General features: G+C 41.8%; 8 protein-coding genes across 16 annotated transcripts in view; 5 read left to right on the top strand and 3 right to left on the bottom strand.

Annotated features, from left to right (window-relative positions):
* The window catches only part of LOC307010516 (uncharacterized protein), a 15826-nt gene extending 12890 nt beyond the window's left edge, over positions 1-2936 (bottom strand). For both annotated transcript variants that reach the window (XM_079635289.1, XM_079635290.1), the window contains exons 1-3: positions 2649-2936; positions 2108-2178; positions 1707-1822 (exon numbers count right to left, since the gene is read on the bottom strand). In XM_079635289.1, the coding sequence (XP_079491415.1) occupies positions 1707-1822; positions 2108-2174 (183 nt within the window). In that variant the 5' untranslated portion in view covers positions 2175-2178; positions 2649-2936. The remainder of the gene's footprint in view (positions 1-1706; positions 1823-2107; positions 2179-2648) is intronic.
* A 5263-nt stretch (positions 2937-8199) lies between these two features.
* On the top strand, positions 8200-13504 carry tmem14a (transmembrane protein 14A). Of its 2 annotated transcripts, none has more exons than XM_079634974.1 (5): positions 8200-9045; positions 9161-9242; positions 9340-9441; positions 9879-9966; positions 13371-13504. In XM_079634974.1, exons 2-5 carry the CDS (start codon positions 9167-9169, stop codon positions 13402-13404), a joined length of 300 nt encoding a protein of 99 aa, XP_079491100.1. In that variant the 5' UTR covers positions 8200-9045; positions 9161-9166; the 3' UTR covers positions 13405-13504. The 2 variants fall into 2 exon arrangements, with proteins under 2 accessions (XP_079491100.1, XP_079491101.1); XM_079634975.1 differs by having other exon boundaries at positions 8614-9045; positions 9164-9242.
* On the bottom strand, positions 13227-16836 carry LOC307010359 (glutathione S-transferase 3-like). The gene is made up of 6 exons (XM_079634973.1): positions 16446-16836; positions 16151-16202; positions 15939-16071; positions 15682-15823; positions 15474-15599; positions 13227-13683 (listed from the first exon to the last, which is right to left on the bottom strand). Exons 1-6 carry the CDS (start codon positions 16530-16532, stop codon positions 13552-13554), a joined length of 672 nt encoding a protein of 223 aa, XP_079491099.1. The 5' UTR covers positions 16533-16836; the 3' UTR covers positions 13227-13551.
* Positions 16837-25550: 8714 nt separating this feature from the next.
* Positions 25551-28599, top strand: LOC307009969 (zona pellucida sperm-binding protein 3-like). 3 transcript variants are annotated; one of them, XM_079634241.1, is made up of 8 exons: positions 25551-26212; positions 26706-26824; positions 26902-27005; positions 27088-27265; positions 27406-27523; positions 27605-27690; positions 27770-27861; positions 27938-28599. In XM_079634241.1, the coding sequence occupies exons 1-8, from the start codon at positions 25667-25669 to the stop codon at positions 28006-28008; spliced, it is 1314 nt and encodes a 437-aa protein (XP_079490367.1). In that variant the 5' UTR covers positions 25551-25666; the 3' UTR covers positions 28009-28599. The 3 variants fall into 3 exon arrangements, with proteins under 3 accessions (XP_079490367.1, XP_079490368.1, XP_079490366.1); XM_079634242.1 differs by having other exon boundaries at positions 27608-27690; positions 27938-28367; XM_079634240.1 differs by having other exon boundaries at positions 27946-28142.
* Positions 28600-31094: 2495 nt separating this feature from the next.
* On the top strand, positions 31095-34144 carry LOC307010240 (zona pellucida sperm-binding protein 3-like). Of its 3 annotated transcripts, none has more exons than XM_079634751.1 (8): positions 31095-31756; positions 32251-32369; positions 32447-32550; positions 32633-32810; positions 32951-33068; positions 33150-33235; positions 33315-33406; positions 33483-34144. In XM_079634751.1, the coding sequence occupies exons 1-8, from the start codon at positions 31211-31213 to the stop codon at positions 33551-33553; spliced, it is 1314 nt and encodes a 437-aa protein (XP_079490877.1). In that variant the 5' UTR covers positions 31095-31210; the 3' UTR covers positions 33554-34144. The 3 variants fall into 3 exon arrangements, with proteins under 3 accessions (XP_079490877.1, XP_079490878.1, XP_079490876.1); XM_079634752.1 differs by having other exon boundaries at positions 33153-33235; positions 33483-33846; XM_079634750.1 differs by having other exon boundaries at positions 33491-33687.
* Positions 34145-36639: 2495 nt separating this feature from the next.
* On the top strand, positions 36640-39603 carry LOC307010239 (zona pellucida sperm-binding protein 3-like). 2 transcript variants are annotated; one of them, XM_079634748.1, is made up of 8 exons: positions 36640-37301; positions 37795-37913; positions 37991-38094; positions 38177-38354; positions 38495-38612; positions 38694-38779; positions 38859-38950; positions 39027-39603. In XM_079634748.1, exons 1-8 carry the CDS (start codon positions 36756-36758, stop codon positions 39095-39097), a joined length of 1314 nt encoding a protein of 437 aa, XP_079490874.1. In that variant the 5' UTR covers positions 36640-36755; the 3' UTR covers positions 39098-39603. The 2 variants fall into 2 exon arrangements, with proteins under 2 accessions (XP_079490874.1, XP_079490875.1); XM_079634749.1 differs by having other exon boundaries at positions 38697-38779; positions 39027-39144.
* Positions 39604-41982: 2379 nt separating this feature from the next.
* On the top strand, positions 41983-46866 carry LOC307010237 (zona pellucida sperm-binding protein 3-like). 2 transcript variants are annotated; one of them, XM_079634745.1, is made up of 8 exons: positions 41983-42644; positions 43138-43256; positions 43334-43437; positions 43520-43697; positions 43838-43955; positions 46130-46215; positions 46295-46386; positions 46463-46866. In XM_079634745.1, the coding sequence occupies exons 1-8, from the start codon at positions 42099-42101 to the stop codon at positions 46531-46533; spliced, it is 1314 nt and encodes a 437-aa protein (XP_079490871.1). In that variant the 5' UTR covers positions 41983-42098; the 3' UTR covers positions 46534-46866. The 2 variants fall into 2 exon arrangements, with proteins under 2 accessions (XP_079490871.1, XP_079490872.1); XM_079634746.1 differs by having other exon boundaries at positions 46133-46215; positions 46463-46580.
* Positions 46867-54985: 8119 nt separating this feature from the next.
* Positions 54986-68290, bottom strand: part of LOC307009916 (uncharacterized protein) — a 21025-nt gene continuing 7720 nt past the window's right edge. The window contains exons 7-13 of the mRNA XM_079634133.1: positions 68182-68245; positions 60310-60416; positions 60025-60076; positions 59813-59945; positions 59556-59697; positions 59343-59468; positions 54986-55260 (exon numbers count right to left, since the gene is read on the bottom strand). Coding sequence (XP_079490259.1) covers positions 55129-55260; positions 59343-59468; positions 59556-59697; positions 59813-59945; positions 60025-60076; positions 60310-60416; positions 68182-68245 — 756 coding nt within the window. The 3' untranslated portion in view covers positions 54986-55128. The remainder of the gene's footprint in view (positions 55261-59342; positions 59469-59555; positions 59698-59812; positions 59946-60024; positions 60077-60309; positions 60417-68181; positions 68246-68290) is intronic.

Below are 68290 nucleotides of genomic sequence, written 5' to 3'. Positions count from 1 at the left end.
AAAAATTTGAAGAATATTTATTGTTAAACAAGTGTTTAAAGAGTTGTGCTGTGTTCGTGATCTATGTTATTAGGCCGCCGGCTATTTTAGTGATATTATTATTATTATTAATATTTTGTAATTGTATTGTTTTTAGTGTTATTAATGTTATTAAATGTTTTGTTAACTAACAAATGTGTAACCATAATGTGCTATGGAAACAATAGGCCTACTGACGAACAACAATGCCGTTTTCATCTTGGATCTGTATAAGAATGATGCGTCCGTTAAAACAAGCACTTGTGACAATTTGTGAATGGATCATCTTGCAATTCAATTTTAATGTGGATGTAGTTTTTTGTGTGTCTGTTTTAAAAATAAATAAATCTTGGAGTCATCATACGCGCGTGATGGTGATGTCGCAAGTGTTAGGCTATGATGGTGATGTCGTTAAATTTAGGCAAGGCAAATTAATTGTAGTTCCTAATATTAATTTAATAACAATACTATTTTTATTATAATAATAATAATAAAAAAAATTTAATACATTAATAAGAAAACAAGCCCATTATCGTATTGATATCGTCAAAGGCATCTGCCATCGGCAATATCACTGACTATCGTCGATACACGATACTATCGTCTATCGGCACAACCCTAATTTACAATATCAGTGATCAAAGTAGCGGTTTGCTTCACCAAGTAATTTATGGGTGACTGTGTTGGAATATGTTGATTGTGCAAATTACCTGTTGTATCATATCAAGTTTTAATATGTGACCCGCTCTGGCGAAATGAGTCGGGAGTCGTTACGTTCCAGTTTAAGATATGGGCCGATTATGTGGAAAAACAATGAAATAATAGATTTTTTGTGTGTGTTGCTAATTTCAAAGAACAGACATTCAAAAATAATCTCCCAAAGTTTCGTAGTCCAGATAATTGAGTAAAGGTATTTAAAAGACCTTTTTATTTTATTAAAGTTTACTAAATTCGCTAGAAATGAACATTGTTTTTCTCAACTCTGAGCGTGTCCCGGGTATCCCCTGAAGCGTCACGATCTCTGCTCTCCAAATATGGTGTTACACGTTGTATAGAACCAATCAAAAAGCTTAGAAATGTACACAAGCTGATCATTTGTCAATGGGAAGCCCCGTTTCGACTGACCGGCACGCGATTGGTCCAGCCATCCTCCTGTCAGACTCGCAGCGCTCGGTGTAAACAAGCTCAAGATCTTTAAATCTTTAAGAAATATTAAATATTATTAATTTGAGAAATGTCGTGTTATATATTAATGTCTTTGGTCAAATTAAGCTGTAAAATAAATAGTGTATCCCTTTAAATGCAATGGATTTTGAAAGACATCAACAAAAAAAACGGGCAAAAAAACTTTAAAAGTGATTTTCTCAGGTTTTCAATTGGAAAAAGAGGGACGACCATAATTCAAATGTGTATATATTTACAACCATTGACTAGGATATAATTTGAAAGCTTATGGTCTCTTCTTTCCATTTATACCCAAATCTCTGTGACTCATTTTGCTGGATCAGGTCACATATGTGTCTTCTCTATGACCATACGCAATGTAATGTTCTGCATTTTTATAACCGTGTTAATGTCATCACATTTGGATGTGCAAAAAGTAATTTTGTTTCCCCCCAAACCTGACTGACTGCACTTGAAACATGTGATCAAAAAAACATACCATTGTGTAGTGAGTGTAAACTTACTCCCAGAAGTTCTGAATGATATTTCTTGAATTTAACCCTGAAACCAATTCTTGGGATTAGAGCGGCGATGCTGGCGTCATCCAGGAGCATGAAGCTCTCCTCGTCCACTCCTTCCTCTGTGTTAACATGAACAAGACACAGAACATGTTGTGTATAATTGGATAAATTCATGACATAGCTATATCACTTTATCCTATAAAACCTATTTGGTTTGAAATAATTTTTAAGTACATTTAAATAATACATATTTTATGTTTTGTTATCTTAATTACCTTAATGAAATGTTATATAACTTAAAACACATTGTTCATGACTCAAAAAATATGCACATTTAAAACACAATTTTTTAAGCTTTACTTGTCAATGACCCATTTATCACTAATTTAAATAGCCTAGTTTACCTTGAAATGTTTCAATTAAATGGCAGAGGTTCCACTCTTGTAGTCTTTCCTTCACAAAGGAATCCATTTGTCTAAAACATACACACATTTAGTACAACACATTATAAATGCAAAAACAGCCGTAGTTTTATAAGAAAAATTACTATAATTAGAGGCTATTCCACTTCTGTAATACTTTATTTAACTGTATTTATTTAATACAGTTACAAGCATGATATAAATTGTGGCACCAGTACGGAAAAAAATAGCAGTCCGGAATACAGTAAATATGGCGGAATGCTATAGCCTAATGGTTTTATTATTGACCTACTTCGACATACATGTAAGCAGGTATTATTATTGTTAACAATTAAGTAATACATATCTAAATTGTTTCGCTTTACTTTTTATTGATTACTCTATTACTGCTAGCGAGCTATATAACTGATAGTGATCGGTTATGATAGAGGACAACAAAACTGACTTACAACTTACAAAAGGTAACGTCTCAGTACACATATATTATTATAAGAGATAAACATCATGAAACGATATGACTTACCTTCTACATTCATGTATATTGTCGACTGTCACTGTAAAATTCGAACCGTCGCCGCGGGAACAGTATTTAACCCAAAAGCTGGGTTGTTACTAAAAATAACCCAACAATGTCGAATTAACCCAGCGGTGACCCAATATGTATAACCCAGTGGTTGGAGTTAAAAAAAAAACACCTAACCTTTATTTTAAGCGCTATAAAGTAAATGAACTGGTAAATGCGGTGGGGGAATCGTGTATTTTAGTGAAGGAAGAACCATAAGAACGGAACGGCTCCTTCTTCTTCTGTGGGTTTAATGGCGGGTCGCACACCAGCTTTATGCGTATACCGCCCCCTGCCGTGAGCGAGTGTGCAGTGGTTCAGTCTGTGTACAGGATGAGACCTATTTTATACAGCTAGCTATCTATTGAAGAGTGTTGGTAGCCAGACAGTTAACAGCAGCCACTTCTATAGTATTTGTTTTTCTACTATGGAAGTCAATGGCTACCGTCAACTGTTTGATTAACACCATTCTTTAATATAAGACAGCTGGAAAACTTCCAGTGAAATGTACTTGTTGGTGTGTCGTTATCTTCAATGTCCTGAGGAAGCTTAACAGCATATAGTTTAACACTAGTTTATAATCAGAATAGTCACTTAAATAGTCAAGCCTAGCATTCATTTAGTTATTCAAATGTAAGATGACATTAAAAAAGACCCGTTCCTCATGTTCCTTCTCAGCAAAATTAAATTCGACCATCAGTTTTCACACTTTCACGTGGAAAAAAAGCATCAACACTGTAAATTAAAAATGTATTGGGCACTTTAGTTAGATTTATTGAACAAAATAGGAGTTTTCTCAAGAGTGCCGAAATCATGACTGACAGCTTCAGTGATTATAAAGGGAGGGTTCTTCATACTTCACCTTGACAACATTTATTTTTAAACGTATAGTGATTTTATAGTGATGTTTCATATTTATTCAAAAGCATAACATGTGAAAGTAATCCTACAGGAAATAGCTAATATGAGCCAATAAATGCTCCTCTGCCGCCATCTACTGGTTACAGTGGTGATTCATGTCTTTTTATTTTTAAATAAAAGTGTTTTCTATCAAATGTTGGATTTCCTACATCTTGAAACATCCCGTTTTACAAATGGAGACAATCTCAGAAGGATGAACAAATAATGTGTTTGGTCATCACATTAAAAATAACATTTGAATTGCTGGAAAAATGTTGCGTGTGAATGTTAACCGTGTTTCTTATTCCAACGTTCCCATTCGATTCAAGTCTTTATTGCAATCACTAAAACTGGTTTAGGCCTATTGTCAAATTAGGTAAGTGTGATAACCGCATTGAAATATAAATACAATATAAACACAACTGTAAATGCCCAAGCAGAAACCAGAAAGTAACCGTACATATGTTCAATTTAGAGTCAAACTATAGACCAGAGCCCGTCTACGGAGAGCCTGTTCACTCCCTATTAAGTCCTATTGTACCGAATTTTGGTTGTAGTTCCACCAGAGTTCCACTGGGGGCGATCACCCGAGTGCAGGATGAATGGGAGTCTATGGGGCTAGACGGCTAAATTTGTCTCTTTCAGCCGATTGCCGTTGAGAAATCTCAGATTTGATTGTAGGTTTGGCAAGTTCAACATGGGTTATAGGTTGAAAATTGAATGAACGAGTACTTATGTCCTTTCGATTTCTTACAGGTTGAGTTGTTGTTGCCCATAACACGCTAGCATTCTGCTAATGAACACTGATTGGTCAGTGAAGGACTGATTACGACCAGAGATACCGCTTGATGGCATCATGGCATCCGAAGCGGGAACAGAATGTATTCTAGCAGAAACTCTTCTAGCACGTGTGTTTACCTGTGTCAGCTGTGCTGGCGATGCCTCGAGAGAAAAGAAAGTGCAGAGCGCGAAAGCACCACAGTGACTGAAGGATTGCCGTAAAGCAGTATCTCTGGTCGTACGACGTGTATGACGTCATTGACATTTTGAAAGACTTTTTAAAGCAAATAAGTGACTCTAAAAAATCTAACACCCAGCATTGTGTAATTTCTTTGCATCTCCTTTCGAATACAACATTCAAATTACTAGACAAAAAATTATATCTTGAGAAAAGTGGATTTTGAGGGGTATAGCTCCATAGACCTCCATTCATTCTGCACTCGTCCTGTGAGCGCCCTCATGTGGAATCAGAGTGGAACTGCAACCAGTCAGCACCGAGAACGTGTGGGCCGGTTTCACAAAGCTTTTTTAGACCGGTCTATAGTGTTAGACAAGTCTAAAATTTGCTCATAGACTAGTCTAATGCAAGTTAGACTGTTTCACAAAAATAAAGACTGACTTAATTTAGACCAAAAAAATTAGACACCTTCCCCCCAGGCTAACTTAGGTCTAAGACTCTATGTTACCTTGGCAACCAGCAGTAACAATCAGTTACATCACAAACAGCCGAAAGAAAAGGGAAAATGGCTCATAATTATAATGTGGTTTGCAGACAACGTGGAGAGCGCTGAGAAGGGAAAGGGTTTTTAGGGACCGCAGTAACCTACTGGAAATATATAATAATGAGGACTTCATCGTCGGTTTCGTTTTTGTATCTTTTCTGTACGTCTTTAACGCTCAACGGTCGGATTAAAGCTGTTAAAGGAGAACTCCGGTCAATTTTAACATTGAGCTCAATTTTTAGTAAATTTGGAGTGCTGTCAATACAGAGAACAACGACAAAAATCGGTGTTGCCTACACTGTGTTATCCTCTTTTTAAAATTTGCACCCTATTGACTTGAATGGGGCAAGTTTTAAACCTGCTTTTATTTCTCTTATCATCCTTGATGTGTCATTACAAGTGCCCAGCCATGTTGAGTGATTCCTTAAGAGTGAACACGAGTGAATCTGACTGCAGTAGATGTGAAAAATATGAATAAAAATGATGTTATATCAGCCAGCGCAAATACCTGTATTTAGTTCCTGTTTTCGGTGGAAGTCCAAAGTAGTCGATTGTCGAGTTCACGCGCATAGGTTTAGTTACTATGATCCAAGCGGCAACCTCCCTGTCTCTCTCTTGAAACCAACACGGAAGTGAATTAAACGGCAATTCCTCGACTGGCCGCTTGAGGCTGGCTGCAGAAGGGAGTCAAATCTGTATCTCCCGCATGTTAAAATGCCCAACTTTACAGCAGAACAAAACATGTTTACAGCCTGGTTCTCTCTGTGGCTTTGGTCTATAAAGCTAACTTTGCCCTTCATAACAACTGTGAGGGGGGTGCATTTTTTTATAACTCGCCCGTGTAGTTGATTAATATTTAAAGTTCTGCTAAATTAAGGGTGTGTCCACTTTTGAGTGACAGGTGGATTCCCGCTGATGTAAATGCTAGCCGGTTAGCAGTCACTTCACTTCAGCAAATTCCAGCCGCTGATCTTGCCATCTCTGCCGTGTTTGTGCTTTTATTCGGGATTATTTCACATAATTTAATACACCCATTACCTCGCCCACGGCTTTAGATTCCGCCGTTATCGTCGAGTATCGTTCGAGAGAACAGCCAGCGCTGTATTCCAGTTGTTCTCCTCGGTGAACATGCACTAATGGATGTGATGTCTGACAATTTCGTTGCTTTTTGGAGTTTTCAGATATGAGGCTACACTCGTTCTGCGGTGCCGTTGCTCTGGAACAGATTATAACATGCTTATGTTCCGTCAGATGAAATCCTGCAGGTGTCTGTGTTTCTCCGTTCATGCAATAAATTCACATCCTTGAATGAGCGCGTATTTCTAGCGCATTTACTTGAACTTCACAGGTAATATATCTATGTTTTGACCCATTTGAGAATTGAGATGCGGCCAAAATCAGAATTTAAAATGGACTGAATAATAAAGCTTTCTACGAACTTGACGAGCGATGCCGCGCTGACGGACCATAGACTGTAATAAAAGAGTGACTGACATGTATGCACATAATCACGGTCACACACACTCTCAGAGTAGCCTAATATTGTAAAGTTACTGCATAATACATTTTCAACAAGCAGAATAACTTAGCTGCACAGAATCGCGATACACAGTCTCACTTGTAGCTATGTCTTTTAACTATTACAATATTTCGAAGGGCAAAAACAGGACCTTTTAATTGCCATTCAGATTTTAATCATCAACTGTCAGTGTCACTTTAGCGCGAGCCCGTGTGCAGTCGCAGACTTGGTACTGTGAGTAGCATATAGCATTAGCTCCCAAGCCTGCTAAGTCAACTCCATAATGTCGCGCTAGGTGGGCGTGGTTTCAGATAGCCAGGCTCCTCAGCTCCGCCTCTTTGCCCATATTCTGTTACGGCCGGCTCCGCCCACTTTAGGCTTCAAAAATGCTCTTCAGAAACCTACGGGTGACGTCACGGACACTACGTCCATATTTTTTTTACAGTCTATGCTATGATCACGCGCGTGAACTCGACAATCGACTACTTTGGACTTCGACCGAAAACAGGAACTAAATACAGGTATTTGCGCTTGTTGAATTAACATCATTTTTATTAATATCTTTCACATCTACTGCAGTCAGATTCACTCGTGTTCACTCTGAAGGAATCACTCAACATGGCTGGGCACTTGTATGACACATCAAGGATGATAAGACTAAGAACTGGTTAAGTTTAAAACTTGCCCCATTCAAGTCAATACGGTGTAAATTTTAAAAAGAGGATAACACGGTGTAGGCAACACAGATTTTTGTCGTTGTTCTCTGTAGGCTATTGACAGCACTCCAAATTTACTAAAAATTGAGCTCAATGTTAAAATTGACCGGAGTTCTCCTTTAACTTTCATAGCAATCTTTTCCCAAACATTTCTTCTTGTTACTACATTCTCCGCTAAATTTCCCAAGTAAAATGTCCTTGTAACTGTTCTACTCCTCCAACAAACACATATTTTCTGCTGGGATAAACTCATAGACCGTATATAAGAGGATAAACTGCACTGAGCGGCTGAATGCGCTTACTCGATCCGCCATGTTTTTTGTTTTGAAAAGTGTCTTAGTTTACCCAGAATGCATTGCAGTGTAGTCCTACTTAAAGGAACACTCCGACTTTTTGGGACTTTAGCCTATTCAACGTATCCCCCAGAGTTAGATTAGTCCATACATACCTTTTTCATCTCCGTGCGTGCTATAAGTCTGTTTGACGCACCCACCGCTAGCCTAGCTTAGCACAAAGACTAGATGTGAATGGTTGCAGCTAGCATACTAATCCAAATAAGTGACAAAATAACGCAAACATTTTCCTATTTACATGTTGTGATTTGTATAGTCACAGAGTGTACAAAAAACAAAGTCACATGAGACACAGACATATTTTAACTGTATAAATACTGGGAACTATATTCCCTCATTTCCCTGAAGGCGAAGCACTGCTACTTGGGCGGAGTGATAACCGCAGCACCTGAGACGCGCCGTGGTGAGGAGCAGAGAGTTCGTTCAGAGCGCGTCTCAGGTGCTGCGGTTATCACTCCGCCCAAGTAGCAGTGCTTCGCCTTCGTCAAACAGACTTATAGCACGCACGGAGATGAAAAAGGTATGTATGGACTTATCTAACTCTGAGGGATAAGTTGAATAGGCTAAAGTCCCAAAAAGTCGGAGTGTTCCTTTAAGATAGTCTAAGTCTTAAGTGCTTTGTGAAACGGTCTGATTTAGATGTCTATCTGAAGTCTGACTATCTAACGTTACTATATCTAAGCCATAGTCAAAGTCTATCTTTGTGAAACCGGCAGAAGTCGCTCCAAGAGGGAAGTTATTTTAATTCAAGATTTCGAGGCACATGAATAAAAAAAACAATGATTTGCACAGATTATAAATAGTTCATAATAAATACTGCAATATTCCATAATTTAAAAAAAAATTGTCTTTTGATTTCATGGTGATTTTAAGTTCGTTGCATATCAGCAGGTGCTTCAAAAATCATTTTGAGCTCCACTTCACCCATTCGCACCTGCATGCATTTACATTTTTGAGGTGATCATTCCTTAACGTAACGTTAGTCAGCTCGTTAATTGGATTAGGAACCTATATACAAATACTATTTAGACTTAGATAATTAACCTGCGCGCCAAGAGCGTTACATCAAAGGAAAAACACACGCGCGCGTACAGTACAGTACAGTACAAAAGAGAACCGTTTGTTTTGATGAATCTATCTTTATATGTAACCACGATTTGCCACGATCGATGTGTCGTTTGTCTGATTTGGCGCGCTTGCGTTTCACACTCACTTCCCTGTTCGCGCGTCATCGTGACGTCAGTTCCGTGTTATGAACTTCAGCACAGATTTTAGACTCTGCTTATCAGCCCAGCTGCCCTACAGCACTTGTACAACTCACTTCCAGCTATTAAACCATACACACCTGCAGGTCACCCGCGATATCTGGTAATGATTTCGCCATGTGTTTGATTAGTCATGTAGCTTCATTATTTGCAGTGTGTGATCTTGAATTCTGTTGTGATGTGTGTGTGTGTGTGTGTGTGTGTGTGTGTGTGTCCAGCAGAAGATGGCAGTGGACTGGTGGGGCTTCGCTTATGCTGCAGCTCTGGCTCTGGGGGGGTTCATGGGATATAAAAGAAAAGGTATGATTTGTGCTGTTGTTGTTTTCATGCATCTTTCACATGTGCAGCTCAATATTGCAGATGTGGAGATGTTGAGTGCAGTGCTTGACTTCTCCAGGGAGTGTGGTGTCTTTGATAGCTGGACTCTTCTTTGGAAGTGTGTCTGCATACGGAGCCTTTCGGATATCTAATGATCCGCAGGATTACTGGACCTCTCTGAGTGAGTATAACAACCCACCCTTCTTTACAAATACTTGAATATTAGTGTTACCACTACTATTGCTACTACTATTATTATTTTTGTTCTAGTTATTTTTATTAATAGTAGTATGAATACTACTTTTACTACAACTCTATCACAATTATGATTTTCTTAAATTGTCTCTATCTATATCACTTATATACCTCATTGCTTAAACTTACTAATGTACATGCATACATCACTATATTGATGCTTATATTTAGTTGTTTTCTTTTTTTGTCTATTTATTTATTTTTTGAGTGTTCTGTATGTTCCTCTCTCTTCTGTATGTGTATATATGACATTGATCTTTTACCTTGTATAAGCTACAATGTTTTAACTTGCAATAATAATAAAAAAAGAAAAAAATAAATTCTCATCTTTGAACTTTCTCCATCATTGCTTGTGTTGTGTAGTGTCTGCTGGCGTACTGACAGTTGTGATGGGAATGAGATTCAGGAAATCTGGGAAATTGATGCCTGCAGGGATCATGGCCGGTCTGAGGTAAAGTGTGTTAACTCTTCCACAGTTACACATATGCTATATTCTTGTGTTCAGAAGTATCAAAATGAAAAACCCTGTATTCATGAAAAGTCTCGAATTATTGAAATACAATAGAGCCTGTTTAATTTTTTGGATGAAACAATATTTTCATGCTGCAGCCTGTCTGATATAGATAAAGACATTTCACATGGCCATGAGTGTAATATTGCTCATATAAATATCATTCTTCGGGTCCATGATATTTAGGGTTGATCTAAACAGGGTCCGACCTTGATGTAATTTGATTCTAATCATAATGTAACATTATTGAAAAACAGATTTTTGTCAGTACAAAAAAATGGTAAACTTTGACAAAAAGTCATTTTTATTGTTATAATTGTGATTTCATAATATGTAGATATGAATCCAACTAAAAACTTGTGAAAATATGTAAATAGCAAATGGTGTAGCTCTGCAGCCATCTACTAAAGTGATCATTTTTTTACTTTTAAAACGGCATTTTGCAAAAGATGGGCAAAAATCTTAACCGACTAAACCATGTCAGATTATCCAAATCCATGAACGTTAGAAATGTGGGTCTTTTATAAAGTGAATTTTACTTTTTTTAAAACTCCAGTTTTTGTATAAAAAATATTTATTTATATAGCCTAAATTAAAAAATATATAATAATAAAAAATCCTCCTAAAACTATAAATCCTAAAAACTATTATGTTGTTTTAAAATGACATTTTGTTAAAACAACACAAGTGTGACTTTCCCCCCCACACTAACATAAAAAACAGATATTATTCAAATTTATTTTTATTTTTTTGTAGATCTAGAAAGTGTTGTGAACCGTGCAAAAAAGTCTCACGCCATTTGGAGAAAGATAATTTTTTATTTATTTCAGCAAACGTCATTTGGGGTCAAAGACCCGACCAGCGCACGAGGGGTTAAAACGTGCAGGTTTACCGCGCATGTTCACGAGACTCCGTCGCTATAGAAACGAAGACGCTAAAATGCAATCACACAATGAGCTTCTCTACTACGAAATTGATTTCTTTATATTTGCTATTAGTATTATCCATACTGCAAAATCCTTATGTTGTTATTCAACTATATGTGGGCCTAATGTAAAATACGGGACAAATCGCGTCCCTGATTGATTTGATACGGGACGCATCATCTTACTTGTAAATACGGGATGATTCCGTATTTTAAGGGACGGGTGGCAACCCTAAATATTCACGGGGGGAAAGCTCAGTTTCAATAAGGAAAGCGATATATTTGTGGTATCCTTTCAGTGGGTAAAGTTGCATTTTGTTTTATTAGTATTTAGTGCATTTATCTGTTTACTTTTTTTAGAATTTGAAAGACAATGAAGATTTAGGCCCTGTTTACACGAGAACGCTCGCGGGTGAAAACGTACAAATATTTGATCGGATGTGCCTTTCGTTTACACGGCGACGGCGTTTTTGGGGCTTAAAAACTCAAAAAAGTGAAACCCCCCTCCAGAGTGGAAATCTTAAAAACGCTCCACCGTCGCGTTCCCGTCTAAAGGGTAAAAACACAAAAGTCTGCTAGACAGTGAAGGCGTCGCGTACGCGTTTACGTAACAGGCATGCGCCAGTACAGGAAAATAACAAAACATTATCAAACTGAAATATAGCATTAATTTCATTGACAAAAAAAATATTAATTCTGAGCGACACGTGAAGAGCAGCGAGGGTTAAAGCAGCGGCTTTACCGTATTAAACATGACAAACTGTGTCAGCGTCTCTTTCACTTTCAGTGCTCCACATCGCCACCTAGCCGCCCGGAGTGCACACTACATCCAATCTCACACACTTTTGCGTCTCCATATGCACGCAGATTTCCCCCATAGGCCCTATGCACAGCTTCACTACTTCCTGAACTTAAGCAGGGTCCTTTGTTTCCTGTCTGCCAGGATTGGCCAAACTGATTAATCCAGGTGTGTCTGATTATTGTTGTTGGTCAGACACACCTGGATTAATCAGTTTGGCCAATCCTGGCAGACAGGAAACAAAGGACCCTGCTTAAGTTCAGGAAGTAGTGAAGCTGTGCATAGGGCCTATAACGCTTGTTTAAACGCAGAATAAAAAGTGATAACGCAACGCCACTTTTGCGTTTTCTCTTCAGATCGTTTCCATGTAAACACAGCCATAGTTTGATAAGTAATATCTCTGATTGTAGTCCTCAAAAAACAAAAAAAGTAGTGCCTGAAAAGTCCTGGCATTTAATTTTACATTATACCACGGGCTGTTTAAATACTCGATTCTGATTGGCTGGAAGGTGTGTGCAGTAAAACCGTTTAATGCACAGGTAGTTCCAGTCAGTTTGATTACAGTTTACAGATTACGAAATTAATCCGCTACTATAAACATTGGTAACCATAGTAACACAGTTACACTAAACCTGAAATAACCCTGCCCTTTTCCATGTCTAACTTCACGATAAATGGAAATGTGGAGTTTAACATCAATTAGTATAATGAGTAAAACAATCCCCTATCGAAATCTCCAACTGTTCTATTTTTTTGTTTTCATTTAATTTAATGCATTTCAATAAATGTAATGTGTCTTTATATAGGTATCGTGGTTAGAGACGGCGGTTTTATTTCACACTCTACATAATTAATTTAAATAAATGACATTAGTTCAAATAAAGATTGCCTTGTCACTGTTGCCCGTCATTCATGAATAATTTTAGAGCAACGAGGCGACTGTAGACTTTAAAGAGGAGGCGCACACAGGTAACTCGCGCACGCATCTCTCTCTCGGTGTCTCTCTTTTAATAATGAATTTAAATGTGTTAATTCATTCAAATAAAAGCAATCCGATTGCTGTACTTTATTTAAAGCGGACGGAGTGCTAGAGCTAACGAGCCGTAACTTAAGAAAATAACCGTCATTTTTACCCGTCTGTTAAAAAATGACACAGTTACAGCTTTAACTTGTTTTTAACTGGGCAAATAACCAAGGTATAAGCGGGATAGTCCACGGCTAGCCATGCATTAAAGGCTTTTAATGCACGACGTCCTTTCGCGTCGGGTGGTTCTTCGCTTCTACGTCGTGCATTAAAATCCGTAATGCATGGCTAGCCGTGGATTATCCCTTACGTGTCTGCATGAACTTTACATTTAACTTTTTTTTTTTAAACATTTATGCAAGAAGTAAAAATCTAGGTGAAAATGTCCATGTTTCAAGTCATGTTTTCCCCACACTGTTTTTTGTTTTTTACCACATGAACACAAGGAGGACTGATTGCATATTTTCTTTTATTTATATGCTCCATAATAATTAAGATCAATATTATTACTAGAGTAAATGCATGTGACATTGAGCTGACATGTGCAGATGATGATGATGATCTGAGTTTATTCTGATGGTCTGTTCCTCTTCCAGCCTCCTGATGGTTTTCCGGATCCTGATCTTCTAAGCGATCACTAGCACCTTCCAGACAACATGTACTGAACAGCAGCAATGTTCATTTCACATTATAATAATTGTATCTTGTACATTCCAAATAAATCTGTCCATGTGAGCGTCTCGGTTTTAATAAAGAAGCGTGTGCATTAGTTCACTTCTACTTAAAGATGTGGCTCAACACCTCCTTCACGACTTTCACATACGCCTCGTCGGGCGGAGGCTTTCTCGCACTGCCAGGCTGCAGGAATTTGCTGATTCTCGGTGAGGCCTTCATCTTTTCCTGGAACGCCTGCCAAACAAATGAAAGTTTAGATAAAGTTAATAATCATGCTGTTAAAAAAAAGAGGCTGATCACAGGAATTATCGGTTTGATTCATGGACTGAATTGGTCAGGCAACTCACTAAACTTATTACTGCATATCTGACAGTCAATACTGTGCTTTTTTATTTGTGTTCAGTGTTGAACAAAGTAATGCGCTACTACTGAAAATTTGGTAACGAAACGTAGTTACTTTTTCAATTCGCCACAACGTTACTTTTCCCAGGGACAGATTTGACAGCGACACGGTCTTCTCAGAGCAGTCAATTCTGTGAATTACACTACACTAAACTGCACTACACTACACTACACTACACCACACTACCCACCGGATAAAGAAGGGTTGGCATTTAAAACACCAAATGTTAAGGATTGGCATATCAAGCAAAATATTTTTCGATGATTGTTCGAAAATCGTTTGACCACTTTTTTGTAGAAAGCCTTTTTTTAAAGTTAATTTCGTTTTGTATTAATTGTATCTTAATTTTAATCAATGTTTCATCAATTAATTGCCTGGTTTTAAAAAATAAGTAAATATAGCAGGAAATATAATCAGGACTTCTCAGGAGCTCCGCGCCGGCGCGTGAACCGGAGCTCGCCTCATAAATGAACCCGAAGCTATTTATAATAAGCTATTTGCCTCAAATACCTGATAAATATGGATATAGAAACATAGAACTTCAAACAAAACGAAAGAAAACAGACTTTCTGCTTATGTAATCTATATGAAGTGTGCATTTCTCGCTGGCGCGTTCACTACTGCGAAGATCGCGAGTCAGCGTCAACTTCATCTTTGCAGCCGACACTGACAGAAAACACTAGTTTATTAATAAACAATTACATTGTTTCCTTGTTATATTTGACATTCATAATCATTACTTTTGCCGGTTCTTTGTGACATTTTTCCTGAACGCGTCACCACCGTTCAATAGTTAATATTGTTCTTTGGTGTTCACTTTATGCAGGTTTTTCAAATGTTATTTAAACAAAAATATATTTTTTTATCTCAAAATCTCTCTTTTTTTTATTGTAGTTTTTCAATAAGTAGAGTTCATAGTAAAACTTTATGTAGGCCTACACATTTAGGAACAGTTATTGGGTTCTGCCCAAACTCAAGGAACATTAAAGTTATGAGAAACGTAAAAAGTTACTTTCCAAAAGGGGGTAATCAAGTAAAGTAACGGATTACTTTTTTAAGTAACGAGTAATGAGCAAACACTACTTTTTAAAAGTAACTTCCCCAACACTGTGTTAGATGTAAATGTTTAATGAAACTCAACATCCCACTATCCTGACTGCTTGACTGCCAACGTTTAAATACAGACATGTTCACAAAAATAGTTTTGTAATAGCCTACTAAAACTTATGTTGAAAAATGGGGTCCTTAACTACATTTAACTACTATATACTAACATTTTAATGAATCATTTGATGCAATGCACTTATTGTGTACATGTTTTTACATTATGTTATACTTATATTTAAAAATACCTGCATGTAAGTCCAGCTGTAATTAATAACATCTATAATTTCACTGTTGACCTCTTCACCCACCCGTAACCTTACCCGTATCCACATCAATACCAGCACAAGTGTTTTCAACACATCAACACAATAAGATCACTGTACCTGATAATTACTTTTTTGATTGCAAATACTTAGTATTTAAAGACACCTAATATTAAGTGTGATCAAAAAAGGTATTGTTAAGTCCAATTTTGCGGTTGATGGTCTGTGTGGGAAAGAGTGGAACAGATCACCTGGATTTTGGGAAAGGTTGACAGTATTGTAGGGAATAACTCCTGCAGCATCAGAGAGACTTCCAGAAGATGAACGTCAGCGCGGCTCAACTGGTTTCCCACCAGGAAATGAGAGTTCGCAAGACCCTAAAAAAGTCATTTCAGAAACGGCATGATTTGTGGATAATAATTGCTTAAAAATGTGAGTGCATATTCAGGCTATCAGTACCTTTTCAAACACAGGAAGGAATCGCTCTTTTGCCTTTTGCTCTATATTATGGAGACTTTTCTGCTTGTTTTCAGGAGGTGTAAAAGGAGCTGACATGAAAAGATCCATTAGATCACTAGTGCCCTCTGAATACATGTCAATCCTTCAGGACAAAAATACAGTGATAATTGCTTAGGGGTGGTTGAAAAACAAGGGAACTTGTTTCAATCAAGTTTCATAACAGTTAAGGAACAATTTGCATAAAAGTTGATATTTACAAAGCCCGTTCTTTAAGGTCTTTTCCGTAGAGGTTGTATTTTCCAGCGATGTAATTCAGGATAGCCCTTGACTGCACAAGCTGCATCCCATCTATTTCAACCAAAGGCACTTGCTGAAACATCAGCGCTCCATCTACAATACACACAATCACATTCATATACAGGTTCATAAAACAACAAGAGATGACTGATGAGGAATTTACTGAACTTACCATTCACCAGTTTTTCATAATGCTCCCTCTTGGTCATAATCACCTCCTCAAACTGAACCAAAATAAAATAAACACCAAAAAAAAAGGACGAAAAAAAAGGATTTATCTCAAGATCACATTACAATGCACGTATTCAATTTCTAAAGCAGCTGTTGTCGTAATATGCAAACAAACTACATTTATTGCAAAGCCTTAGGAAAAAGTTACATATATGCAAATTGTTAATCGATTTGCAATTTTTGCAACTGCATTTTGTTTTTGCATAGACGAGGAAAAGTTTTCTAGAGCAACAAACCTCGACTCCAGCTGCGGCCAAAAGCCATCGGATCGACTCCATTTTCCCTCTTCCATTGAAGTAATGCAACACAACTTTCTCAGACATTTTCTCAAAATAAAGCGACACTTCAGTTCAAAACGCTTCGCTGCTGTGTGTGCGGTGAACTCTGCAGGCTCTTTATGTGGACTATTCAGTGTTGTGTAACTCGTGGGAGGCGCTGCATCGGGACAAAGGGCATGAACCTACCGTCACACTAAAGCACTTTTCTCAGAGATTCCGGAAAATACACCGATAATTTGAACAGGTGTTACAATATATTCGGTTCCTGAAATATTTGGTTCCAATGGGTGGAGCTACCATGAATATTTGCGAGACCATCGCGGGGGCGGGGCGACCAATGCACGCGCGTGCAGAACTGATTACTGAACGCTTTTTGTCCTAAACTACTCCTAACTGTTCGTTTCTCACGAATGACTGAGATTAAGCTTTTTAAATGTGTATTATTGCATGTTTAAATAAATATTTACAAATATTGTGTTTTTATTCTGTCCCACAAAGTTTTCTGTATAGGCTATTATTAAAATAGCTTTTAAATTATAGGCTGATAGCTCAAGACAACATACTTGGAGTCGCATGTTGCATGCTTTGAATGCTGCTTTACACTCAACTGAAAAGCTTTTTGATACACAACTATCAAAGGTTAAATGTAAAGTTTCAGTTGCTTTAACAGTTGTTTTCTCTAGCAATGCTTTAACGTTGGTCAAATCAAGTGATAATTATTTCAATTGTATTACAAAGCAAGGTCAGAAATGTTATACTTAGTTTGTGCAATTTGTAGTTTTGATAGTAGGCTAGCTAGTTTATTATTCGCATTTCCTGCTAATAGCCTATTTCCCTTTTCTGACCTCAGTAACAGCCAAGGTTTTAAACATACTAAGGTTTTAAACATGTCCTTATCTACAGTATATTCACAACCAAAATGACAAATTTCACAAACTTTGAGGCGGGCTTTCCACGATGGCGATCGCTCTGATTGGTTTTAGGTCTGTCCAATTGCGCCCCGAGGCATGTGAGTGACGTCCGTTGGTGACGCCCCTTTGGAAATGGGCTGTGAATGAGGCCCCGTTTACACGTATGCATGGTTATTTTGAAAAACGGAGACATTTCCCTTTTTTGGATTTTGGAAAACTCCGTTTGCACGTTTGCATGTAAACTGAGAAAAACTGAGTTTTAGGCAGTCGACGTCACAGTATGCGACAGAACTTGCACTGCGTCAAAAGTGCGACCTATATTTTCTGGATTCTGATTGGCTAACGTGGGCTTGAGCTTCTCGTTACACTGCCACCTATAGGTTTGGCATGCTCTTGACGGCATATACACGGGTTCGTGTAAACGAACACTTTTCTAAAAAAAGGAGAGGGTGGAATGTCCGTTTATGAAAATAACCGGCCACGTGTAAACGTAGCCTGAACCTTCCCAAGACCCACTCTCAGTTACAGAGAAGGGTCTGGTGTCAACCAGGCTAATGAATTGTCAAACACCTCTCCAAATGCTTGCTACGTATGCGGAAAACACAGAAAATCGAACCCGACCCAACATTTTTTTATGACGGACGAAAGTTTCGGAGGCAGTGTCACTAGCGGCGCCAGGATTTTGATTGTAGGTGAGCCTAGAAAGTGTCACCATAAAACGACGTTAATTCATAATTTAATGTTCAACCATTGAACATTAAAAGGAAATTTAAAAGTGTAAAAGCATCAACAAGGTAGCTACTGTTTCAATTGACCAAATAACCCCAAAAGCGCGAGTCTGTGGTTAAATATCACTGTAATATATCTGTAACTTATGTTGCCTTAATCAAAAATGTTCATTAAACAGAGGGTACCACACCCTCCCTCCGGTGGAGGAGGCCGTAGCGACTCACCTTTGCCCACCCTCTGCTGGACGGCGGGCTAAGGTTGCGCTACCATCCAAAGCTTGCCGCACGTCATCAGACCGCTGGACAAGCTGCATCGGCGCTGCACACAATGGCAGTGTTACAGATCCACCAGGCCAACCTTCTCCGTAAGCTTGACAAGGAAGGCCCGGAAGCGATCTGCGTGCCGGATTTGCGGAGCGCCACAGACCTCGCTCTTCGCGCCACGAAATGCACATGCCATAGGGCGGATTATGGCCTCCGCTACAGTGGCAGAGAGACATCTGTGGCTGACGCTCTCTGAGATGGTGGAGTCAGAGCGCGCTGCGTTCCTCGACGCCCCCGTCTCGACCGTTGGCCTCTTCGGATCGTCCGTCAAAGATTTGGACCGATTCGCAGAGGTGCAGAAGACGTCGCAAGCCATGAGACATTTTCTGCCAAAGCGCTCCAGGTCTGCGACAGGCCGCCCGAAACAGCCGCCTGCTCACACTCAGCAGCGCTCCGCGCCCGCCGCGGCGCCCCAGCAGCGACAGGCCCGAGACCGCGCTCTCGCTCAGCTGGACGCCGCCCCCCGCCGTGCAGGCCTTGGCCAAAGATTGCAATCAAGCCAGAGGCCTCCGCGCCTTCCTAGCACGCCTAGGAAGAAGACGGTGTTCAAGTCCCGTTGCGGCCGGACCTCCACCAAAGATTCTCGCTCGTACAGTCCCAACAGGCACGATTGTACCAGTGTATACAGCAGCCAACAAACCGGCGTCACGGCCCATTTGCCTGCAAATCTGAAAAAGAGTGTAATTTCTGGTGTCCCGGCCACGGCAGATGGTGTAATGTGTTTAACTAAAATGCCCACAACCCAGTGTCCATTCGTACACACAAGCACAGCCCTACACAATACAGGGTCTGCACACATAAAATCGACTCATGTCGATTGTGCATCACACGTAGTGAGCGTGCCCGCTATTCAGTGCCCACAATCACTACACGCTGCATGTCCCACGGTTTCTGTAAAAACTAAACCGATGCACGGTTTCTAATGGACAGGTCTGACGGTCAGTTCTAATAGACAGTACTCCCAGTGCTATAAAAGTACCCACTTTCACGCACCCACATTTATGCCCAGACATGCCGAGCCCTATGGGGCTCGCCCTGCGCGCTCTCTCTCAGCTGAGAGAGCTGAGCGCGCGCGGGCTGCCCGCTCGATTAAGCACACCCCCCGCCTCAAACGCTGCAAGCCCGGCGTCCATGTTACAGCACACGGTTGCTCTCATGTCACCGCCATTTCGCGACCAGAGCCCAGATTTCATTCTACCCCTAGTTACTCATGTGAATGCGTGGGAAAAACTTCCCGGGGTTTCAGAGTGGGTGTTGAACATTATAAAAAGAGGCTATTCGCTACAGTTCTCGCGACGACCCCCCCGTTACACGGAGAGGGTCGAAACTGCGGTAAAAACAGAAGTAGCACATCTACTTCGAGCCGAAATAGCGAAGCTATTGAGCAAAGGGGCCATAGAGCCTTTATCTCAAGCTCAGAGTGAAGAGGGTTTGTACAGCAGATATTTCCTGGTGCCAAAGAAAGACGGGGGTCTCAGACCCATTTTAGTTCTGAGGCAGCTGAACAAAGTGCTTGTGAAGCGCAAGTTCAGAATGCTCACGACCAGAAAAATCCTTGCGCAGGTTCGCCGAGGGGACTGGTTTATGTCAATAGATCTGAAAGACGCGTATTTCCACATACAAATCGCGTCACGTCACAGGCGATTCTTGAGATTTGCCTTCGAGGACCAGGCATATCAGTACACAGTCCTCCCGTTCGGCCTGACTCTAGCACCTCGTACATTTACAGTGCGCATGGACGCAGCGCTGGCGCCCCTGAGATTCCAGGGCGTGCGAATTCTGAATTATTTGGATGATGGGCTGATTCTGGCCCAATCGCGATCAGACCTCGTACAGCACAGGACCCTATTACTCGAACACCTCGAGGTTTTGGGTATCAGAGTAAACTGGGCAAAGAGTTCACTGTCTCCCAGTCAGAGGATATCTTTTCTGGGCACAGATCTGGACTCACTGTCTATGACAGCACAGCTGTCATCACAGCGCAAACTGCGTATTCTGCGCACGATAAAAACCTTCCGCAACGGTTCTATAGTTCCGCTCAGGAGGTTTCAGAGGATGCTGTGCCTCATGGCCTCAGCATCACCAGTACTACAGTTGGGCCTGCTGCGCATGCGCCCGCTACAGTTCTGGCCGAAAGCGCGAGTGCCACGCCGAGCATGGGTCTCCGGTCTTTGTCCCCTCAATGTCAATCAGGAATGCGTGTCAGCCCTGATGCCATGGAATGCGACAGACTGGTACCAGTCAGGTGTAAGCCTGGGGACTTCCTCGAGCGTAAAGGTGGTGTCTACGGACGCATCCACTTCAGGCTGGGGAGCGTTGCTCGAGGGCAGACCGTTCTTTGGCCAGTGGTCAGAACGGGAAAGGCTCCCACACATAAACTGCCTAGAAATGTTGGCAGTGGACTATGCGCTGAGGCGTTTTTGTCCCCGGATAAAAGGCCATCATGTCCTGGTCCGGTCGGACAACATGTCAGTGGTGGCCTTCATAAATCACCAGGGCGGTGTCAGATCCCGAAACCTGTACAGGTTAACGGAACGCCTCCTGGTTTGGGCCCAGCACAACCTGGGCTCGCTGAGAGCAGTGTACGTGCCAGGGCACCTGAATATTGGCCCAGACAGACTCTCAAGGAACAATGTTCCGACAGGAGAGTGGTCTCTACACCCACAGACAGTGCAGCTGCTGTGGAGGACATTCGGCAGAGCAAAAGTAGACCTGTTTGCATCTCAGGAAAACGCTCATTGTCAAGTGTATTTTAAAACATCATGGCTTCCCACACTTGAAAAGGGAAGGACTTGATCAGACTCAGGATTTCACTCATTCTTCAATTTATTTGACCAGTAACAAGGAAGGTGAAAAACCTTTAAACATACAACACATAAAACAAATTAAATAAAGTTCATTATTTCCCATCAAATACAATAAAGCACACACAGTACATCAGGCAAAGGGTAAGTATATTTTCCACATAGATTAACCATTACTTCATTACTTATCACCCGGGTAAACAGTGTAAATCAGGCATTGAATGAATAATCAGAAAGCCAACTCTACTTTTAATTTAACTTGTTATTCTTTGTTTAGCCTAGATCATTCTACACAGAATTTATATATATGACAATTTCATTCATAATTTCAACCTAAATGAAATAAAGCATTTCACACGATTTTACTATGAATTAGCATACAATTACTTCTGTTCAGAAATGGTTAAGTCTCTTTGTACAAAGCTAAAACATGTACCCATCTTATAAAAATTATTTAGCTTCAATCTATTAATAGTGCAATTCACAATGTGTCTTTGTCAACAGACCATATATTTTACTTGCTCATACTTAGACTTAGACTTAGACTTCTCTTTATTAATCCTTTGGGATGACTCCCACAAGGACATTGTAAATTCCAGCTGCAGTTTTTTAGAAAAGAGGAAAGAGAATAGTAGAGAAGAAAAGAAAGATAAGTAAAAGCAAAATAACATTTACATACATATAACATTTCATAAATAAATAAATTATTTTAAAAAGTGTCAGTATTGAGTCCAGTGTTATAGTGACCAGGTATAATGTAAAGTCCAGGTGTGTATATATGTGTGTGTGTGTATGTGCATGTATATGTATTGTCCTCTCTGCCCTATTTCCTCCTCCCCCCAAGTGAGGAGTTATAGAGTCTGATGGCATGAGGGACAAAGGAGTCCTTAAGTCTGTTAGTCCGGCACTTGGGGAGGAGCAGCCTTCCACTGAACCGGCTCCTCTGAGTGCTGATGATGGTGTGCAGAGGGTGGCGGGCATTGTCAATAATGTCCAACAGTTTGTCCAGTGTCTTCCTCTCTGCCACCATCACCAGTGTGTCCAGCTTCATACCGATCACAGAACCGGCCCGCCTGATCAGTTTATCCAGCCTGTGGGTGTCCTTCTTGGATATGCTGCCCCCCAGCACACCACAGTGTAGAAGAGGACACTGGTGACCACAGACTGGTAAAACATGCACAGCAGTTTGCTGCAGATGTTAAAAGAGCGCAGTCTCCTCAGGAAGTACAGCCTGCTCTGTGTCTTCCTGTACAGGTGGCTTGTGTGTATTGTCCAGTCCAGTTTGTTATCCAGCCACACTCCGAGGTATTGGTATGATTTGACTGCCTCCACCTCCATTCCCTCCAGCAGTACCGGTCGCAGACTTGATCTGGTTCTCCCAAAGTTAACGACCAGCTCCTTTGTCTTAGAGGTATTGAGCTGTAGGCAGTTAGTGCGACACCAGAGAGCAAAGTCCCCCACCAGACTCCGATACTCCTCCTCCCTATCACCCTTAATACACCCAACAATGGCTGTGTCATCCGCGTACTTCTGTATATGATACAGCTCAGAGTTGTAACAGAAGTCCGAGGTGTACAGGGTGAAGAGAATAGGGGCCAGCACTGTGCCCTGAGTGGCTCCAGTGATGCTGACCACAGTGTCAGACATGATGTCCTTCATCCTGACGTACTGTGGCCTGTCCGTGAGGTAGTCTCTGATCCAGTCTACCAGAACGGGGTCCACTCCCATCCTAATCAGTTTGTCCTGGAGTATAGGGGGCCGGATGGTATTAAAGGCACTAGAGAAGTCCAAAAAAAGTATCCTCACTGTGCCGTTCCCCCTATCCAGATGGGAGTGGACCCGATGCAGCATGTAGAGCAGGGGTAGGGAACGTCGGTCCTGGAGAGCCATAGCCCTGCAGAGTTTAGTTCCAACCCTAATCAAACACACCTGAACCAGCTAATCAATGTCTTTAGGATCATGTAGCAACATTGACTATTGACATCTGGTCAAATTAATGAATCGTGATCCTCACACACACTTCAACAGGACAGGACACCAACATGGCTCACACCAACATGTAACCGGACACCACACATTCCTCACAACAACATCTGGTCTTCCACACACACACCAAGACACCCACGTGTCCTCACACAGAGAAAAAGGACTGCTAAATAGTCACTTTTAAATGTAATAAATATATCCCTTTTTGTGTTAAGATGTGTTTATAAACCATAGGAAAGCATATATATGTCCAAGTGTAACATTAATCGAACTTTAAATGTCTATACTAATGCATAATAATCAAACGTTGTATTCCTAACCGTAACCTGATGTGTTTCATATCATTTTAAATCTTGAGACCTAACGGAGTTGAATCTCGATAATAGACTGCAAGATATGATTATTACTATATGAATCCTTTCCAGTCATAGAAATGACTAAGCCAAAGCTCTGTCATAAACTACACAGACTGGGGTCTTGACAAGACAAAGAAAGTCTCCCGCGCCCAAATCACTGAAGGTGATTGGACCATCCACCAGGAGAAGGCGTTATCCTTACATTCCTTAAAAGCCAAACGCTCTTCCTGCCTCCTCCTTCCTGCTCTTGCTACCCGACCTAGTCATGTGAACAGTCCGCGATCGACTCCTCTCTGGAGTCCGTCTCTTTTTATTTTCTTTATAAAGTTTCTTTTGTTTCATTTTCAAAGTCTCCTTCGTTCGTTTCCACCTACGAGTCGAACGAACGAAGCCTGAATTCCTTCAGTAACATATCACTTCCACAAGAGGCCTTCTTCAAAACTCGCGCCCTGTCCGAGGAGACACGAGCGCGCGCACTCTGCTCCGGGAACACGCGCAGGCTGGACACAGCTCGTGCACACAAACGAACTTTGCAAGTATTATTCACTCCAACGAGTTTAATGTTTTAAGGTTTGTTTCGATTGTTGGCTCTCTCAAAGGTCTGTGATTTTTGCTGTCCTATGGTCACACGTGACCATTTTCTTTTTCTCTCATTCTCTCTCTACAACCTCAGCGCGTGCTCCGGCACGGCGTGCCCCTCCTCAGAACTTTATCTCTCTCACCTTCTCTCTCTCATCTGTATTCGTTGTCTTGTATTGTTTACTGTAAATTATGTACATAGATATAATCGGTGTATAATCAATATGTGTAGTCCATATATTCTGTAGTTGTGCATTTATTAAAACCATATATTATATGACTGTTTCTGAATGTTGAAAGTTAATAAATACGAGTCAATGAGGTTTACGATCTAAGAGCTACAGCGCTCAATATTAACTACATTAAGTAGTTTAATTTTATAAACACCGGAAAATTAATGTTCACGACCAGAAAGTTAATATTTCTTGGAGTTTATGATAAGGGATAACTTTATTGAGAGATTGATGGATTGATCTTTGATGGTTTTGCAGGACAAACACCTCTTTGATCATTACATGAATTTCCTTTAAAGGTTGTCTCATAATCGAAGTTAAATAAGATTATTGATATATGAATGAGGAATTATAAGACGTTGTGATCGATTATTCATATATTCATATAATCTATACATTTTCAATTTCGATAATTTAATGTAACTGTAATATGCAAAATATTAATCATATTCATGATTAGTTATTAAAATTCCCTATAGATCATTTGAGCTAATTCATAGGGACCCAGAGTCCGAGGCATATACTTTACAATCATTAAGGCTACAATCAGGTGAGTTTTTATCAGGGTTGGAGCTAAACTCTGCAGGGCTATGGCTCTCCAGGACCGACGTTTCCTACCCCTGATCTATATACATATATATATGTGTGTGTGTAAAACACTAGTTATACCTGCTGGAAAGTTCTACAAGTATATTTAACCGTATTCATGGGGTACTTTTTATTCCTGTTTTTCACCAAACACATCTAGTGGGAACTAGAAACACCCCGACAACACCTCAGACCCCAGAGCGTTAATACAAACATCACAATTTTTAATTTGTGTCTTTTGTTACATAGGGACTACTGAACAGACATTTAAAAGTTTATTTTAAAATGCAAAGTGCTTGAAATCAAAATGTGTAAATAAAGCTCTGTAAACTTGCATTTTTGCTAAACTAAAAGTGTGTCCCATTGGATAATCAAAAGTTGTACACACACTTGTGGTCTTCAAGCCCACTTGAACACATGGACCAAAGACCGGAAATACGGTAGGTCATGTAAGTAGACAAGTGTTCAAGTACAACGACGGCAAATGTGGGTATTTGGACAGGCGCATAAAAAAGGGGCAGAGTGGTGTGTCCCTAAAATGCATTCACTCAACAGGTCCAGAGGAGAATCAAGGATAATCAATTAAGGTAATAGGGGTGGAGCCACCTTAACTCAAAGCTGTACAAAATGACAAAGCCAAGTGCTGGTGTTTGTGTCAAAATTAGTTAGAATGGGGTTCCTGAAAGTTGTCTTAGTGGTGGTTGTGATCGTTGCATTTGATCTGCCTGATGTCTTGGGAAGTTTGAGGTACAGTCATAGTCCAAGAAGCATGGGGCCAAAATCCGATCCAGCTTCCAGAAGTCCGGCCCTTTCTCCTCTAGGGCTCTGGAACCCTTTGCAAGTGGCTTCTCAGTTTCAGAATCCTTTGGGTCCTGACTCCAAAAGCCTTGCGCAGGATCCTTTTGGCCTTCAAGAGAAGCAGCTGTTGCAGGGTCCAGTGAAGCCTTTGGATTGGAGGTATCCCATCGTTCCCGAGGTGCAGAGCGAGATGGCGGTGGACTTCCAGTTGAGGCAACCCGTGACTCCCAGCAGCGTAGCGGTTCAATGTGGCGAGAACCGGGTTCTCGTAGAGGTCCAGCAGGACTTTTTCAGCAATGGTCAGTTGATCCAGCCAACTGGTCTGTCTTTAGGTGGATGTCCTGTTGTTGGTCAGGATCCTGGGTCAAGAGTGCTCATCTTTGAATATGAATTACAGGACTGCAACAGCGTGCTGATGGTAAGAACAGATACATCTTAATGCGTTATTTAAAAAAGATCCTCTGCCACAACACGGGAAGTCAGTTCACTTGGTTTTACAATGCCAGGGCAGCTAAGACCATTTTTTATCTATTTGACTGGGTAAATCCTGAGTTTTCAATCTACTTGCATTTAAATAACCCTTCAAACCAACATCTGATGTAAACCATCCCTTAAATGGTCTGAAAGGCGCTTAAGAAACAAGAACAAATCGTGGGCCTAAACAGCGTTAAAGATAGTTTTAACCCTGGAACAGCAAAATGTTTAATCCTTAGTGACTATCTCTGGCAACACCGGAGCTTCTGAGGGCAGCTGTGGTGTTGTAAAGAATTGACTAATTGGGGATTTGCTCTTTAGGAATTCCAACATATTGCACTGTGCACCTTCTCCCATTCATATCAAAATGAGTGCATGGTCTTGGTGTATGTAAAGTCTTTGGGATGACCCTCTTGGTAACCACAATCTTTTTACAGATGAATGAGGATGAGCTTATCTACACCTTCTCTCTTACCTACACCCCTGAGGCGCTCGCAGATACTCCGATTACCCGGGCCGATGGTGCAATTGTTGGTGTTCAATGCCATTATCAAAGGTAGGGGATCTCTGTGACTTTGTGCACTTTCTCGTACAACTGGGAGACTATTTAATGGGTACTTTCATGAACCACAGGCTCCAAAATGTAAGCAGTGATGCCTTGAGGCCAACATGGGTCCCGTATGCCTCAACAGAGGCTGGTGAAGAAGTCTTGCTGTTCTCCCTGAAGATCATGATGGGTTGGTACATGTTTTTTATTTCAATAAAATAAACCTTTATCCTTGCTATTGTGGCTGTGCCTAAAATGTGTTTTGTGTGTAGATGATTGGTTCTATCAGAGGCCTTCATACACCTATTTTCTGGGTGGCGTTATTAACGTCGAGGCATCTGTGAAGCAGTACAATCATGTTCCTCTGCGTGTGTTTGTGGACAGCTGTGTGGCCACTCAAGTACCTGATGTGAACTCTCTTCCGAGATATTCCTTCATTGAGAATCACGGGTAAGGTCATGGCCCTTGATGCGGTAGGACTGTTGAAGTTGCCTTTTGTAACCACTTTGTCACAGAGACATGGCTAAGGTCTATTTGCTTGATGCTCTACAGTTGACATTCATGAGTTGCTCTTTGTGATTTGTCGTCAGGTGCTTTGTGGATGCCAAAACTACAGCTTCCAGCTCCCGCTTCATGCCTCGGTCCCAGGTTGACAAGATCCAGTTCCAGCTAGAGGCGTTTATGTTACAGGAGGGCAACAGTCCATCTGTATGTACTACGAATATCATGAGTTAACCTGACTTCTCCTCCCATCTGCTTTGGTTTTGTGACTTGTCTGTCATCCCTTAGCAGATCTACATAACATGTATTCTGAAGGCAACTATTGCATCTGCAGCCAGTGACGCTCAGCGCAAATCCTGTTCCTTTGCTAATGGGTACGTGAGGTTTTTTTGGGGGGTGGAGGTTAAGCTGACTTTTCTCATGTTGAAGGCTCCATGTCTGTTTTTGTTGCAGGTGGTTTGCTGCTGATGGAAACGACCAAGTTTGTGGTTGCTGTGACTCAACATGTGGTCCTGATCAGGACTTTGCTGCTTCTCCCTATGGCGGTTGGTAGCGTTTGCTCTTTCTAAGGTTGCTTTTTATTCAAGTCTCTAACTTTGCTTTTTTTTTTCTCCTCTCTAGGCTCGCAGTGGGAAGGCAAGGCCTCACTTGGTCCTGTAATGGTTCAAGGGCAAAAGAGAGGTTCTCAATAAAACTGATAAATCATTCCTTGGTTGTACCTGACTTGTCATTTTGCTCCATGTCTGGTTTAACTACTTTTGGCTTTGAAAAAAGTGCCCTATTCTTAATGTGGTGAACCTGATAGTCGCCCTGTATTTCAAGTCCCATATAGCATGCAACCATAGGGTTCCTGAAGTTATCAACTTAGTTTCTCCATAGGGAGTTTAAAATGATCAACCTTTTAAAGACTGCTGGTGAAAGCTCAAGGTTATGCGTTTGAAGCAATTTGTTTGTTCCAATTTGTTTAACAGAAGAATTCCTGGTGAAAATCATTACCACTGAGGCATTTATATAGTGCTTTTATTTGTACTACTGTACACCCAAGCGCTTCACAATCATATCAGGGGATATCTCCTCAAACACCACCGATGTGCAGCATCCACTTGAATGTAACTTGACACCTTGCCTCATTTAGTATACGCGATCAGTTGCTCTAATTTCTTAGTCACTCCCAGCAAGCTCAAGTCTATGAGCCATGCAATGCCAGGGACAGTGACACCAGGGAACAGGGCCTGCATTCAAGCTACTTCCCCACTTTAACATCCAAACATCAGAATTCCTGCATTAAAAAAAAACATTTCCGCTGCACTTCAAGTCCCCTTATGGTGACAATCAAGCTTTCAATGTTTGGCTGTGGGATTATTAATATGATTCAAGACAAACCATGTGCAAATTCATAACTCAATTTAATAATAAATGATACAGGGACCAGATGACATCCGATGGACCATGCCGTCTTAAACATTTACACAAGTCTCTGTACATGAACATGTTAAACTGAAGAAAACACCTGGGAAATGGGCACAATGGTGTGTGTGACCATCACATCTCTGTTTAGATAGTGTGCTCAATGTGCCTTTTTGTCGTTTGTATCTAAGGACTATGTTGTAAAAAATCAAAAAGCCATTCTTTTTAAATCTCTCCTCATTCTTTGTTAATAGTTCCCTCAAAGTCCCACCTGATAAGGCTATTATGGGAAGGGTCTTTTTCTTCCCAGGTGTGAAACCCATCAATATTTATGATGAATCACGCCTCCTCGCAGAGAGCTTTCTTAAACAAAACATATCTTACAAATTTTGAATCAATATATTCTTTAATGTGAATGAGTGGGCAGAATGATTTTCACATCGTTTTGAAACAAAAACTCTAGACTACGTTATACAATTTTCAAAAGTCTTGTGATTAAATACTGCGTTGGTTACCCTTTTGATCTTTTATTCCCAAAAAAATTCTAAAATCTAACCTTTCATTGAAGTAAAATAACTGAAAGTGGGAGGTAAATCACATTACGAAATAAATGCTTTTCTCCAAAACCCGCTGGCCATAATTATTGGCTCCTTGTTATTAAATACTTTTTGCAATCTCCTTTTGCCAAGATAACAGCTCTGCGTTTTCTTCTATAATGCCTGATGAGTTTGGAGAACAACTGATAAGAGATCAGAGACCATCCCTCCATATAGAATCTCTCCAGATCCTTCAGATTCACAGGTTCATGTTGGCGCTTGTTCTCTTCAGTTCACCCCACTCATTTTCTTTAGGGTTCAGTTTAGAGGACTGGAATGGTCATGGCAGAAGCTTCATTTTGTGCTCAGTTACCCATTTTTGTGTTGATGTTTTGTTTTTGACCGGTTTGGAATCAGTTTTGACCTGATGGAAGATCCAACCATGCCCATTATATGATTTCTAGCAGAGGCCGTCAGGTTTTGATTTTTTATCTGTTGGTATTTGCTAGAATCCATAATGCCATGTATCTGAACAAGATGTCCAGGACCTCCAGCAAAAAAATAGGCACACAACATATAAGATCCAGCAGTATTGTCCAATTTTTTACTAAGCTACCTGCTATAGCTCAATAAACTCCCCACTGGAAGGGTTTCAGGACATGTACGGCGGATACAACTCAAGTCACTTTGAGCTTTTATTGCGCACACACATACATAATACTCATCCACAAACTAGGTAGCCTGCATGCTATCGCTACGTTAGCCTGTCAGTTGGATATTAGTGACGTTAGTTAGATAGTTGGGTTAGGTTGTAAACCTGCAATGAAAACACAAACACCAGAATTAACTAATAAAATGACCCAATCATGTGACATTAATTCTTTATCTGGAATACTAGCAATGCTAGTTTATAGTCACTCACCGGCAAGGCGTACCAGTCCTGAACATCAACTAAATGAAACTGAAACCTAAAGGCGAGACGCCTGCGCACTGTAACTAATTAAGCATACACAGACAAATAGCCTAGAAAAATAACCTGGTGACCAGTAATAATAATAAACAAACCTTTAACCTAGTAAGAATGTAACATAAACATCCATCACTTGTAATATATATATCTATATCAGGGGTAGGGGACGTCGGTCCTGGAGAGCCATAGCCCTGCAGAGTTTAGTTCCAACCCTAATCAAACACACCTGAACCAGCTAATCAATGTCTTTAGGATCATTAAGGCTACAATCAGGTGAGTTTTTATCAGGGTTGGAGCTAAACTCTGCAGGGCTATGGCTCTCCAGGACCGACGTTCCCTACCCCTGATCTATATACATATATATATGTGTGTGTGTAAAACACTAGTTATACCTGCTGGAAAGCTCTACAAGTATATTTACCCGTATTCATGGGGTACTTTTTATCCCTGTTTTTCACCAAACACATCTAGTGGGAACTAGAAACACCCCGACAACACCTCAGACCCCAGAGCGTTAATACAAACATCACAATTTTTAATTTGTGTCTTTTGTTACATAGGGACTACTGAACAGACATTTAAAAGTTTATTTTAAAATGCAAAGTGCTTGAAATCAAAATGTGTAAATAAAGCTCTGTAAACTTGCATTTTTGCTAAACTAAAAGTGTGTCCCATTGGATAATCAAAAGTTGTACACACACTTGTGGTCTTCAAGCCCACTTGAACACATGGACCAAAGACCGGAAATACGGTAGGTCATGTAAGTAGACAAGTGTTCAAGTACAACGACGGCAAATGTGGGTATTTGGACAGGCGCATAAAAAAGGGGCAGAGTGGTGCGTCCCTAAAATGCATTCACTCAACAGGTCCAGAGGAGAATCAAGGATAATCAATTAAGGTAATAGGGGTGGAGCCACCTTAACTCAAAGCTGTACAAAATGACAAAGCCAAGTGCTGGTGTTTGTGTCAAAGTTAGTTAGAATGGGGTTCCTGAAAGTTGTCTTAGTGGTGGTTGTGATCGTTGCATTTGATCTGCCTGATGTCTTGGGAAGTTTGAGGTACAGTCATAGTCCAAGAAGCATGGGGCCAAAATCCGATCCAGCTTCCAGAAGTCCGGCCCTTTCTCCTCTAGGGCTCTGGAACCCTTTGCAAGTGGCTTCTCAGTTTCAGAATCCTTTGGGTCCTGACTCCAAAAGCCTTGCGCAGGATCCTTTTGGCCTTCAAGAGAAGCAGCTGTTGCAGGGTCCAGTGAAGCCTTTGGATTGGAGGTATCCCATCGTTCCCGAGGTGCAGAGCGAGATGGCGGTGGACTTCCAGTTGAGGCAACCCGTGACTCCCAGCAGCGTAGCGGTTCAATGTGGCGAGAACCGGGTTCTCGTAGAGGTCCAGCAGGACTTTTTCAGCAATGGTCAGTTGATCCAGCCAACTGGTCTGTCTTTAGGTGGATGTCCTGTTGTTGGTCAGGATCCTGGGTCAAGAGTGCTCATCTTTGAATATGAATTACAGGACTGCAACAGCGTGCTGATGGTAAGAACAGATACATCTTAATGCGTTATTTAAAAAAGATCCTCTGCCACAACACGGGAAGTCAGTTCACTTGGTTTTACAATGCCAGGGCAGCTAAGACCATTTTTTTATCTATTTGACTGGGTAAATCCTGAGTTTTCAATCTACTTGCATTTAAATAACCCTTCAAACCAACATCTGATGTAAACCATCCCTTAAATGGTCTGAAAGGCGCTTAAGAAACAAGAACAAATCGTGGGCCTAAACAGCGTTAAAGATAGTTTTAACCCTGGAACAGCAAAATGTTTAATCCTTAGTGACTATCTCTGGCAACACCGGAGCTTCTGAGGGCAGCTGTGGTGTTGTAAAGAATTTACTAATTGGGGATTTGCTCTTTAGGAATTCCAACATATTGCACTGTGCACCTTCTCCCATTCATATCAAAATGAGTGCATGGTCTTGGTGTATGTAAAGTCTTTGGGATGACCCTCTTGGTAACCACAATCTTTTTACAGATGAATGAGGATGAGCTTATCTACACCTTCTCTCTTACCTACACCCCTGAGGCGCTCGCAGATACTCCGATTACCCGGGCCGATGGTGCAATTGTTGGTGTTCAATGCCATTATCAAAGGTAGGGGATCTCTGTGACTTTGTGCACTTTCTCGTACAACTGGGAGACTATTTAATGGGTACTTTCATGAACCACAGGCTCCAAAATGTAAGCAGTGATGCCTTGAGGCCAACATGGGTCCCGTATGCCTCAACAGAGGCTGGTGAAGAAGTCTTGCTGTTCTCCCTGAAGATCATGATGGGTTGGTACATGTTTTTTATTTCAATAAAATAAACCTTTATCCTTGCTATTGTGGCTGTGCCTAAAATGTGTTTTGTGTGTAGATGATTGGTTCTATCAGAGGCCTTCATACACCTATTTTCTGGGTGGCGTTATTAACGTCGAGGCATCTGTGAAGCAGTACAATCATGTTCCTCTGCGTGTGTTTGTGGACAGCTGTGTGGCCACTCAAGTACCTGATGTGAACTCTCTTCCGAGATATTCCTTCATTGAGAATCACGGGTAAGGTCATGGCCCTTGATGCGGTAGGACTGTTGAAGTTGCCTTTTGTAACCACTTTGTCACAGAGACATGGCTAAGGTCTATTTGCTTGATGCTCTACAGTTGACATTCATGAGTTGCTCTTTGTGATTTGTCGTCAGGTGCTTTGTGGATGCCAAAACTACAGCTTCCAGCTCCCGCTTCATGCCTCGGTCCCAGGTTGACAAGATCCAGTTCCAGCTAGAGGCGTTTATGTTCCAGGAGGGCAACAGTCCATCTGTATGTACTACGAATATCATGAGTTAACCTGACTTCTCCTCCCATCTGCTTTGGTTTTGTGACTTGTCTGTCATCCCTTAGCAGATCTACATAACATGTATTCTGAAGGCAACTATTGCATCTGCAGCCAGTGACGCTCAGCGCAAATCCTGTTCCTTTGCTAATGGGTACGTGAGGTTTTTTTGGGGGGCGGAGGTTAAGCTGACTTTTCTCATGTTGAAGGCTCCATGTCTGTTTTTGTTGCAGGTGGTTTGCTGCTGATGGAAACGACCAAGTTTGTGGTTGCTGTGACTCAACATGTGGTCCTGATCAGGACTTTGCTGCTTCTCCCTATGGCGGTTGGTAGCGTTTGCTCTTTCTAAGGTTGCTTTTTATTCAAGTCTCTAACTTTGCTTTTTTTTTTCTCCTCTCTAGGCTCGCAGTGGGAAGGCAAGGCCTCACTTGGTCCTGTAATGGTTCAAGGGCAAAAGAGAGGTTCTCAATAAAACTGATAAATCATTCCTTGGTTGTACCTGACTTGTCATTTTGCTCCATGTCTGGTTTAACTACTTTTGGCTTTGAAAAAAGTGCCCTATTCTTAATGTGGTGAACCTGATAGTCGCCCTGTATTTCAAGTCCCATATAGCATGCAACCATAGGGTTCCTGAAGTTATCAACTTAGTTTCTCCATAGGGAGTTTAAAATGATCAACCTTTTAAAGACTGCTGGTGAAAGCTCAAGGTTATGCGTTTGAAGCAATTTGTTTGTTCCAATTTGTTTAACAGAAGAATTCCTGGTGAAAATCATTACCACTGAGGCATTTATATAGTGCTTTTATTTGTACTACTGTACACCCAAGCGCTTCACAATCATATCAGGGGATATCTCCTCAAACACCACCGATGTGCAGCATCCACTTGAATGTAACTTGACACCTTGCCTCATTTAGTATACGCGATCAGTTGCTCTAATTTCTTAGTCACTCCCAGCAAGCTCAAGTCTATGAGCCATGCAATGCCAGGGACAGTGACACCAGGGAACAGGGCCTGCATTCAAGCTACTTCCCCACTTTAACATCCAAACATCAGAATTCCTGCATTAAAAAAAAACATTTCCGCTGCACTTCAAGTCCCCTTATGGTGACAATCAAGCTTTCAATGTTTGGCTGTGGGATTATTAATATGATTCAAGACAAACCATGTGCAAATTCATAACTCAATTTAATAATAAATGATACAGGGACCAGATGACATCCGATGGACCATGCCGTCTTAAACATTTACACAAGTCTCTGTACATGAACATGTTAAACTGAAGAAAACACCTGGGAAATGGGCACAATGGTGTGTGTGACCATCACATCTCTGTTTAGATAGTGTGCTCAATGTGCCTTTTTGTCGTTTGTATCTAAGGACTATGTTGTAAAAAATCAAAAAGCCATTCTTTTTAAATCTCTCCTCATTCTTTGTTTATAGTTCCTTCAAAGTCCCACCTGATAAGGCTATTATGGGAAGGGTCTTTTTCTTCCCAGGTGTGAAACCCATCAATATTTATGATGAATCACGCCTCCTCGCAGAGAGCTTTCTTAAACAAAACATATCTTACAAATTTTGAATCAATATATTCTTTAATGTGAATGAGTGGGCAGAATGATTTTCACATCGTTTTGAAACAAAAACTCTAGACTACGTTATACAATTTTCAAAAGTCTTGTGATTAAATACTGCGTTGGTTACCCTTTTGATCTTTTATTCCCAAAAAAATTCTAAAATCTAACCTTTCATTGAAGTAAAATAACTGAAAGTGGGAGGTAAATCACATTACGAAATAAATGCTTTTCTCCAAAACCCGCTGGCCATAATTATTGGCTCCTTGTTATTAAATACTTTTTGCAATCTCCTTTTGCCAAGATAACAGCTCTGCGTTTTCTTCTATAATGCCTGATGAGTTTGGAGAACAACTGATAAGAGATCAGAGACCATCCCTCCATATAGAATCTCTCCAGATCCTTCAGATTCACAGGTTCATGTTGGCGCTTGTTCTCTTCAGTTCACCCCACTCATTTTCTTTAGGGTTCAGTTTAGAGGACTGGAATGGTCATGGCAGAAGCTTCATTTTGTGCTCAGTTACCCATTTTTGTGTTGATGTTTTGTTTTTGACCGGTTTGGAATCAGTTTTGACCTGATGGAAGATCCAACCATGCCCATTATATGATTTCTAGCAGAGGCCGTCAGGTTTAGATTTTTTATCTGTTGGTATTTGCTAGAATCCATAATGCCATGTATCTGAACAAGATGTCCAGGACCTCCAGCAAAAAAATAGGCACACAACATATAAGATCCAGCAGTATTGTCCAATTTTTTACTAAGCTACCTGCTATAGCTCAATAAACTCCCCACTGGAAGGGTTTCAGGACATGTACGGCGGATACAACTCAAGTCACTTTGAGCTTTTATTGCGCACACACATACATAATACTCATCCACAAACTAGGTAGTCTGCATGCTATCGCTACGTTAGCCTGTCAGTTGGATATTAGTGACGTTAGTTAGATAGTTGGGTTAGGTTGTAAACCTGCAATGAAAACACAAACACCAGAATTAACTAATAAAATGACCCAATCATGTGACATTAATTCTTTATCTGGAATACTAGCAATGCTAGTTTATAGTCACTCACCGGCAAGGCGTACCAGTCCTGAACATCAACTAAATGAAACTGAAACCTAAAGGCGAGACGCCTGCGCACTGTAACTAATTAAGCATACACAGACAAATAGCCTAGAAAAATAACCTGGTGACCAGTAATAATAATAAACAAACCTTTAACCTAGTAAGAATGTAACATAAACATCCATCACTTGTAATATATATATCTATATCAGGGGTAGGGGACGTCGGTCCTGGAGAGCCATAGCCCTGCAGAGTTTAGTTCCAACCCTAATCAAACACACCTGAACCAGCTAATCAATGTCTTTAGGATCATTAAGGCTACAATCAGGTGAGTTTTTATCAGGGTTGGAGCTAAACTCTGCAGGGCTATGGCTCTCCAGGACCGACGTTCCCTACCCCTGATCTATATACATATATATATGTGTGTGTGTAAAACACTAGTTATACCTGCTGGAAAGCTCTACAAGTATATTTACCCGTATTCATGGGGTACTTTTTATCCCTGTTTTTCACCAAACACATCTAGTGGGAACTAGAAACACCCCGACAACACCTCAGACCCCAGAGCGTTAATACAAACATCACAATTTTTAATTTGTGTCTTTTGTTACATAGGGACTACTGAACAGACATTTAAAAGTTTATTTTAAAATGCAAAGTGCTTGAAATCAAAATGTGTAAATAAAGCTCTGTAAACTTGCATTTTTGCTAAACTAAAAGTGTGTCCCATTGGATAATCAAAAGTTGTACACACACTTGTGGTCTTCAAGCCCACTTGAACACATGGACCAAAGACCGGAAATACGGTAGGTCATGTAAGTAGACAAGTGTTCAAGTACAACGACGGCAAATGTGGGTATTTGGACAGGCGCATAAAAAAGGGGCAGAGTGGTGCGTCCCTAAAATGCATTCACTCAACAGGTCCAGAGGAGAATCAAGGATAATCAATTAAGGTAATAGGGGTGGAGCCACCTTAACTCAAAGCTGTACAAAATGACAAAGCCAAGTGCTGGTGTTTGTGTCAAAGTTAGTTAGAATGGGGTTCCTGAAAGTTGTCTTAGTGGTGGTTGTGATCGTTGCATTTGATCTGCCTGATGTCTTGGGAAGTTTGAGGTACAGTCATAGTCCAAGAAGCATGGGGCCAAAATCCGATCCAGCTTCCAGAAGTCCGGCCCTTTCTCCTCTAGGGCTCTGGAACCCTTTGCAAGTGGCTTCTCAGTTTCAGAATCCTTTGGGTCCTGACTCCAAAAGCCTTGCGCAGGATCCTTTTGGCCTTCAAGAGAAGCAGCTGTTGCAGGGTCCAGTGAAGCCTTTGGATTGGAGGTATCCCATCGTTCCCGAGGTGCAGAGCGAGATGGCGGTGGACTTCCAGTTGAGGCAACCCGTGACTCCCAGCAGCGTAGCGGTTCAATGTGGCGAGAACCGGGTTCTCGTAGAGGTCCAGCAGGACTTTTTCAGCAATGGTCAGTTGATCCAGCCAACTGGTCTGTCTTTAGGTGGATGTCCTGTTGTTGGTCAGGATCCTGGGTCAAGAGTGCTCATCTTTGAATATGAATTACAGGACTGCAACAGCGTGCTGATGGTAAGAACAGATACATCTTAATGCGTTATTTAAAAAAGATCCTCTGCCACAACACGGGAAGTCAGTTCACTTGGTTTTACAATGCCAGGGCAGCTAAGACCATTTTTTATCTATTTGACTGGGTAAATCCTTAGTTTTCAATCTACTTGCATTTAAATAACCCTTCAAACCAACATCTGATGTAAACCATCCCTTAAATGGTCTGAAAGGCGCTTAAGAAACAAGAACAAATCGTGGGCCTAAACAGCGTTAAAGATAGTTTTAACCCTGGAACAGCAAAATGTTTAATCCTTAGTGACTATCTCTGGCAACACCGGAGCTTCTGAGGGCAGCTGTGGTGTTGTAAAGAATTTACTAATTGGGGATTTGCTCTTTAGGAATTCCAACATATTGCACTGTGCACCTTCTCCCATTCATATCAAAATGAGTGCATGGTCTTGGTGTATGTAAAGTCTTTGGGATGACCCTCTTGGTAACCACAATCTTTTTACAGATGAATGAGGATGAGCTTATCTACACCTTCTCTCTTACCTACACCCCTGAGGCGCTCGCAGATACTCCGATTACCCGGGCCGATGGTGCAATTGTTGGTGTTCAATGCCATTATCAAAGGTAGGGGATCTCTGTGACTTTGTGCACTTTCTCGTACAACTGGGAGACTATTTAATGGGTACTTTCATGAACCACAGGCTCCAAAATGTAAGCAGTGATGCCTTGAGGCCAACATGGGTCCCGTATGCCTCAACAGAGGCTGGTGAAGAAGTCTTGCTGTTCTCCCTGAAGATCATGATGGGTTGGTACATGTTTTTTATTTCAATAAAATAAACCTTTATCCTTGCTATTGTGGCTGTGCCTAAAATGTGTTTTGTGTGTAGATGATTGGTTCTATCAGAGGCCTTCATACACCTATTTTCTGGGTGGCGTTATTAACGTCGAGGCATCTGTGAAGCAGTACAATCATGTTCCTCTGCGTGTGTTTGTGGACAGCTGTGTGGCCACTCAAGTACCTGATGTGAACTCTCTTCCGAGATATTCCTTCATTGAGAATCACGGGTAAGGTCATGGCCCTTGATGCGGTAGGACTGTTGAAGTTGCCTTTTGTAACCACTTTGTCACAGAGACATGGCTAAGGTCTATTTGCTTGATGCTCTACAGTTGACATTCATGAGTTGCTCTTTGTGATTTGTCGTCAGGTGCTTTGTGGATGCCAAAACTACAGCTTCCAGCTCCCGCTTCATGCCTCGGTCCCAGGTTGACAAGATCCAGTTCCAGCTAGAGGCGTTTATGTTCCAGGAGGGCAACAGTCCATCTGTATGTACTACGAATATCATGAGTTAACCTGACTTCTCCTCCCATCTGCTTTGGTTTTGTGACTTGTCTGTCATCCCTTAGCAGATCTACATAACATGTATTCTGAAGGCAACTATTGCATCTGCAGCCAGTGACGCTCAGCGCAAATCCTGTTCCTTTGCTAATGGGTACGTGAGGTTTTTTTGGGGGGTGGAGGTTAAGCTGACTTTTCTCATGTTGAAGGCTCCATGTCTGTTTTTGTTGCAGGTGGTTTGCTGCTGATGGAAACGACCAAGTTTGTGGTTGCTGTGACTCAAAATGTGGTCCTGATCAGGACTTTGCTGCTTCTCCCTATGGCGGTTGGTAGCGTTTGCTCTTTCTAAGGTTGCTTTTTATTCAAGTCTCTAACTTTGCTTTTTTTTTTCTCCTCTCTAGGCTCGCAGTGGGAAGGCAAGGCCTCACTTGGTCCTGTAATGGTTCAAGGGCAAAAGAGAGGTTCTCAATAAAACTGATAAATCATTCCTTGGTTGTACCTGACTTGTCATTTTGCTCCATGTCTGGTTTAACTACTTTTGGCTTTGAAAAAAGTGCCCTATTCTTAATGTGGTGAACCTGATAGTCGCCCTGTATTTCAAGTCCCATATAGCATGCAACCATAGGGTTCCTGAAGTTATCAACTTAGTTTCTCCATAGGGAGTTTAAAATGATCAACCTTTTAAAGACTGCTGGTGAAAGCTCAAGGTTATGCGTTTGAAGCAATTTGTTTGTTCCAATTTGTTTAACAGAAGAATTCCTGGTGAAAATCATTACCACTGAGGCATTTATATAGTGCTTTTATTTGTACTACTGTACACCCAAGCGCTTCACAATCATATCAGGGGATATCTCCTCAAACACCACCGATGTGCAGCATCCACTTGAATGTAACTTGACACCTTGCCTCATTTAGTATACGCGATCAGTTGCTCTAATTTCTTAGTCACTCCCAGCAAGCTCAAGTCTATGAGCCATGCAATGCCAGGGACAGTGACACCAGGGAACAGGGCCTGCATTCAAGCTACTTCCCCACTTTAACATCCAAACATCAGAATTCCTGCATTAAAAAAAAACATTTCCGCTGCACTTCAAGTCCCCTTATGGTGACAATCAAGCTTTCAATGTTTGGCTGTGGGATTATTAATATGATTCAAGACAAACCATGTGCAAATTCATAACTCAATTTAATAATAAATGATACAGGGACCAGATGACATCCGATGGACCATGCCGTCTTAAACATTTACACAAGTCTCTGTACATGAACATGTTAAACTGAAGAAAACACCTGGGAAATGGGCACAATGGTGTGTGTGACCATCACATCTCTGTTTAGATAGTGTGCTCAATGTGCCTTTTTGTCGTTTGTATCTAAGGACTATGTTGTAAAAAATCAAAAAGCCATTCTTTTTAAATCTCTCCTCATTCTTTGTTTATAGTTCCCTCAAAGTCCCACCTGATAAGGCTATTATGGGAAGGGTCTTTTTCTTCCCAGGTGTGAAACCCATCAATATTTATGATGAATCACGCCTCCTCGCAGAGAGCTTTCTTAAACAAAACATATCTTACAAATTTTGAATCAATATATTCTTTAATGTGAATGAGTGGGCAGAATGATTTTCACATCGTTTTGAAACAAAAACTCTAGACTACGTTATACAATTTTCAAAAGTCTTGTGATTAAATACTGCGTTGGTTACCCTTTTGATCTTTTATTCCCCAAAAAATTCTAAATCTAACCTTTCATTGAAGTAAAATAACTGAAAGTGGGAGGTAAATCACATTACGAAATAAATGCTTTTCTCCAAAACCCCGCTGGCCATAATTATTGGCTCCTTGTTATAAATACTTTTTGCAATCTCCTTTTGCCAAGATAACAGCTCTGCGTTTTCTTCTATAATGCCTGATGAGTTTGGAGAACAACTGATAAGAGATCAGAGACCATCCCTCCATATAGAATCTCTCCAGATCCTTCAGATTCACAGGTTCATGTTGGCGCTTGTTCTCTTCAGTTCACCCCACTCATTTTCTTTAGGGTTCAGTTTAGAGGACTGGAATGGTCATGGCAGAAGCTTCATTTTGTGCTCAGTTACCCATTTTTGTGTTGATGTTTTGTTTTTGACCGGTTTGGAATCAGTTTTGACCTGATGGAAGATCCAACCATGCCCATTATATGATTTCTAGCAGAGGCCGTCAGGTTTAGATTTTTTATCTGTTGGTATTTGCTAGAATCCATAATGCCATGTATCTGAACAAGATGTCCAGGACCTCCAGCAAAAAAATAGGCACACAACATATAAGATCCAGCAGTATTGTCCAATTTTTTACTAAGCTACCTGCTATAGCTCAATAAACTCCCCACTGGAAGGGTTTCAGGACATGTACGGCGGATACAACTCAAGTCACTTTGAGCTTTTATTGCGCACACACATACATAATACTCATCCACAAACTAGGTAGCCTGCATGCTATCGCTACGTTAGCCTGTCAGTTGGATATTAGTGACGTTAGTTAGATAGTTGGGTTAGGTTGTAAACCTGCAATGAAAACACAAACACCAGAATTAACTAATAAAATGACCCAATCATGTGACATTAATTCTTTATCTGGAATACTAGCAATGCTAGTTTATAGTCACTCACCGGCAAGGCGTACCAGTCCTGAACATCAACTAAATGAAACTGAAACCTAAAGGCGAGACGCCTGCGCACTGTAACTAATTAAGCATACACAGACAAATAGCCTAGAAAAATAACCTGGTGACCAGTAATAATAATAAACAAACCTTTAACCTAGTAAGAATGTAACATAAACATCCATCACTTGTAATATATATATCTATATACATATATATATGTGTGTGTGTAAAACACTAGTTATACCTGCTGGAAAGCTCTACAAGTATATTTACCCGTATTCATGGGGTACTTTTTATCCCTGTTTTTCACCAAACACATCTAGTGGGAACTAGAAACACCCCGACAACACCTCAGACCCCAGAGCGTTAATACAAACATCACAATTTTTAATTTGTGTCTTTTGTTACATAGGGACTACTGAACAGACATTTAAAAGTTTATTTTAAAATGCAAAGTGCTTGAAATCAAAATGTGTAAATAAAGCTCTGTAAACTTGCATTTTTGCTAAACTAAAAGTGTGTCCCATTGGATAATCAAAAGTTGTACACACACTTGTGGTCTTCAAGCCCACTTGAACACATGGACCAAAGACCGGAAATACGGTAGGTCATGTAAGTAGACAAGTGTTCAAGTACAACGACGGCAAATGTGGGTATTTGGACAGGCGCATAAAAAAGGGGCAGAGTGGTGCGTCCCTAAAATGCATTCACTCAACAGGTCCAGAGGAGAATCAAGGATAATCAATTAAGGTAATAGGGGTGGAGCCACCTTAACTCAAAGCTGTACAAAATGACAAAGCCAAGTGCTGGTGTTTGTGTCAAAGTTAGTTAGAATGGGGTTCCTGAAAGTTGTCTTAGTGGTGGTTGTGATCGTTGCATTTGATCTGCCTGATGTCTTGGGAAGTTTGAGGTACAGTCATAGTCCAAGAAGCATGGGGCCAAAATCCGATCCAGCTTCCAGAAGTCCGGCCCTTTCTCCTCTAGGGCTCTGGAACCCTTTGCAAGTGGCTTCTCAGTTTCAGAATCCTTTGGGTCCTGACTCCAAAAGCCTTGCGCAGGATCCTTTTGGCCTTCAAGAGAAGCAGCTGTTGCAGGGTCCAGTGAAGCCTTTGGATTGGAGGTATCCCATCGTTCCCGAGGTGCAGAGCGAGATGGCGGTGGACTTCCAGTTGAGGCAACCCGTGACTCCCAGCAGCGTAGCGGTTCAATGTGGCGAGAACCGGGTTCTCGTAGAGGTCCAGCAGGACTTTTTCAGCAATGGTCAGTTGATCCAGCCAACTGGTCTGTCTTTAGGTGGATGTCCTGTTGTTGGTCAGGATCCTGGGTCAAGAGTGCTCATCTTTGAATATGAATTACAGGACTGCAACAGCGTGCTGATGGTAAGAACAGATACATCTTAATGCGTTATTTAAAAAAGATCCTCTGCCACAACACGGGAAGTCAGTTCACTTGGTTTTACAATGCCAGGGCAGCTAAGACCATTTTTTATCTATTTGACTGGGTAAATCCTGAGTTTTCAATCTACTTGCATTTAAATAACCCTTCAAACCAACATCTGATGTAAACCATCCCTTAAATGGTCTGAAAGGCGCTTAAGAAACAAGAACAAATCGTGGGCCTAAACAGCGTTAAAGATAGTTTTAACCCTGGAACAGCAAAATGTTTAATCCTTAGTGACTATCTCTGGCAACACCGGAGCTTCTGAGGGCAGCTGTAGTGATGTAAAGAATTTACTAATTGGGGATTTGCTCTTTAGGAATTCCAACATATTGCACTGTGCACCTTCTCCCATTCATATCAAAATGAGTGCATGGTCTTGGTGTATGTAAAGTCTTTGGGATGACCCTCTTGGTAACCACAATCTTTTTACAGATGAATGAGGATGAGCTTATCTACACCTTCTCTCTTACCTACACCCCTGAGGCGCTCGCAGATACTCCGATTACCCGGGCCGATGGTGCAATTGTTGGTGTTCAATGCCATTATCAAAGGTAGGGGATCTCTGTGACTTTGTGCACTTTCTCGTACAACTGGGAGACTATTTAATGGGTACTTTCATGAACCACAGGCTCCAAAATGTAAGCAGTGATGCCTTGAGGCCAACATGGGTCCCGTATGCCTCAACAGAGGCTGGTGAAGAAGTCTTGCTGTTCTCCCTGAAGATCATGATGGGTTGGTACATGTTTTTTATTTCAATAAAATAAACCTTTATCCTTGCTATTGTGGCTGTGCCTAAAATGTGTTTTGTGTGTAGATGATTGGTTCTATCAGAGGCCTTCATACACCTATTTTCTGGGTGGCGTTATTAACGTCGAGGCATCTGTGAAGCAGTACAATCATGTTCCTCTGCGTGTGTTTGTGGACAGCTGTGTGGCCACTCAAGTACCTGATGTGAACTCTCTTCCGAGATATTCCTTCATTGAGAATCACGGGTAAGGTCATGGCCCTTGATGCGGTAGGACTGTTGAAGTTGCCTTTTGTAACCACTTTGTCACAGAGACATGGCTAAGGTCTATTTGCTTGATGCTCTACAGTTGACATTCATGAGTTGCTCTTTGTGATTTGTCGTCAGGTGCTTTGTGGATGCCAAAACTACAGCTTCCAGCTCCCGCTTCATGCCTCGGTCCCAGGTTGACAAGATCCAGTTCCAGCTAGAGGCGTTTATGTTCCAGGAGGGCAACAGTCCATCTGTATGTACTACGAATATCATGAGTTAACCTGACTTCTCCTCCTATGGCGGCAAATCAATGACAATAATAAACGAGCGCACAGCTGATGCTGGCGCGCGGTAAATGACTTTCGCGAGCGAATAACAGATCTACACGCGAGGAAACGGGAACTCGCGAGCTCATTCAAGCCCTGCGCGCGCGTAGACATCTCCTCTGCACGCAATTCAAGCCCTCGCACGCGCGCAGACATCTCCTCTGCACGCAATACAAGCAATCGCGCGCGCGCACGATCATTCCCCACGCTCTCGCGCTCGATCTGCTCTCGCCTGCTGATTTTGCTCGCTCGAACACTTTTATTTTTGGCAGTCGAGGGGCGGGGCTTACTGTTTTAATAACCTCAAATGTCATTGGTTACATCCCTTTTCCCGGAAGTCACTTGTGATTGGACACCTGTGATTGTCAATCAAGAGCGGCAAAGGCACGACCCAAAAGCTGGTTGTCAACCACCGTTAAAAACAAAGAAGAAGAAGACAATCACTTGACTTAAGACATGGCTTCATTAACAGAGCAGATGCATGCGAGTTATCACTTAATTTGTTTTTATTTTATTTATTTATTGTTGTTTATTAATGTGTAATGTGATTTAATGCATTGTTAATATAGAATAGATTCTTACCAGAAACTACACTAGTCTTAGGGGTAGTGATTGCATTCTTGTGTTGTTAAGAGATATTTACAGACTGTAATGACACATTTCCATGGTTATTCGCATTGTAAATCTACCAAAATGTTTACAATTTTCTACATTTTATATTTATAACACTATTATTTGTTTTATTTGTATTAAAATATTTTTTAAAAATTGGAGGAAAATGGGAATGCAAAGATATATGCTGTTGAAAATGAGTAAAAATTACAAAATTACAAAAAACTGCTTGTTAACATCAGGTGTCTTCAATGTTGGCAATAACATATATTTTGTAATTTTTACTCATTTTAAATGGTTAACATTTAAGGAATTAATTTAATTAATTATTACTCAATTCTAATTTGTTAAATTTAATTAATAATATTGCTTGTAATCTGTTGCCTCATTTTTATTAATTAGATATAAATAAAATCTATGTTTTCATTTTTACAGTGCTTATTGATATAAACACATAATTTATCTTTCATCCAAAGCCCTTGTTAGATTTACAACTATTTAATGGACACTTTTTACATTTCTGAGGTTCTCAGAACCAATATCATTTTGGTTGGGTAAACGTATGGTGGTGAATGGGAGGGAGTATAGTTGTTATGTAGTGGTGAACTACAGCATATATCTTTGCATTCCCATTTTGCTCCAATTTAAAAAAAAATATTTAATACAAATAACACAATTAATAGTGTTATAAATATAAAATGTAGAAAATTGTAAACATTTTGGTAGATTTGCAATGCGAATAACCATGGAAATGTGTCATTACAGTCTGTAAATATCTCTTAACAACACAAGAATGCAATCACTACCCCTAAGACTAGTGTAGTTTCTGGTAAGAATCTATTCTATATTAACAATGCATTAAATCACATTACACATTAATAAACAACAATAAATAAATAAAATAAAAACAAATTAAGTGATAACTCGCATGCATCTGCTCTGTTAATGAAGCCATGTCTTAAGTCAAGTGATTGTCTTCTTCTTCTTTGTTTTTAACGGTGGTTGACAACCAGCTTTTGGGTCGTGCCTTTGCCGCTCTTGATTGACAATCACAGGCGTCCAATCACAAGTGACTTCCGGGAAAAGGGATGTAACCAATGACATTTGAGGTTATTAAAACAGTAAGCCCCGCCCCTCGACTGCCAAAAATAAAAGTGTTCGAGCGAGCAAAATCAGCAGGCGAGAGCAGATCGAGCGCGAGAGCGTGGGGAATGATCGTGCGCGCGCGCGATTGCTTGTATTGCGTGCAGAGGAGATGTCTGCGCGCGTGCGAGGGCTTGAATTGCGTGCAGAGGAGATGTCTACGCGTGCGCAGGGCTTGAATGAGCTCGCGAGTTCCCGTTTCCTCGCGTGTAGATCTGTTATTCGCTCGCGAAAGTCATTTACCGCGCGCGCCAGCATCAGCTGTGCGCTCGTTTATTATTGTCATTGATTTGCCGCCATATCCTCCCATCTGCTTTGGTTTTGTGACTTGTCTGTCATCCCTTAGCAGATCTACATAACATGTATTCTGAAGGCAACTATTGCATCTGCAGCCAGTGACGCTCAGCGCAAATCCTGTTCCTTTGCTAATGGGTACGTGAGGTTTTTTTGGGGGGCGGAGGTTAAGCTGACTTTTCTCATGTTGAAGGCTCCATGTCTGTTTTTGTTGCAGGTGGTTTGCTGCTGATGGAAACGACCAAGTTTGTGGTTGCTGTGACTCAAAATGTGGTCCTGATCAGGACTTTGCTGCTTCTCCCTATGGCGGTTGGTAGCGTTTGCTCTTTCTAAGGTTGCTTTTTATTCAAGTCTCTAACTTTGCTTTTTTTTTTCTCCTCTCTAGGCTCGCAGTGGGAAGGCAAGGCCTCACTTGGTCCTGTAATGGTTCAAGGGCAAAAGAGAGGTTCTCAATAAAACTGATAAATCATTCCTTGGTTGTACCTGACTTGTCATTTTGCTCCATGTCTGGTTTAACTACTTTTGGCTTTGAAAAAAGTGCCCTATTCTTAATGTGGTGAACCTGATAGTCGCCCTGTATTTCAAGTCCCATATAGCATGCAACCATAGGGTTCCTGAAGTTATTAACTTAGTTTCTCCATAGGGAGTTTAAAATGATCAACCTTTTAAAGACTGCTGGTGAAAGCTCAAGGTTATGCGTTTGAAGCAATTTGTTTGTTCCAATTTGTTTAACAGAAGAATTCCTGGTGAAAATCATTACCACTGAGGCATTTATATAGTGCTTTTATTTGTACTACTGTACACCCAAGCGCTTCACAATCATATCAGGGGATATCTCCTCAAACACCACCGATGTGCAGCATCCACTTGAATGTAACTTGACACCTTGCCTCATTTAGTATACGCGATCAGTTGCTCTAATTTCTTAGTCACTCCCAGCAAGCTCAAGTCTATGAGCCATGCAATGCCAGGGACAGTGACACCAGGGAACAGGGCCTGCATTCAAGCTACTTCCCCACTTTAACATCCAAACATCAGAATTCCTGCATTAAAAAAAAACATTTCCGCTGCACTTCAAGTCCCCTTATGGTGACAATCAAGCTTTCAATGTTTGGCTGTGGGATTATTAATATGATTCAAGACAAACCATGTGCAAATTCATAACTCAATTTAATAATAAATGATACAGGGACCAGATGACATCCGATGGACCATGCCGTCTTAAACATTTACACAAGTCTCTGTACATGAACATGTTAAACTGAAGAAAACACCTGGGAAATGGGCACAATGGTGTGTGTGACCATCACATCTCTGTTTAGATAGTGTGCTCAATGTGCCTTTTTGTCGTTTGTATCTAAGGACTATGTTGTAAAAAATCAAAAAGCCATTCTTTTTAAATCTCTCCTCATTCTTTGTTTATAGTTCCCTCAAAGTCCCACCTGATAAGGCTATTATGGGAAGGGTCTTTTTCTTCCCAGGTGTGAAACCCATCAATATTTATGATGAATCACGCCTCCTCGCAGAGAGCTTTCTTAAACAAAACATATCTTACAAATTTTGAATCAATATATTCTTTAATGTGAATGAGTGGGCAGAATGATTTTCACATCGTTTTGAAACAAAAACTCTAGACTACGTTATACAATTTTCAAAAGTCTTGTGATTAAATACTGCGTTGGTTACCCTTTTGATCTTTTATTCCCAAAAAAATTCTAAAATCTAACCTTTCATTGAAGTAAAATAACTGAAAGTGGGAGGTAAATCACATTACGAAATAAATGCTTTTCTCCAAAACCCGCTGGCCATAATTATTGGCTCCTTGTTATTAAATACTTTTTGCAATCTCCTTTTGCCAAGATAACAGCTCTGCGTTTTCTTCTATAATGCCTGATGAGTTTGGAGAACAACTGATAAGAGATCAGAGACCATCCCTCCATATAGAATCTCTCCAGATCCTTCAGATTCACAGGTTCATGTTGGCGCTTGTTCTCTTCAGTTCACCCCACTCATTTTCTTTAGGGTTCAGTTTAGAGGACTGGAATGGTCATGGCAGAAGCTTCATTTTGTGCTCAGTTACCCATTTTTGTGTTGATGTTTTGTTTTTGACCGGTTTGGAATCAGTTTTGACCTGATGGAAGATCCAACCATGCCCATTATATGATTTCTAGCAGAGGCCGTCAGGTTTTGATTTTTTATCTGTTGGTATTTGCTAGAATCCATAATGCCATGTATCTGAACAAGATGTCCAGGACCTCCAGCAAAAAAATAGGCACACAACATATAAGATCCAGCAGTATTGTCCAATTTTTTACTAAGCTACCTGCTATAGCTCAATAAACTCCCCACTGGAAGGGTTTCAGGACATGTACGGCGGATACAACTCAAGTCACTTTGAGCTTTTATTGCGCACACACATACATAATACTCATCCACAAACTAGGTAGCCTGCATGCTATCGCTACGTTAGCCTGTCAGTTGGATATTAGTGACTTTAGTTAGATAGTTGGGTTAGGTTGTAAACCTGCAATGAAAACACAAACACCAGAATTAACTAATAAAATAACCCAATCATGTGACATTAATTCTTTATCTGGAATACTAGCAATGCTAGTTTATAGTCACTCACCGGCAAGGCGTACCAGTCCTGAACATCAACTAAATGAAACTGAAACCTAAAGGCGAGACGCCTGCGCACTGTAACTAATTAAGCATACACAGACAAATAGCCTAGAAAAATAACCTGGTGACCAGTAATAATAATAAACAAACCTTTAACTTAGTAAGAATGTAACATAAACATCCATCACTTGTAATATATATATCTATATCAGGGGTAGGGGACGTCGGTCCTGGAGAGCCATAGCCCTGCAGAGTTTAGTTCCAACCCTAATCAAACACACCTGAACCAGCTAATCAATGTCTTTAGGATCATTAAGGCTACAATCAGGTGAGTTTTTATCAGGGTTGGAGCTAAACTCTGCAGGGCTATGGCTCTCCAGGACCGACGTTCCCTACCCCTGATGTAGAGGATGGCATCCTCCACACCAACATCTAGCTGGTACGCAAACTGCAGGCGGTCCTCGGCGTGCTGTACCTGGGGTCTGAGGAGGCTGAGGAGGAGCCGCTCCAGCGTCTTCATCAGATGTGAAGTGAGTGCCACTGGTCGAAAGTCATTCAGCTCGCTGGGCCTGTTTTTCTTGGGAACTGGAACGATGCAGGATGTCTTTCAGAGGGTGGGCACTTTCCCTAGCTGCAGGCTAAGGTTGAAGATCCGTTGGAGCGGCTCCGCCAGTTCTGCAGCGCAGGTCTTCAGCAGTCTCGGACACACTTTATCCAGGCCCGCTGCCTTCCCGGGCCGGAGCCTCCTCAGCTGTACTCTGACCAGGGCCCGTATGTATAAAGCCACTCAGAGTAAAATTTTAGTCTCAAGTTTGTCAAAATTCTAAGAATTACATAATTTTACTCTTATTCCTAAACTTAAGAATAAGTGTGATTCATAAAGGTTCCTAAGTGTTAAGACTTGGTCTCAGCTCCTAAATTATTTAAGAGAGCTGGAGAGGTCTCCTAACCTAGTTAGGAGTAACAAGATGGTAGCAGAGAGGACGCGGCCATGCACTTGTCAATGAAAATATGATCTATTGTAGTTAAATGAGTTGATCAAACGATAACGAAGTTTAATCATCAAGGTATTCTTTAGTAACTTACCTTTAAGAAATTTTATGGCAATGAAATGAAAGGAATAATTATATTTTTGGCAACTAAATATTTTTATATTTATATTTTGTTAAGAAGAACAAAACACTAAACTTAGTGAAGGTATTTATCTTACAAAATTATTTCAAGTTACCTTTATTTCTACAGTGCTTTTTACAATACAGATTGTTTCAAAGCAGCTTTACAGAGATTACAGGAAAATAATGTAACAAAGTTAGTCTTGGCTGTACAGCAACTTTAGAAGAAAATAGTGTCATTGTCCTGCTTAAGTAAGTTCAGTGTTGATTCATACCAGAAAGACTCGGAAAAATTACATGACAAAGTATACATTTATTAACAGCCCATCAAGCAAGTATTGTGTTATAAGGTTCTTTGGCGTAGGCCCGCCCATAGCTCGCAATCCGAGGGTAACGGAATCTGCATTTCCTGCCTGAAGACGAAGGGGCGCCGCCGCATTGTCCTCTCTTGTTTATTCACGTGTTCATCATTTCTTTGTTTGACAGCCTGGCTAACAATTATGTCTGTACAATTTGGAATGTTTCATTGTGTTATCACAAATAAACAATTGACTCCAGGCACAACTACACAATACGCTTAAAAAATATTTAACACATTTTTAATACTATTTGAATAAAGGGTGAATCTGACAATTTTCCTTCAATACTAATTTGTGATCATTTTGCACAATGCAAAGCAATTTAAAAAATATATATTTACATATTAAAGTTTCAGTGTCTTAATTAAATAATTTTATTATAATTACATTACTTAATTGGTGTCATGCTGTTATGACCTCACCCTTGGAGGCTCACTATTGGCTGATTCAGAGGTTGAGGGCGGCCATTTTGGGTTCACATCATTGTAGTCCTTAGTTCACAGCACTTAAGTCCCACTTTAAGAATCAGTCTTATACTTTACTGAAAGTTGCTTTTAGCTGCTTTATAAAAGTCTCCTACTCTTAGAAAAGTCCTACTCTTTACTAAGTATTTTTTGATACTTAAGTCAAAGCTTGAGACTATTCTTAAGAGCATTTCTTAGAAGTTTTATACATACGGGCCCTGGTCTGTAGTGATGTGGGGCGGGAATTGTATTGAGGAGGAGGGGGGTAATGTGGTGTTGAGGGAAAAGTGTGTAGACTGGGGTATGGTGGTGTCAGGGGGGAGGTGTGTGGGGGGAAGTAGACATTGCTGCAGTGGGGGTGGGGGGGTGGGTGAGGGTGAGGGGGACAAGGGCAAGGGCTGGTTAAACCTATTGAAAAAAGCCATTCAGCTCATTGGCCATCTCACTTGTTCCCCCTGTATTTCTTGTCTTTGTGTTATGACCTGTGATGGTCCTCACGCCATCCCAGACCTCCCTCATGTTGTTCTCCCTCAGCTTCTCCTCCACCTTTCTCCTGTAGTTGTCCTTAGCTTCCCTCACACAGTGTTTCACCTCCCGCTGTGCTGCCTTCATGGCCTCCCTATCCCTACTCCTGAAGGCAGCCTTCTTCCTGTTGAGGATAGCCTTGACCTCCTGTGTTACCCATGGCTTGTTATTAGGGTAACAGCGGACAGTCTTGATGGGGGAGACCATGTCTGCACAGAAGTTCAGGTAGTCCGTCAGACAATGTGTCATCCCCTCTATGTCCTCACCATGTGGGTCCATCAGCACATCCCAGACTGTGGTGTTATAGCAGTCTCTCAGGGCACTTTCCATCTCAGGGGACTACCTCCTGCTGGTGCGAATTGTCACCGGTTGTTTTTGGACCAGGGGAGTGTACCGTGGCTGTAGGTGAACCAGGTTGTGATCAGATTTCCCCAGTGGGGGGAGGGGAGTCACTCTGTATGCATCCCTCACATTAGCATACAGGAGATCGATTGTCCTGTTGTTTCTTGTAGGACAATCTACAACCTGGTGAAAAACGGCCAAAGTAGAGTCCAAAGTTACATGATTAAAATCCCCTGAGATGATCATAAAGGCCTCAGGGTGCTGTGTCTGCGGCTGTGGCTAACAACTCGAGGTCCCGTCAACATGAGGCTGTCTTTACGGAGACATGTCCTGGATTACAACCAGACAGTTTTTGGTTCCCATTGACTTCCATAGTATATTTTTTTCCTACTATGGAAGTCAACGGGAACCAGAAACTGTCTGGTTACTGACATTCTTCTAAATATCTTCCTTTGTGTTCAGCAGAGGAAAGAAATTCATACAGGTTTTAAACAACTTAAGGGCAAGTATATGATGACAGAATTTTCATTTTAAAAGTGAACTAATCCTTTAACAGTTAAGCTGAAAAACAAGCTTGCCAACATGCACAAAACAGCCATGAAAATTATAGGGAGGAGAGACTATGAGCCTATACAGAGCCTGTATGATCAGGCAATTATAAAACAGGCTATAAAAATTAAATTAGACCCTCAACATCCACTCTTCCCTGAATATGAAACCCTGCCATCAGGAAGAAGACTCCGTGTACCAAAATCTAAAACTAATCGCCTTAAATTATCATTTGTGCCATCCTCCATTAAGCTGCTAAACGATGTGAAATACAATAAATGTACAATAAATATGTGAGCACTTCAGCACTTTACTTACGATCCCGGTGCAATAGGGCAACGTGCAATACACATACTAGCACCTTAGCTTAGGCCCTATGCACTTTATACAAATTTCAGTGCAATGTAGTAATGTGCAACAACCACACTAGCACTTTAGCACTTGCATTTTAAACCATGGAATTGTGTTGTCAACAATGTCCTTTGTGTGTTTTGTGATTGTGATGTCTTTGGTGATGTTTTTATTTATTTACTTATTTTTATGAAGCAACTCTGCACTGTGCCCAAGCAGAATTTCCCCTTGGGGACAATAAAGTTAACCTACCTACCTACCTACCTACCTATGTAGAGATATGTGATAGCAATATATTGTCTTATATTTAGTATATATGACGGCGTCACTAGCGAAATAGGGACATATGTCATATATTACATTTCCTTATGGGCACGAACACAGCAAGAATGTCTTGATATTCCAGTGAATCAGTCAATTCCCTTTCAAATGAAAGCAGGGACAAAGAGTTCAGTCTATCTGTCAACATTGTTGCCCTGGTGCCTGTGTTTATTAGCCTGGGAAAACCCAGACAACTCTCAGTTGTAACTGAGTTAGGGTCTGGCAAAGCTCCATAGACAATTCATTTCCACAGGGGCGTCACCAACGGACGTCGCTCAAATGGCTCTGGGCGCAATTGGATATCTAAAACCAATCAGGGCGACGGAGAAACATCTGAGACTCTCAGCAATTCTCTGTTTGTGTTTTTCAGGAAGATGTAGCAATGGCTTCTGACCATTTTAAATCGCTGACAGACGCGATAGCGGCATCCATCTCTGTAATGTACAAAATCTGCGTCACCGTCGCTGCTCTGTCGTCATCGTGTAAAGCCCGCCCCAACGTTCGTGATTGGTGCCGCGATTTCGACGGATAGGAAATGGGTTTCAATGGGCTCTTTGCTAGACCCACTTGCAGAGCAAATCTAAATTTGCCGGAAGTGGTCTGGGTTTTCCCAGGCTATGTTTTTATCCGATTGACAGCTGAAAAGAGTCTCTCCAGTCCATAGCACATGTCGTCATGGGCAATGTGAGGAGACTGTTCATGTTGGGGAAAATATCACGGGGGCATGCGTCGAGCACTTCTTCGAGTGTTTCTTTTTTCTCGTTTGTGGTCTTGTTGGCCTTTGCCTTTCTTTCACAAACACAGTGTGCTCTGCCGCTGCGTCTTCCAAGGGAATGGAAAAGTGCACGCAGGCGGGCCGGACGAGAGCCTTGTCACCAAAGGTGTCTGACCGTGGCAAGCAGGCATCAGCGGCTCTCATAAAGCCGAATGTGTCGGGCTTGAAACGAGTGTTCAGCTCCATCATCTGCTCGTCCAGTATGCCGTTCCATAATTTCTGTAGTTCCAAGTTTTGCTGTACAGGAGATGATTTGCCCAGAGAATCAACGTGCGTATTGTCTAACCTGGCCGCGAACGTCCTCTTGCGTGATCCACTGATATCCCAGTGCACAATCTCATGTTTATTCATCAGCTCATCTGTCAGTGCCATTACTTTATCAAATGCATCATTTTCATTCCTTAATTGTGTGTAGCTGTCCTTGAGCCCTTCAATCAGATCAATACAATCTGTAACTGATAATGTGGAAGATTGCAAGCCCTTAGTGGCGTAGTCGCTGACTTCAAATAACTGGTTGAATGTGACAAGCAGAAACAAAAACTTTTTCGTTTGCATTTAGAGTCAGTTCAAGATTTGTTTGGCGAGGGTCTCCAAAATAGTTCCCAGGAGCGTCAACACCTGACTGACTGCATTTGGCCATGAGCTCCACCTCACATCACAGGATCTCTCCAGCTCCAGTGTTTTTTGCCCTGGTCGCATCTGCTTTTGAATTTCCAGAAATTTGGCATGTCTGTGCGCCCCGGTCATAAAGTTATGCAAGCTGTTTATAATATCGAAAAACGTTGAAATGCCTGGAGACACTTTAGCTGCTGTGCACAGGAAAAGGTTAAGGCCCCATCCACACTACTGCGTTTTCGTTTAGAAACGGAGACCTTTTGCTACGTTTGCACCTCCCGTCCAGACTACAATGGCAAAAACGAAGACCTAAAACGGAGAAGTTTAGAAACGTAAACATAATATGTGTCCGGCTCATCATGCAAGGAGTGATGCTGCGATTTCCAGTATCTCATTTTGTATAGCGTGGTGCAGTAGTTTACCATTCTTGGGCAATTCATCCAGTCACCTTTTTATTTCTGAGTCATATTTGGAAACCAGGTCTAGTAGATCCAAAAAGTTACCCTTGTTTAAGTTCCTGCTTGTCTTCAGATCACTGTCCAGTATTGTTTGTGCATTGCACACTGTTTCGTGTTGTTGGCTCTTTCTGTTAGTTCTTGTTTAATAAACCGTGGAATTATCTTCGTCTTCAGTGAATTTCAACGTTACACCGACTAATCTAAAATGACCAAATATGAATTAAGTTAAATTCCCACCAATACCATGTTATATATAAATATCAATATCAATATCAAGTCATGTTTTCCCCACACTGTTTTTTTTAGAACATGAACACAAGGAAGGAAGACTGATGTTGAATATTTTCTTTTATTTATATGCTCCAGTAATTAACATCAATATTATTACAAGAGCAAATGCATGTGAAATTAAACTGACATGTGCAGATGATATGATTGTATCTTGTGCATTACAAATAAATCTGTCCATGTTAGCGTCTTAGTTTAAATAAAGAGGCTTGTAAATTATTAACATCATGTAAATGTTTTGAAGAATTGTTTGTTTTTTCCGCGGTCCTTCTACTTAAAGATGTGGCTCAACACCTCCTTCACGACTTTCACATACGCCTCGTCGGGCGGAGGCTTTCTCGCACTGCCAGGCTGCAGGAATTTGCTGATTCTCGGTGAGGCCTTCATCTTTTCCTGGAACGCCTGCCAAACAAATGAAAGTTTAGATAAAATTCATAATCATGCAGTTAAAAAAGAGGCTGATCACAGGAATTATCGGTTTGATTCATGGACTGAATTGGTCAGGCAACTCACTAAACTTATTACTGTATATCTGACAGTCAATACTGTTCTTTTTTGTGTTAAATATAAATTTAAATGTTTAATGAAACTTAACATCCCTCTATCCTGACTGCTTGACTGCCAATGTTTAAAGATACAAACATGTTCACAACTAATATCCAACTAAAAGTTATTGAAAAACAAGTGAAAAAAGTGTCTTTAACTACTATGTACTAACATTGTAATTAATCATTTACTTGTAGATGAGGAGCTTATGGAGGTTTTATCTCGTGCTGTTGCTAAATTAAATATTGACTGGCCAGCAGAAGATCATGATGTGTGCAATAAAAAGTTTATTATATAATATCTAAGTTTATATTTAGAGAGATTTTTACCATCTAGAGCACTGCCTCCTCGCCAGGGTTTGTTGTTTTTTCCCTATCTCCACACTGAGGTGTCGAAATCGTGGAATAAACCGGTTTCATTTCGTGTTTTTAATCCCCAAACGTCGAACTATAGTAATGTGATGGGGATTAAAGACGCAGGTTATATGACAATGCCTCAGGCTGAAGAGACGCTTGCGAGCTATCTCTCTCCCGAGTCAGCGTCATCATTTAAAGCCCCGGCGTTACCCAGCAAGCCATTAAAATCAACATCAGCGCTGGTGGGTAAAGCATATTCGGCAGCAGGTCAGGCTGTGGCGTGTTTGCACACATTGGGCCCTATTTTAACGATGTGAAACGCAAGTGTCAAAGCGCAAAACGCAAGTAACTTTGTGGGCGGATCCCGGCGCTGTTGCCATTTTCCCGGCGGGATAAACGACTCTTGTGCCTGGCGCAAATCTAAAAGGGGTTGGTCTGAAGTCGCTTCATTATTCATAGGTGTGGTTTGGGTGTAACGTGAAATAAACCAATCAGAGCGTCCTCTCACATTCCCTTTAAGAGCCGGCGCGCTTGTTTCACGGCGGATTGCTATTATAACGGCGGATTTGCCGGCGCACGCCAGGAGCGGTTCACAGCCGAGGAGGCCGACGCTCTCGTCAGGGCCGTAAAACACAGAGAAGTGACATTGGGGATGATGGGAGAAACCACACAAATTAGCTTCGGTTAAACAGGCGTATAATTTGGGTAAATGTGTAGCCTAATCTAGATTTTGTTTTTTTTAATCTAGATAGATCTTTTTCACATCTTCACGGACACAACAATGATTTCCCTCGTGTGTTAATATTTTTCCTTGTAATAATGTATGATTTGCAAAAATGAAATCTGCTGCGTCTGTTTATATTAGAGAATCAAAGTGGATGTGCGTTAACACGCTACATTTTGGCCAAGCACGTGCCCTTAAAATACCATATCACTAACGCGCAACGCGTCGCTGTCTTTAGACTGTTTTTTTCCTGGTCAGTGGCGCAATTGCTTTCTAAAACTGGAAAATAGCACCATGGAAGATTTGCGCCGGAACACGCCTCCCCCCAACCTGTTCGTCTAAATCCATAGGCCAGTCTCGAGGGACTGGTACCCTTAGTAGAATTTCTGACAGCGTGGAAACTACTGCCAAATATATCTCGTTGGGTCCTGGACACAATAGAAGAGGGTTACAGAATTCAGTTTGGTTCTCGTCCGCCCACATTTCTTGGGGTCCTCCCCACAGTGGTGGACCCCGAGCAGGCTCTGGTTATGGAGCAAGAGGTTCAGACTCTTTTACAAAAGGGGGCTATAGAGAGGGTTCCTCCTCCCAGCAGAGAGTCAGGGTTTTACAACCGATACTTCATTGTTCCAAAAAAGGATGGGGGGTTGCGTCCGATTCTAGACCTGCGCCTATTAAACCGCAGGGTTCAGAAACTCAGGTTCAAGATGCTTACTCTCAAACAGATAGGATCACAGATTCAGTCCGAGGACTGGTTTGTCACAATAGACTTGAAGGACGCATATTTCCACATATCTATCCATCCTCTCCGCAGGAAGTTCCTGAGGTTCGCTTTCGGGGGCGAAGCTTACCAGTATCGGGTTCTTCCGTTCGGCTTAGGTCGTTCACCCCGCACTTTCACGCAATGCATGGATGCAGCTCTGGCTCCCCTGAGACTCCAGGGCATCCGTGTGTTAAATTACATCGACGATTGGTTGATTTTAGCTCAGTCAGAGCAGATGGCAGTTTGGCATCGAGATGTCGTTCTGTCCCATATAAAGCGACTAGGGCTGAGGCTCAACGCCAAGAAGAGTGTACTTCTTCCATCACAGAGGACCACTTTTCTGGGCGTGATCTGGGATTCGACAACGATGCGGGCACAGTTGTCACCAGCACGTATTTCATCGATTCTCTCAGCCGTGAAAGGGGTAAAACTAGGCCGGTCCCTCACTTGAAAGAGTTTCAGAGACTGTTGGGTCTAGAGGATGGATACCCGACCCGAGCCCGACGGGACCCGCCGGTGCAGCCGGGACAACGAAACACGTGCATAATGTGCGCACGCCAGGTGTTAAGAGCGCTTGTTGCTCCGCGCGCTGATGCGCTTGTCCTGTTGACATTTCCGATTGCCTTCCTACAGTTGCTTAATAAAAGCGGGCTTTCCACACAAACAAACGTACAATTGTCATTAGTATGAGAAAAAAATGGGATTTTAACTGCCGGTCTCGGGTCGGGCTCGAACATAAATATCTTTATGCCTGTCGGGCTCGGGTCGGGTTCGGTTGCTGCTCTGTCGGACGCGGGCCGGGCTCGGACTGAAAAATTCGGCCCGATCCGCACTCTAGTTGGGTCTCATGGCAGCTGCGTCCAACGTTATCACTTTTGGCCCTTCTGTACATGAGACCCTTGCAATGGTGGCTCAGGACCAAGGGGTTTTCTCCGAGGGGAAATCCGTTTCGCATGATCAAGGTCACGCAGCGATGCCTACGTGCCTTGGTCATGTGGAACAAGCCTTGGTTCCTCGCCCAGGGCCCAGTGCTGGGGGCTTCTTGTCGACGTGTAACGCTATCGACGGATGCGGCTGGTCCTCACCGCAGACTCCACCCCAGGCTCTAGGGTGCTTGTTTCGTAGTATGCGCACAGTCTTCATACAGAACAGGCATTTTGTCATATGGCGTCGTGGGTATAGGGTTCCCACCGCGTATTGACGCAGCTCGAGTTCCCTTGAAAGGCAACGTCTCAGGTTACGTATGTAACCCTGGTTCCCTGAGAGGGAACAAGACGCTGCGTCGCCTTGCCATACTCCCAGCATGCCTGTGATCATCTTGCTTCAGGCTTTTTCAAAGCTAGTGTGTTATGATCTCAGGTGTGCTTTATAGCTTCCTGGTCGATGACGTCACCCGCCTATGTCGTCTCCCTTTTTCCATTGGACTGATTATACACGTGCTTCACGACGCAATCACGCAGGGCGTTCCCACCGCGTCTCGGCGCAGCGTCTCGTTCCCTCTCAGGGAACCAGGGTTACATGCGTAACCTGAGACGTTTTCAACACATCAACACAATAAGTACATTCTACATAACAATTACTTATTTGATGTAAGTTCATAGTTAAAGACATCTAATATAAAGTGTGATCAAAAATGGTATTGTTAAAGGTCAATTCCGGTGAAAAATGAACCTATGGGTAATTAACACATAATCGAATGTAAAGAGTTTTATCTCTAAAAACAGATTAGCTTATAATGCTAGTATATGGGGCATCGAATATAAGTAAAAAGACATCGCTAGTTAATACCACTAACAAGGCTCAAAATAGCCTCACACTAACACTGTAGCATAATGAGCGTCCCTAGATGCAAACCGAAGCATTGAGAACTGTGTAAGTGTACAGACAGTTTAATAAGAAGATACTTTATAAAGACAGTACACGTCGCGTATACAGGCAGGAGCCATTTTTTAAAAACAGACTCGACCAGTCGAGCCACGAACACCGTGCTACGTGAGCTGAACTGTGACTTAAACCTATCGACCAGCTCTTAGCATGGCGGTCGAGTCCAATTTTGCGGTTGGTGGTCTGTGTGGGAAAGTGTGGAACAGATCACCTGGATTTTGGGAAAGGTTGACAGTATTGTAGGGAATAACTCCTGCAGCATCAGAGAGGCTTCCAGAAGATGAACGTCAGCACGGCTCAACTGGTTTCCCACCAGGAAATGAGAGTTCGCAAGACCCTAAAAAAGTCATATCAGAAACGGCATGATTTCGTGGATAATAAATTCTTCAAAATGTGAGGAATGAATTGTCCGAGCTATCAGTACCTTTTCAAACACAGGAAGGAATCGCTCTTTTGCCTTTTGCTCTATATCACTGAGAAGTTTCTGCTTGGTTTCAGGAGGTGTAAAAGGAGCTGACATGAAAAGATCCATTAGATCACTAGTGCCCTCTGAATACATGTCAATCCTTCAGGACAAAAATACAGTGATAATTGCTTAGGGGTGGTTGAAAAACAAGGGAACTTGTTTCAATCAAGTTTCATAACAGTTAAGGAACAATTTGCATAAAAGTTGATATTTACAAAGCCCGTTCTTTAATGTCTTTTCCGTAGAGGTTGTATTTTCCAGCGATGTAATTCAGGATAACCCTTGACTGCACAAGCTGCATCCCATCTATTTCAACCAAAGGCACTTGCTGAAACATCAGCGCTCCATCTACAATACACACAATCACATTCATATACAGGTTCATAAAACAACAAGAGATGACTGATGAGGAATTTACTGATCATACCATTCACCAGTTTTTCATAATGCTCCCTCTTGGTCAATAACACCTCCTCAAACTGTGAACACAAGAACAAAATAAAGTCCAGGCAAAAAAAGTATTGATCTTGAGAACATGCACGTATTCAATTTCTGAAGCAGCTGTTTTGTGATTGTCATATGCAAACAAACTATATTTATTGCAAAGCCTTAGGATAAAGTTACATATATGTAAATTGTTAATCGATTTGCAATTTTTGCAACTGCATTTTGTTTTTGCATAGACGAGGAAAAGTTTTCTAGAGCAACAAACCTCGACTCCAGCTGCGGCCAAAAGCCATCGGATCGACTCCATTTTCCCTCTTCCATTGAAGTAATGCAACACAACTTTCTCAGACATTTTCTCAAAATAAAGCGACACTTCAGTTCAAAACACTTCGCTGCTGTGTGTGCGGTGAACTGTGCCGGCTCTTTATGTGGACTAGTGTTGGGACAAAGGGCATGAACCTACACCTACTACCGTCACACCCTTTCACTCCGGAAAATGCCACTGCATTGGGACAAAGGGTTTAAACTTGCACCGTCCCTCTAACACGCGAATCTACAAGAATATCCTTGTAAATACAAATGCTGATATCACTCGAGGCATTAAGTAAATAACACATAGTTTGACCCTTCCTGGGTCAGTTTTCTACAGCTCAAGCTTTTCAGACAAGCGTCTGGTGATTGAATTAAGGAAAAAGAAAGTAAAAATGCTCCAGCAGTGATGTTAATTTGTGCATGTATAGACTAACTCAGATCTTTCAAAAAAAGCTACGTCATGCTAGTTTGACATTATCTCAAGCAGTCTATGCACTTCCCTATGACTGGTCAAATTATAATTGTGACTCAAAACGTAATGATATGTAAACTGAAAGTCACGATTACTAAGCAGAAAAGTGGACAAAGATTCTTTCTGTAAAAAAGTGATTAAATTACAGAAATTGTGCACATCTTTTGGTATGTGTAATTTTCATGTAAACCTTTGGTTTGCCAATACAAATGATATTTTAGATAGTTACAATTGTTGACAATAATAAATGTATTAACATTAAAAGGATAGTTCAACAAAAATTTTAAAATCTGTCATAATTTACCCACTCTCAAGTTGTTTTAAACCTGAATGAGTTTCTTTCTTCTGTTGAATACAAAAGTTTACTATCGATACGGTTCCCTTGTACTGTGTCGCAGGCACATTGGGAAAACTCCTTTTTATCAGATTACTGAATGCAAAAATGCACAAATCTATGGGACTAAAGCCGGTTGAAATGGGTCGGGCTACCCGTCTATATAAGCGGGCATTCCCCCAAAGAATCTCAGATTAATTCTCCTTCAGCGACGAGATCTTCTCTTCGCTGGACTCTGAGACAAGACAGATGAAGCCTTCTCGCCGCTGTCACTCGGCGGCTGAGAATGACGCTCCTCCCCTGCAACTATGAGGTAAGTCTAATGTCACAGGTCGGGGGGGTCGACTAAGGTCTACACCCTCCCCTTTGACTAGTACCACCGAGGAGCAGACCAGAAACCAGCAGACAAGGACAAGGTATTAAAAAGTAACCAGCTTTATTTTACTTAAAAGCAATTTGAAAATCCTAATTTAAAACTTCTTCTTCTCTGCATTCAGTGGGCGCTGGGGGAATGGCCACAACTCAACTGCGGGGGCACCTCAAGTCTGAAGGGAACGCACGCTGGACAGCAGGTAAGGACCCCAGGTAAAGTTGGCTCTTCCAGTGTAACAATGCAGAGGGCTTACGGCTATGAAAGGGGCGTCGACTGGACAACAGGTAAGGACTCCGGGTACAGCTGGCCTTGCCAGCATAGCAGTACAGCGGGCTTACGGCTGTGAGAGTTGCGTCGACTGGACGGCACGTAAGGACTCCAGGTACAGTTGGCTCTTCCTGTATAACAGTGCAGCAGGCTTACGGCTTAGCATTCACAGCGACTGACTCGCTTCCTCAGAGAACCCCAGACTGTAACAAAGGAACAGGACGGATGGGCGCGTGACAGAACTCTATACATCAAACGTGTAACCACTTCACTTCACTTCAAATACACACGGTGGGGCACAGCATCTCCACACATCACTCTCACCCACTCCGTGAAATTAAGGCCACGGTCCACTTCCTTCCCAATCTTGAATGCGCAGGGTTCACTGACTCCCGAGGGGAAATCCCGCCGATGGAACGCGGCTGGAGGAACAGTATACTATTTCACTCAAGCGATGGGACTGTAAGGAGAGAGGAATTGGCGACAGTGATCATGTATCACCACAACTATCTTCACCATTTGGCGGCTGGGCTCCTTTTCTATTCCACTCGTCTCACATTCCATACATTGGGGTGTAAGGCAGCATTTAAATTCATCCAGTGAGAAAGTTATACTTATCTTCATCCAGGCGGTGAGACTCAGTGCTGCTTGGTAGGAAATTCACCCTCGCCTCCCAGTTCTTCCACAGAGCAATCTCGCCAGGCGTCCCAATCCACAGAAGATCTCCCTCAGCCCATCTCACCAAACACAAGACAACGCGCAGCCCTGACCCAACACGGGGGAAGAACGACGCTCAATCACCCACACCTACCTCTCTCTTCTCTTCGTTCTGCTTTTATCGCTCTCTCGCAGCTACGTGTCCCAATCATCAGACAGCCGCTTAATCCGCCGCACCTGCTGTCACTCTACCATCAGCGGGTGCTGTTGCCATGGCAGCGACGCACCCGAGGCTGGCTTGGTGTTTGATCGAAACCGCTCCGGGTGGGAACGTTTCTCTGCGGCTTTTCGTTCCGACTCTCGTTCGTCACCTCGTGACACTAACAGAACATATTTCTATATAAAAGAGCATCTTTTCGCCGGTATTTGTTTAAGCGAGCACAGCACTGACAGCTCGGCTAGATCAGATGAGACTCATAAAGCATACAGTATCTCTCTCTACTGAACGCGTCGCTTGATGGGGCCGTGCCCAAGCCAAGCCGTATCCATCAAGAACGGACGTTCTCATTGCGAGAGCGCGAGCCTCACCTCGCTGCGCTCATGGCCCATGGCTCAGAAGCAACCCAGACCGCCAGCCAAACGCTATCCATTTCCTCTCAATGCTGTATCAGGTGCTGGTCTCCCGCCTCAGCGCAACACGTAGCCTGCTACTTCCACCATTTGCCACTTGACTCAGGGCATGGCAGACCATCAGTGTTGAGCTGGATTTTGGGGGCAATCAAACGAGGTTACTCGCTTCAATTTGCTTGAAGACCTCCACGCTTCAGGGGTGTGGTCTGAACTTTCAGGGGTGTGGTCTGTGTTACATTCTAGCTCCCCTAGGGAGGGGAGCCTGACAACTCATTGCTCGGGCTCGCCGATGCCAGCAAAGGAGGTGTGGAGTCACGGTGCGAGAAAAGGACACAAACACTAAATACCGTATAAAAATTACGCTTTTATTTAGCCACGGTAATAGTGTAAATAATAAAAAATAATCATTTTCTGGGAAAATGGAAGGGCTGGACAGACCAAACCAAAGAAATAAACAAAAACCCCACCCCTAACCTATACTAAATCCGTCCGTCCTTCGGATGAGACGTTAAACCGTGGTCCTGACTCTCTGTGGTCATTAAAAATCCCAGGATGTCCTTCGAAAAAGAGTAGGGGTGTAACCCCGGCATCCTGGCCAAATTTGCCCCTTGGCCTCTCCATCATGGCCTCCTAATCATCCCCATACACTGATTGGCTTCATCACTGTCTCCTCTCCACCAGTTAGCTGGTGTGTGGTGGGTGTTCTGGCGCAATATGGCTGCCGTCGCATCATCCAAGTGGATGCTGCACATTGGTGGTGGTTGAGGAGATTCCCCCCTCTATGTAAAGCGCTTTGAGGTCTCAGATAAAGCGCTATATAAATGTAACAAATTATTATTATTATTATTAAATATAGAAAAAAGAAAAGAAAAATACAATCCCTATCTGGCACACGTTCAAGGCGCCCTAACCAAACTTACAGCTGGTGGTCCGCCCAGGTCTAGCTGGTGTTTCTAGACAGAGAAGTATCCCTACGGGTGATGCATGTATACCCCGGGGTAGCTCTAAAACTACTCCCCAACTCCCTATGTACATTCCTGCCAGACCTGAAATAGAGGATGGATACCCGACCCGAGCCCGACGGGACCCACCGGTACCCGACAGGCCGGGCCGGACCGGGTTTGGACAAATATTTCGAAATTATGTTCGGGTCGGGCTCGTTCACATCACCACGATAAGACATTGAACATTTAAAATTTGAAACAGCTTATTATGTAGGTTGCCTGATGCTTTCAGTTGATGCAAACGTTTTTGTGATTAAAATACATGTAAAATATTACCATAAAATCTGTCTCCCTGTGTGCGGAAATTTGTTTATGTAGCCGTGACAACGAAACACGTGCATGCGCGCCTGTGTTAGTGCGCTTGTTGCTCCGTGCGCTGATGCTCTTTTCCTGTTGACATTTCCGAATGCCTTCCTACAGTTGCTTAATAAAAGCTGGCTTTCCACACAAACAAACGTACATGTGTCGTACAAAAAAAAAAGAGATTTTAACTGTCGGTCTCGGGTCGGGCTCGGACATAAATATCTTTATGCCTGTCGGGCTCGGGTCGGGTTCGGTTACTGCTCTGTCGGACGCGGGCCGGGCTCGGACAGAAAAATTCGTCCCGATCGCACTCTAACCTGAAAGGACACCACATCTTAAGCCCTCAAGGTGAACTCTGATGAGGGCCTCTGTAGGGACGCCTCCTCTCATATGCACTCAATCTGCATTTCCTGAGAGCAACGCACTTGCCGGGCAGACTGAACCAAGGGGCAGACATGCTGTCCCGGGGCAATGTGACCTCAGAAGAGTACCCAGAGGGTTCACATGATCTGGAATGTCTTCAGGAAGGCAGAGGTCGACCTTCTCGCCTCAGAAGACAACTCTCACTGCCCAATATATTTCTCAAAGGACAGGGATGGGCTGGCCCAGCCTTCCCTTATATGCCTTTCCCCAGTCGCGCTGCTCCCTCAGTTCATGAGACGGATCAGGGAGGACAGACACGCAGTCCTTCTGCTTGCCCCTTCACGAGGAACAGGTCATGCTCCCAGAGGTGATGCAGCTGCGCACAGGCCATAGAACGATAGATGTTTTCCGCAGTTATAGCACGGCTCGATTGGACTGGGTTCCCAGTGTACGAGTGAACCGTCTCAATAGTAAGCGTACTCGGTTACTAACGTAACTTCAGTTCCCTGAGATAACAGGAACAAGTACTGCGTAACTGGCCATGCCATCATGCTGCACGACTCTTCATTTCACTGCATGATTCTATAAGGCTTCATTAATCAGAAATAAAGGAGTTTTCCCAATGCGTTTAGCGACACAGTACTCATTCCTGTTATCTTACGTTAGAATGTTACGTTAGTAACCGAGAACGTTATTTTGAAAAATGTGGGTAACCAAACAGTTGCTGGTCCCCAGTGACTTACATAGTATTTTTTCTTCTTCTATGGAAGTTAATGTGGACCAGCAACTGTTTGATTACCCACATTCTTCAAAATATCTTCTTTTGTGTTCAGGTTTGGAACAAGATGAGATTAAGTAAATAATAACAGATTTTTCATTTTTGGGTGAAGTATCCCTTTAAGGACAAGGGGCAGCATGTTAACTACTAAACTGCTGTCAGTTTAAGACCTGCACACATCTAATATACAGACACGCATCCGATTTTCTCTCAACTTATTACTTCAGCTTTAGACATAACCAACTGTTTATGTAAACATTGAGTGCATTTGACATTTAATTTGCATGTAGTTCTGACCTGCAGTTTTTCTGAGCGCGTTCACTCAAAGCGCCCGCACATTAAAAGCCTGTCAAACAGTGGACTTTATCTTTCGCATCTGATTGTGCACAAGATGACGTCAGATCCTCGATAGTTTGCTACCATCTTGTCTCTGTATTCTCTCTTTGCATTTTTGATGGCACTCTGAAGTTCATATCTGGATTTCCTGTATAGACCAACGCTACTTTTGCGTCAAAGGGTAACGCCCCTTTTTGGGGGAAGACAAATGGATTCCCCTGAGAACTGAACTCGCTCTAGATCGCTCTAAGTTTCTTGATAGTAAAAATGGCACAAACATACACACTCTCTTTGCCGGCCGAGGACCGTCAGCGGTATTTACAGAAGCTACTGGATATTGAGATACAGAGGTGTCCCTTTGAAATGGTCGAAAACTGGATTAATGACCCCACGCAGTGGCCAAATATGGACTATTCAGACATATAACGTTACCACTATCTCGTGGAATCACCAAGTAAGTAGCCTATTTTTTTGTCATCAACACACTCACAGTATGACAAACTAGACGATGAGGCCATGTCTAGAGGAGTCGGTGGTTTACTTGGATCATATTTCACTTGATTTAAGCTATTGACATCGACATAGTTTTGTTGTCGAAGTTAGAAAGACGAAGCTGCTAGCAGGTATGGTATGGTATTAGTTGGTATGGTAACGGAATTAAAGCCAGTAACTAGCAAGTACACTACTTCATGTTAAATACAGATAGTTTGGGGGTTGAATTAGTGACATAAGCAGAAACCAGCCAAGTGCACTTTAGTCCTAGCATGCCACTATTTCAACAGTAAAACCAGTTAACAGCCAAGGTAGCGTGCCTAGTGAGCGCTAATCACGTATCTGCTAGCAGCTTTGTCTTTCTAACTAGTAACTTATAGCTAGTCGACAACAAAACTATGTAAATGTCAATTGCTTAAATCAAGTGAAATATGATCCAAGTAAACCAGCGACTCCTCTTGACATGGCCTCATCGTCTAGTTTGTCATACTGTGAGTGTGTTAATGACAAAAAAATAGGCTACTTACTCTTTAAATACCACTCACGGTCCTCGGCCGGCAAAGAGAGTGTGTATGTTTGTGCCATTTTTGCTATCAAGAAACTTTGCAGATCTAGAGCGAGTTCTGTTCTCAGGGGAATCCGTTTGTCTTCCCCCAAAAAGGGGCGTTACCCTTCGATGACGCAAAAGTAGCGTTGCTCTATGCTACTGTGTCGCCGGAGTTGTAGGCTGAAGAGCGGGCTTGAAGTTTGATCCTGACATCAGCATTTATCCATGGATTTTGGTTAGGGAATGATTTAAGCAGATTTTTGGGACAATGTTTTCAGTACACAATACTGATATAATCAGTGACAGAGTGTATACATTAATGTCTGTGTCTACTGCATTACAGAAAATCTGTCAATCCGTGGCCTGAAAACAGTCCTGAAGTGTGAAAATGGTTTCCTCACTCACATTTATAAACTGACGCCTGATAACTGGTTTTTCTGCTTCAGCTTTTGTCTGTATGCAGGCAGAAGGAGAAAGGAGATGGGATCAGCTTTACCAAACTCAGGGCGGGGGAGAGGTTTGCAGCTGTCCTTGAGTATAACAGTGATCAAGCGTCGGCTCGGCTCGCGTAGGAAAAGTTATATGTTGGATACCCTTTGGGAGAACTTTTTTCAGATTTGTCCTATTAAAGAGTAGATACACGATACCAGCAGCTCTTTCTCGCTCTCTCATGATCTCTCCGACAGCAAGTTGACACACAAACACGCCTCCGCTCACTCACTCCTTTCATCTCCTCCGGATGAATATTGATGGTGTTACAGGGATTTAATTTCGGCGTGAGATTGCATTGCTCATATTATTGCACATAATTTTACTCATTCCCACAGATTATTTGCTGACACTCAAAGAGTGTGCACAAACTTGAGTTTTTTTCCGCATCTTATTGCGCTTAAACAGTCTAATACACTAAATTGTCAAAATGCCGGTCTTGGCAAGTACATTTTTTAAGTGAAAGTAAACAGTTGAAAAATAAAATGCATGTGTAACAGTGTAATGGGTCTGTGCGTCAGGTCTTTGAGTGACAGCAGCCTAATAAACCTGCTGCCAAATTATGAGATAATATATGAAAAATATCTATATGGCAGTTTTCCCCATGGTATTGATGTCAAAAAACACGCTGGACACACAAGATCTGACAAGAGAAGAAATTGTTGAATAAAGTTGTATTTTTGTTGTTTTTTTGCACACAGAAAGTATCCTCGTTGCTTCATAACATTATATTTTAACAACTGGAGTCACATGGACTATTATTTGAACGGTCTTTCCTACCTTTCTGGACCTTGAAAGTTGCAATGATGTTGCTGTCTATGGAGGGATCAGAGAGCTTCGTGTTCTGAAGATGAACGAAAGTCTTACGAACGACATGAGGGTGAATAAT

This window comes from Phoxinus phoxinus, assembly GCF_949152265.1.
Source record: "Phoxinus phoxinus genome assembly, chromosome: 14".
Taxonomy (NCBI): Eukaryota; Metazoa; Chordata; class Actinopteri; order Cypriniformes; family Leuciscidae; genus Phoxinus; species Phoxinus phoxinus.
The sequence above is the reverse complement of the archived record's forward strand: the minus strand, read 5'-3'. Positions and strand labels throughout refer to the sequence as shown.

Excerpts from the sequence above, each read along its gene's own strand:
- tmem14a (XM_079634974.1), top strand. The coding sequence starts at position 9,167 with ATGGCAGTGGACTGGTGGGGCTTCGCTTATGCTGCAGCTCTGGCTCTG. Across the intron at positions 9,243-9,339 it reads CATGGGATATAAAAGAAAAG|GGAGTGTGGTGTCTTTGATA; the intron begins GTATGATTTGTG and ends TGACTTCTCCAG. Across the intron at positions 9,442-9,878 it reads GGATTACTGGACCTCTCTGA|TGTCTGCTGGCGTACTGACA; the intron begins GTGAGTATAACA and ends TGTGTTGTGTAG.
- LOC307010359 (XM_079634973.1), bottom strand. The coding sequence starts at position 16,532 with ATGTCTGAGAAAGTTGTGTTGCATTACTTCAATGGAAGAGGGAAAATG. Across the intron at positions 16,203-16,445 it reads TGGCCGCAGCTGGAGTCGAG|TTTGAGGAGGTGATTATGAC; the intron begins GTTTGTTGCTCT and ends ATTTTGGTTCAG. Across the intron at positions 13,684-15,473 it reads CAACCTTTCCCAAAATCCAG|GCGTTCCAGGAAAAGATGAA; the intron begins GTGATCTGTTCC and ends TTTGTTTGGCAG.
- LOC307009969 (XM_079634240.1), top strand. The coding sequence starts at position 25,667 with ATGGGGTTCCTGAAAGTTGTCTTAGTGGTGGTTGTGATCGTTGCATTT. Across the intron at positions 26,213-26,705 it reads ACTGCAACAGCGTGCTGATG|ATGAATGAGGATGAGCTTAT; the intron begins GTAAGAACAGAT and ends ATCTTTTTACAG. Across the intron at positions 27,006-27,087 it reads CTCCCTGAAGATCATGATGG|ATGATTGGTTCTATCAGAGG; the intron begins GTTGGTACATGT and ends TTTTGTGTGTAG.
- LOC307010240 (XM_079634750.1), top strand. The coding sequence starts at position 31,211 with ATGGGGTTCCTGAAAGTTGTCTTAGTGGTGGTTGTGATCGTTGCATTT. Across the intron at positions 32,811-32,950 it reads TCCTTCATTGAGAATCACGG|GTGCTTTGTGGATGCCAAAA; the intron begins GTAAGGTCATGG and ends ATTTGTCGTCAG. Across the intron at positions 33,407-33,490 it reads TGCTGCTTCTCCCTATGGCG|TGGGAAGGCAAGGCCTCACT; the intron begins GTTGGTAGCGTT and ends CTAGGCTCGCAG.
- LOC307010239 (XM_079634748.1), top strand. The coding sequence starts at position 36,756 with ATGGGGTTCCTGAAAGTTGTCTTAGTGGTGGTTGTGATCGTTGCATTT. Across the intron at positions 38,095-38,176 it reads CTCCCTGAAGATCATGATGG|ATGATTGGTTCTATCAGAGG; the intron begins GTTGGTACATGT and ends TTTTGTGTGTAG. Across the intron at positions 38,951-39,026 it reads TGCTGCTTCTCCCTATGGCG|GCTCGCAGTGGGAAGGCAAG; the intron begins GTTGGTAGCGTT and ends TCTCCTCTCTAG.
- LOC307010237 (XM_079634745.1), top strand. The coding sequence starts at position 42,099 with ATGGGGTTCCTGAAAGTTGTCTTAGTGGTGGTTGTGATCGTTGCATTT. Across the intron at positions 42,645-43,137 it reads ACTGCAACAGCGTGCTGATG|ATGAATGAGGATGAGCTTAT; the intron begins GTAAGAACAGAT and ends ATCTTTTTACAG. Across the intron at positions 43,438-43,519 it reads CTCCCTGAAGATCATGATGG|ATGATTGGTTCTATCAGAGG; the intron begins GTTGGTACATGT and ends TTTTGTGTGTAG.